General features: G+C 35.9%; 1 protein-coding gene across 2 annotated transcripts; it reads right to left on the bottom strand.

The window, feature by feature from the left end:
• Positions 1–21,646: 21,646 nt before the first annotated feature.
• On the bottom strand, positions 21,647–57,801 carry LOC145689275 (E3 ubiquitin-protein ligase RNF103-like). Of its 2 annotated transcripts, none has more exons than XM_081763414.1 (5): positions 57,699–57,801; positions 46,044–46,340; positions 35,647–35,917; positions 30,976–31,087; positions 21,647–23,613 (listed from the first exon to the last, which is right to left on the bottom strand). In XM_081763414.1, the coding sequence occupies exons 2-5, from the start codon at positions 46,276–46,278 to the stop codon at positions 21,949–21,951; spliced, it is 2,283 nt and encodes a 760-aa protein (XP_081619540.1). In that variant the 5' UTR covers positions 46,279–46,340; positions 57,699–57,801; the 3' UTR covers positions 21,647–21,948. The 2 variants fall into 2 exon arrangements, with proteins under 2 accessions (XP_081619540.1, XP_081619544.1); XM_081763418.1 differs by lacking the exon at positions 57,699–57,801 and adding an exon at positions 57,411–57,692.
• Positions 57,802–72,089: the final 14,288 nt, after the last annotated feature.

Here is a 72,089-nt window from a genome sequence, read left to right as displayed (position 1 = left end):
CAGAAACAAGGCAGTATATACACAACATTGCTTTCGTTAACAAGTGTTTCACCCTTGAGTCGCTTATAAAATTATGCAGAATAACTTTTGCCGATCATTGTTCTAGAGGGATTTGTCCAGGATGGTTTGGTGTCGAGCTAATAACGATAAGTATATTTATTTACATCACTGTTAAAGAAATAGCAAACTTTCTGAAAGGAACTTACTTAGGAAACAGATCTTCCTTCTACTTAGCCAGAGCCCACTCTGAAAAATTGCATCTGGCATTCTGAGTGAAAGTTCTATGAGACTATTAGAAAAATATATTCCCGTTTTCACGCTGATGGTAGAATTTCTTAAACAGTTATTGAATTACGTTCGAAGGGTAGGCGTAAATAGCGCCCCCGCAACAATGTGGCGTGGGGACCGCACAAGCTGCAAGGCCAAAAAATATACAGAAAGTACGCAGGGGCGGAGCAGGCCAAATTTTCACACGGGCAAAGTGACTTTTTGGCGCCCTTCCCCTAGTAGTAGCCTATATTTTACATTTTATCATAGTGTTTTTAATAGTTTAAACCAGGAGCGTCATTTCAGATTTTGCTTTGGGGGGGGGCAAGACCTCTTGATATAAGTAAAATTTCGCGTTTTTCACTGATTTACTACTATTCTAATGATAAAATCTATATACATCTCAAACTCACGTGGGGCAAATGCCCCTCCCTGCCCTCCCTAAATGACGCCCCTGTTTTAAACCCATTTTCAAAAAGAAATCCATTACCTAGGAAAAGTTCACAAAGAATATGGCCCGCTATAAACAATACCAACTCCACCCCCCCTGGTCTAGTGGCTAGCACGCCTGCCTTCTGTGGTACCGTAGTGAAATGGTATGATCTGGGTAGTGAAATGGAAAAAGATCATATAATTGCCACTACTTTACAAGAATATAAACCAAAAACGTCAGTAGAAAGCACATTATAAAATTTACTTTTTGAGGCTCGTTTTGGTGCCCCTCTTTCTCTGGCGCCCCGGGCAGTCGCCCGGCCCTTAGTCCGCCCTTGAAAGTACGGACGCATAACTAAGGACTGCGGAGGAGAGGTTAACCTTCATGTTATGCCACTGGTTTGACGTGTTTGAAATGTTCAGTAAGTGATCAGTTGGTGAAATAATTTCGACGGTTACTGATGTTTAAAGTTTAGCTAAGACAAAGCTACCTAATCAAATACATTTGATATCGCGATGTAACAATTTGATTTTTCCTCACATAAAAGATAAAAACAATAGTAATAAAAACCCTTACTCGTACTGGGCTTTTAACTAACTAACAACCTAATTCTTACAGACTAGTTGCTCTGACCAACTGAGTTTCGATTTCTTACGCGAAAGAAGTCTGTTATATTAAGAGGCATGCTTTTCATTATCAAAACTGTTCGAAGTAATACGAACATGGCTTAAGAACAGAGACGGAACTGAATTACCACTCGATTGACCTTGAGGGCAAATCACCAAAGCGTAGCTATAAACGTAAGTTCAGCATGCATTTCTCTGGAGTTGTGTTCAGTATTCCTATCTGCCAGTCATGCTTGTTCATAGGAGTAATATGTTACAAACCTAACCTTTCGATAGAGCACAATGACAGAGAATCAAAATTAATGAATTTTTACCCTTGTGAACTTGGGATACCACCATGTGCAATAAAACTGTCGCGTCTTCTGAAGTGATATTTTATCGAAAATAACTCGTTTTCCTTTATATATCCGAAGTTTTTGAGGGTTTCAAAATGAGGAAACGTTACTGACAAACAAGGACGCATTTAGGGGTGGGTCCAGGTGGTCCGGACTCCCCTCTGAAATCCCAACTTCTCTGTAAATTTAGCCTAAATTTAAGGATTATCTTTTAAATTTTATTATAATTTATCCTAATATTGAAGTCGGACTTCTCCCGAAATAAATTACTGCATACGTGCCTGCTGACAATTTTCAATATATTCCTTAAATAAGTAAAATAACTAAATTAGGAGCAAAAAGCTTCAACACGGGCTAACTTTTGTCCACTGCCAATATTGTTAGAAGGGATATTAATAGCAAAAACTGCTAGGCAATGCTGAACCTTGGAACTTCACTCCGAACAGAAGCTTATTATTGAGAACTACATATGAAACATTTTATCAAAACTTATCTAGTTTTTACCTGGCATGAAATTATTATATACACCAAAATTCACTCTCCTAAAATGTGTATCTAAACATTGCTCTACGTATCTTCGAAGCAATGAAAATTATTTATCGAAATATGTGAGCAGGGAATTCTAACAGCCAGCCATTTTATTTAAATCGTAGTAAACCCTGTAACCGGGCGTTAACGTGAAGACAAAGCTTGGTCCATTGGTAAAGTGTTGGAAGAATATAAACTCAATGTTCGTAGGTTCGAATCTATCCACTCACCATAACATTTTGTTCTTATGTGTAACGATGAAATAAGAAAGAAAAAATGTATAACCGTTAAGACAAAACTTCAACCAAGTCTGAAGAGAACAATACTAAAATAGTAATACAATGACGTCAACCAAAAATTATTTCATGTAGCGTTTGGACGAAATTACAGCTGTTAACAATTGCAGAAATAAAAACAGGCTGTAATGCAGTCTAGACTTCTGAATGCATTTACTTCCTGAAAACTTCCGTCTCGTCTTTGGTATGCCGTTAGTCATTGTAAAACCTTTCAATTGGAAGTGAAATGACACAAACTAAAACAGTTTTAAATCAATAAATGTCTATGTGTAAAAGTAGGTGTCTTTTATCTGTAGTTCTGAGTTCCTTTTACTTTGAAGTGACAAATGAGAGAAGAAAGTATGGTGTTCGAAAAAAAATCAAATTTGAGATTTCAACGAATTTACACGTATTATAGCCCCTAACACCGAAAAAGTTATTTTTAGATACATGTCCATCAGTTCGTCCGTCCGTTCGCTACACTTTTCTGTGCACTCGCCTAGAACCCATACCTCGCCTAGAAGCCATACTTGAACATACCGTAAATTAGTTGAAAAATTTAAGATATGTTCAACTTATCTGCACCAAATTTTAGTTTAAGATTTTCATAGTATTTCCTATAGTTTTTTTTTTATTTCCCTCCTACTCCCAAAACAAGGGTAGTTTCCTGTACGATGAAAATAAAAAAAAGATATTTTCTCATAACTGGCTCTAACGATCTTGTTTTCTTTCTTTTTTTATAAATCAATATTTAATTAGCAACCCTATTTTGTGGTATAAGGCATTTATCTTAGAAAAATCTACAAGGGGTAGTTTATACTAAGGGGGTGAGTTTTTTCTCAGTGATTTTCTCAAAATGGACTCAAATGTTTTCGTTCATATTTCATAAATAAAGATTTCATTAATAACTTATCAATATGGCATAACTCGTTTGTCCTAAAAAAATGCGAGGGGGAATTTATTCTTGGTGGAGTGTTGTCTGGGCGATTTTCTCAAAAACGACTCAAAAGAGTTTATTCATATTTCAAAAATAAATATTTCGTTAATAACCGAACAATATGGCAAAACTCGTTTGTCCTGAAAAAAATATGCGAGGGGTAGTTTACTCTTGGGGGTGTTTTTCCTCCACGGTTTTCTCAAAAATGAGTCAAGCAATTTTGTTCGTACTCAGAAATAAATATTTCATTAAAAACCTAGTAGTATGGAATAACTCGCTTACCCTGAAAGAATCCTCAAGAGATAGTTTATTCGGGGAGTTATCTTTCCCTCACGATTTTCTCAAAAATTACTCGGACAATTTTATTGATAATTCATAAATAAGTATTTCATTAATAACCCTATATTTTAGTATAAGTCATTTCTATGAAAAACAATTACAACGGATAGTTTATTTTTGGGGTCAAGGTTTTTTCTCCGACAATTTTCTCGAACGACAGGCGATTTTGTTCAAATTTCGCAAATAAATATTTCATTAATAACCAAAAGTATATCTTAACTCATTGTTCGAAACAATTCACAAGAGGTAGGTTACTCCTGACGTGTTCTTTTTGAACGACTTTCCCAAAGTGACTCATTTGATTTTTTTCATATTTCATAAACAATGATTGCATTAATTGGTGTATTATATGTCTAATGAAAATGTGCTCAAAGTGTGAGTTAGTTTTGTAGTGTGGATTTTCTTCAATCGAAGTTTTTTATTCGATAATTTGACATTCGATGTATTTGAATAATACGATAATTTTATTCGTATTATCCAAATACACACTTCAGTAACAACTGCGGCCTAATACAGTTAAGAAATTGAATTGAAAAAGTTTAGTGCGGTGGCCCTGTAATTGAATATTTTTTTAAGAAACTCCCTAGCTTTTTGTGGTAAACTCAGGCTTTTCTTTTTCGAGCGACAAAAGAGAGAAGAAAATATAGTGATTGTGAAAATAATATCAAATTTAGATTTCAACGGATTTACATGTTTCATGGCGTCTACATACCGAAAATGTGACTTTTCGACACCCGTCCTTCCGGTCCGTCCGTTCGGCACACTTTTATATGCACTCGCCTAGAGGCCATACCGTTCAACTTATCTACACCAAATTTTAAACTTAGGGTTTACTTAGTATTCTTACAGGAGCTTTTCCATTTTTTCCTACCACCTAAAATAAGTATGGTTTACAAACAGCCGAAAATCGAAAAACGATATTTTCTCAAAAATGGTTTTAACAATTTTGTTTATTTTTCATTAATCAATATTTAATTAACAACCCTATATTGCAGTATCAGATATTTCTCTTAGAAAAATTTACGAGGGGTAGTTTATTCTTGGAGGTGACTTTTTCTCGACGATTTTCTCAGAAAAGACCCTGGCGAATTTTGTACACACTTCATAAATAAATATTTGACCTTACAACATGGTATAAGTCAATTGACCTGAAAAATATATGAGTAGTAGTTTATTCTTGGACTTGAATTTATTCCCAGTGAGTTTCTCAAACACGACTAGTTGGCAACCCTGTATCTCGACAACGAAGCTGAATTCGAAAACTGCAAGAGGACCATTTGTCTCCTTTTGATGTCACGAATCACCTCCCGAAGTTTGTGGACATCTTTCAGGTTCACCCTTAATGAAGCTTCTTTTCGAAAAGTTAACTATTAACTTTAGGCATTGTTTATCTTTTTTTAAATCACAAATGTCGTTATTAATTTTAAGGCAGAGAACTACTTCTCAGAGAATAGATCTTGAAAAATAATTTTAAAACTTAGACTTTTGTTTTCGAGACATTCCAGATAAGACGAGACATTTTACAAGCTATCTCGTGTCCAAAACATTTGTCTCGTATTATCTTGGATGTCACAAAGCGCGTCTTGTCTCTTTCTCGAGACATGTCTTATCTCGTGCGCATTCGTTAACACTTGGGAAGGATTATCTTTCTACTCAAAGCATTGTTTTTATAATGGTTGCATATTTATGATAATTGCTGTCCACATAAATTACAGTCCTTTCAGTTGAATTAATTTTTATTATTATTATTATTGAAATTGCAATATCTAGTTTAACGTTGGACGATTATGCACCTACGCTAAGGGAGAATGATGATGAATGAAATGATGAAATGAAGAAAGTGGGAGGAAAATGGAAAATCTCAAGAAAACACATACCCATGCACACGGTATTTGTCCACCTCAAATTTCACTTGGCACGAAGTGGAATCGAGCCACGGACCCCCTGCACCAAAGGTCCCTGCAATGCTTTATTATTATTATTATTATTATTATTAATAATAATAATAATAATAATAATAATAATAATAATAATAATAATAATAATAATAATTGAAGCGAGCTTAACGAGTTTCAACCGTACGACTCAACCAACGTTTGGGTGCCTGTTCGTTCGTCTGCTCCTCTCATAAAAGACATTTCATTTTAATGAAACTAGTAAGTGCCTTCTTTTAGCTCTGCGAAGTAACTATTGCTTGGAATATGAATCTGCAAAACATAAGAGGTAAAATTAACCAAATGGTGCAAGTTTCCACTTATATATACAAAACAATTTTGCAATATCAACTACGTGAATCTTGTCCCATAAAGAAGCCGAAACCCCTACACCGAAGAGCCCTCCGAGATTTGATCATTGTCCACACGGACTGAAATTGTCATTTGAAGCCAAAACTTTAATATGAAGCCAATAATTTCTTTAAAATAGACGGAAAATTCGGAAGTTATAAGCATTTTCATATTTTTGCCTTTTCCCATAAGGGAGCCGTAGCCCCCTATACTGAAGACCCCCCCGGAGATTTGATCATTGTCCACTCGGACTGAGTTTGTCATTTGGAACCAACACTTTAATACGAAGCAAAATATTTCTTTAAAATAGACGAAAAATTCGAAAGTTATAAACATGTTAATAATTTTGCCTTTTCTCATAAGGGGGCCGTATTAGCCTACACTGAAGAGCCCCACGAGATTTGATCATTGACCACTTGGACTGAAATTCTCATTTGAAACAAAAACTTTAATATGAATCCAAAAATTAAACTTTTACATCAATTTAAACTGACTGGGTTCCAGTTCCCCCCACTATTGTTTAGTTTAGTTAAGTGGTAATTTGTGACAGCTTCACATCATCAAAAGAATGTTTCACTTCCCCTCCCCTCCCCCAGGAGTTCGTGCTGGATCCACCACTGGAATCAATAGACACTCTTCCTATTCTTTTTGTCACCCTTGATTGTGTAGGGGCTCCCTCGTACAAATAAAGAAGCGGTAATATTACAATCAAGGGGCGCTATATATTAGGTATTTTTTTTAGTTACCTACCCCTAACCGCACAGGGCCATCTTTCGTAGAATAAAAAATATTACGTGATATTCCAATCATGAAAGGGGAAAGGATGCTGTAAATATATTTCTTATTCATTTTGTCTGTCCTGCTTATCAAAAATTACTTTCTGTTGGAAGGCTACTGAAATGAGAGGGGCAAAATAAAAAGTCGTACCCCCTCCTACATGGTTGCTCAAATAAGTACTAAAGAAAGCATTTTAAACTAAGATATTTAAGATTTAAACTAGGAATCTAAGATATCCTACATTATGTAAGGATGGCATATTCAGGATTATTATTATTATTATTATTATTATTATTATTATTATTATTATTATTATTATTATTATTATTATTATTTGTATGTTTTTGGAGCACCGAAATTTTGTGAGACGAACAATGATATGTAGAGGTTTAAGATGGGTGGTCATAGAGGAGGAAAAACCAAGATTTTTCTCTGTCTGACTCTCTAACGTAAAGATTATGTGCTGAAGGTAAGAAGCATCATCATTCTACAATAGGTTGCTTTTACGTAGAATATCAATTACTTGAGTTCTCCTCCTTCGGTCTACTTACCTTATGTAGTAAATTCAAAACAATTTCAATTCAATACAAATACATTGTAAAACTTTTCCCTAATTAAACATCTAGGGAAAATTAAACATTTAATAGGGAAATCTGTTATCAAAATATCCAAACACTTAGATAGAAGACTATCTAGTGAGAAATATTGTGAAACTTTATAAAATTCTCCAAATTAGAATTAACATTTACTGGGAAACATTCGTTATGCGCCAGTGAGCATATGGTGAGCAGTGAGCACAGGGGAAATAATTACGAAACTGTTTGCAAACAAAATTAGGGACGCTAATGCAAGTGCGACAACAGCATTTTTTCTTTTTTTGGTATCGTCATGAGTTTTACACATACGTTACAATTTGATTCTTTCCCAAATAAAAAAATTAAAAAAATAACCGTAGTGTAGTGATAAAAATGATAACGGCACTTGCACGGGATCGAACCCGCTACCTTCAGCATACAGACTCGTTGTTTTAACTAACTGAGCTATTTGTTTTTTTTACGTGAACTGAGCCTGTTCTGGTAAAGACGATATTTCATTACGATCGTCCTACCAATTCGTCCTTTTCCATAGATAATTTCCACTATTTGCTCTATCTTTATGTTAATACTTAGCATATATTCATATATTTGGAGTTTGCAGATAATGCATATAATAAGACATACTAGAAATATTCTTTAAAAGTTTAGTTTGTAGATTTAATCCACATTTCTCTCAATGACATAGATGTCGCTGCTTCGTGTTGAAATGCAGAATTCCCTCGTGTTCTTGAAAATTTCCCACTTTAGCAGAGTTGGTAGTTCTCGAGATTTCTGTCGATTTAATGTTTTTTGCTTTTAATTTCTTTATTTTAAGCTAATATCTAACACAAATATTAAAAACGGGTTTGTTATTAACCTGTCCTGCTGGGGAAACCTTCCGAAATTTCGAACATATAAAGAAAACGGAGATATTTTCAAAAAACTTCAAAATAAAGAGACGCGTCATTTATTTTGCTCATGGTAGTACATACCTTTTGCTTATTGATGTCTAGATGAACAATATGATCCATACTAGTAACAATGTGTTCCTCCTGATAGGTCTTCGATGCTGCTACTGCACTGACTTTGGAAAAGCCCAGTAGTTTTGTTACTCGACTCGAGGCGAGGTTATGGAACTTCCTGTACTCGTGGTGAAATACGTAAAGACGTGAACCTCTGAAATTCACTTGTCATGATATTTGTCAATGCATGATCTTACACGTTGAATTGTGAAAGCTAACTGACCAGTGCTTGGCAACGATTTCAAAGACGGGAATTACATAGCAATTTTACAGATGAAGAATTCATTAATTAATCAAATATAGTTTTGAAATATCCATCATTTCCTTTCGCTGTTCGTCAAATGTCCTTTGAAGAATATTGAACTAAAAGTACAATCACGGACAAAGTTTAATGATGATATCGATGAGCGTCCGTGGCAATACAGTACAAATATTGGCGTCTACTAAAACAGGACTGGAAAGGTAAGGACGATAGAAATATAAAATGTTTGACAGTAAAAACATTGTCCATCTTTCCTGAAATCTTAAATCTCATAATGGCGATACTTTTGTTTTGTCAGATATTTATATCAAAAAACAATTATACACTTACAAGAAAAGTACTAGGACTCGAACGGATGAATACGCACTAAAAGGAAAGCATGTGTAGTGTTAGCACCCCGAAAGCAAATAGTCATATCCGTTTTTCTGCAAGATGCTATAAACGTCCGCAAGAGCAGGACAAAGTAGAGCTCGTGCCATAATTTCAGGGCGTCTACACTGTCTGACCCCGGGCAATTTCTGCAGAAAAGGTTTGGGTGAATGGAAAAATAGGGGAACACTTATCCCATTATTTTTAGAGGCACACATTTTGAATGCAAAACTTGTGTCCCAGAGCCACCCGAAGGGTCCCAGACAGAGTCCAACCAAAATTTTCAAATGGTAAGGTGGGACAAGTAATATAGCATTGGAAAGATTGTGAAAAGAAACAAGATGAAACAATTCCCGAGTCTCTACGCTCGCCCTGTACAAAATGGTAGACAGTCAGAATGTCAACACAGTTGTCATGAAAGAGTCTATGACCACCATTTTGCATAGGGTGCGCATACAGACTTGGGACTTGTTGCAGATTGTTTCTTTTCACAATACCTTTCAAGCGATATACTACTTCATCCACCTTACCATTTGAAAATTGTGAGGTGGACCCTTCGTGGGACCCTACGGGAGTCCCTGGGGCAATATGTTTTCATTCAACATGTGTGCTCCCCAAAAATAATAGAATACGTCTGCGTTGATGTTTCCATCCACTCAAACGTTTATGCAAAAATGGCCCAGGATCAGAATTTATAGACGCCCTGTCAGCATGGCACGTGCTCTTGCGGACGTTTACACCAGCTTGCAGAAAAACGGACATTACTGTTTACTTCAGGAGTGCTAACATTACACATGCTTTCATATTTATGCGTATTTGGCCGTCAAGGAAAGTACATGAGCTCGACCGAAAAAATACGCATAGAAATAAGAGTATGAATAGTGTTAGTACCCATAAAGCGATAGGTGATGTCAATTTGTCTGCAAGGTGGTGCAAATTTGCACCAATAGATGATGCTACACAGTGGCAGAGCCCATCTCATGTCTACCGCTACACTACTTCCAACAGTGAAGCTCCAAACGCTAGTTCTTTGCATGACGAAAGGTTGAGTATGTAGTGAGACGTCAAATGGCGCGGAGAGTAGTGATCAATTCAATGAATGTAGTGCGATTGGTTGGAGTGAAAGTGCGACGCAAGATACGTCATTAGGAAGGAATTGGTCTGGAAGATAAGACATTTGCATGTTTTCTAGAAGAATTAATTATGCAAGAATATGAAAATCAGTTAGAAACCGAAAGTCTCCGAACATTAGAGCGCAGTGGTAAAGATTGTGAAGAGAATAAAGAGAAAGAAGTGAACGTGTAATGACACTGCAAGTTCTGCAAGAGACAATGAAAGTGGTCAAATTTAATACGAACCGTCGCCGAAAAGGTGTAATGTCGGTAGTGTGATCACACAATTTACTGATATCACACATATTCGGATCCAACTCACAAAAGAACTGCAACAATACCCGAAAATGAAGACAAAGACCAATATTAAATTCGTGTTACAATATGCAGCAAAGAAACGGCAAAACACGGCTGCGTTCAAAGGAAATCGTACACTACAGTTAAGGACAATCAAGCAGGGCACCATAGCAAAGTTTGATGAAGCACGAGCTATGGGAGCTAACCCTGTAATTATGGCAGTGCTCTACTTTGCTCTGCTCTTGCGGACGTTTACAGCATCTTGCAGAAAAACGGATATTACTGTTTGCTTCCGGATTGCTAACATTACACATACTTTCCTTTTTGTGTGTATTCACCCGTTCGAGCCCAAGTACTTTCCTTGTTAGAAAGAACAGAAAATTCTAGTAGTTACTTGATTTGTTGAATTTGTGCACATTCATTGATGATAAATTTAGGTATACATGGAAAACTCAAAGCAATTGATTCAGTATTTGTTTGTTTTGCTTTGTTTAAATTATGGAAAATGACATATTTTTTGTGTGTAACTATGAGCATGTCATCAGACTGTGAATGGACATGCTATATCGGGTGCCAATATATATATATATATCAGCCGACAAACTTCGGGAGGTAAATCTTCCCATCAGAAGAAGCAGAAAAAATCTTCGTAAGTACTGCCCTCAAAATGTATAGATTTTTTTATATACCTGTTCAGACCTTATAGTAATGTGGAACTTACGAAATAACTTTCTCTGTGTGTATTGTTGAATCTGTGCATATTCGTTTGATGTACTATATATAAATGATATAAATGAAGTATTGTGTATATACCTACCCGTTCAGACCCTAGAGTAATGTGGAATTTACGAAATAACTTCCTAACAAAAGCCCTTGAAAAATGTTATGATGATGGTGGAAATATGCGTGAATTTTATCTTGCCGTTTGAGTGGCCGCCCTGGACAAGCTGTTTTCTACAACCGATTTCCTCTCAAGAGTACATGCTATTAAAACTCGCAACTCTAACAAAACCGGAGGTAGTTGAAATTTACTACTACTTTCCATTTCAAAGTTTATTTTCTTACAACAAAATTAGTAAGAGATATCGAGTTTCAGCTTTCCAAGAGAAGGTTCTCTCCTCCCTTAACCGAAATGCCACAAATTAACGTTTTCCGGTTTCAACCTCTAACGCCATAGAACAAAAACAATAAGGCATAGGAGTAATGGTTTTAACTCTTGCTGAGAGCATATCTGAAAATTATACCCTGTAGGAAATCCCTTGCACATCCATTCCACATTCATGAAATATGCATTTTTGGATTGTGTATGTGTAACTTCTTTTACGCTGATAAGGACCGCCACATACAGTTCCTCGAATTCGAAATAGGGATGTTAAAATTTAGCTTTTTTGCGATTTTGGACAACCCTAGCTCCCAAACTATGCACTTTCTTCCACAGCTCCATATGAACTTTTTCTTATTTTGATGTGAGGAACCATCTCACAGTTTGTCGGTATAGTTCATTAACTCGCTGTATATTTTATAGACGAGGTAGTATCAAAAAGTTTGTGGAATCACGTAGAAAGTGACGAACTTCGAACCCCCTCGGACATGTATTTTATAGTTAGATCCTTGTACGTTAACTGTGCAAATTCTGGATTCGTTACTACTATTTCTTTCTTTGTTTTTTGCAGGTAAATACCTGAAGGTGCGATGATTGACAAGCTTGAGGCACAGACCGTCATTAAGTTCCTCTATCTTCATGGGGAATTAGTAAAGAAGATTCGCGAAAAGATGAAAGAAGTGTATGGCGATGAAAACCCATCCTATGAGATGGTATCCAAGTGGAAAAGGAATTCCAAACTGAACACATGATCACCGCGGACGCCTGTAGATCTGGAAGACCATCTTTCACTGATCATGCCGCCTTGACGGAGAAAGTTGGGAAAATCATAATAGAAGATAGGATAACCATTGAAATTATATGTGCAATAGGTGTGCCTGTAATATCATTCACAACCAACTGCATCTTCAGAAACTGACAGCACGGTGGGTGCCACGACTGCTCACACCTTTCCAGAAAAGAAATCGCGGGGCGCTGCAAAAGAATTGTTGCATCGCTGTGAGTTGGATAAAGAGGACTTTTTCGGTAGAGTAATGTCAATGAAAGAAAATCGGTTTATCTTTATGATCCAGAAACAAAGGAAATGAGCAAACAATTGAAACACTCTTCCCTCACCTCTAAAAAGGCACGAGTGCAGAAGGTGATGCTTTCCGTTTTCTGGGGCTGTGAAGGTGCCATGATGACAGATTACCTACCACAACGCAAACTATTATTAGTACCTATTAATTCCCATCTCATAAGTTACGAGAGCAGCTGAAGAAGAAACGTCGTGGATTGGTCACAAAAAAAGGGTGATGCAGTTGGCAGACAATACACCAGCTCATTCCGCCCATGCATCCATGATGAAGGCAGTAGAATTAGGATATGAAATATTGTCCCACCCCCATTCTCGCCGGACCTAGTATCAAGTGACTTCTTTCTTTTCTCAGATGTGAAGCGTCCACTCAGAGGACGCCATTTTGACAGTAAGGATTATGTCATTCCTGAGGTTGAATTGTGGCTTCAAAGTTAAATTGCAGACTTCTACAAAACGAGCTTACGGAAAATGAAGAACCGCTGGCAAAATGTGTCGCTAGGCACGGTGACTACGTAGAGAGAGACTAATGCCATCATGGTGTCAAGTGAATTTCTTCTAGGCGATTGCAGAACTTTTTGATACCCCTCATATTGGTCTCATAAGTTCTGGTACTTACCACATTACTGCCAGATGCGGCCATCATCTTGGAAGTAGTCCTCTTTGGCATTTGCACACCTTCTGTATTCGCTGCTTCCACTGTTGATTAAAATACATGGAAGTCATGCTATGAGAGTTCACGTAGGTCTATCATTTTCGATTTAACTGCTTTAACAGGAGCAAAATGTGTTCCTTTGAGGCCAGACCTTAGTCTTAGGAAAAGATAAACACCACATGGTGCCAGATTCAGTAGGTTGGGGATGCTCCATGACAGTAATGTTTTTACACGCCAAATATTACGTGACAGAGAGAGCTTTATGAGACGGTGCGTTGTCCTGATTCATTTCTTTTTTTTTTCTTTCTTTCTTTCTTCTTTTTCAGTTGAGATCTCTTTTCCCTCATTCCTGAAATCTGGTCAAAAGTTTAATGTAGTAATGTAGGTAAATAATCTTGTATAACTAAGCATTTCAGCTAGAATTTTCAACTTTATGAGATTTGTAAACTACTTCCTTGTGCCATGGCCAACGGATGTTTAAACGGAATATACACCGTGTCCGAGAATTATATATACAACTTTACGACGTTATATTTAAAGAAGTTAAGGTGATATTTACATGCGGTTTGTTGCATTCAATGCAGAAAGTCTTACAGGTTCTTCTTTTGTCTTTTACAGGTTAGCAAACAATAAATGAAGATGTGGACACCACAAGAAAAAGCACAGTGTGTTGCCTGGTACATAGAAACGAAGTCGGAGACTCAGGTGCAGCGGAATGTAAGGACCAAGTATGCACGTGATCCTCCAACCAGAGCTACTATTAAAGCTTGGTATAAACAATTCATGGAAACGGGAAGTGTTCTGCACCAGAAAGGAGCTGGAAGACCAAGTACCAGTCAGGAAGATGTGGAAAGAGTGAAACAGGCCTTTGTGCGTAGTCCAACAAAATCTGTTCGCAAAGCGGCGAGAGAATTGAATATGTCCAGTGCTACAGTTCATGATGTTCTTCATAAACAGTTGAAGCTGCACGCCTACAAGGTGCAACTCCTTCAGGCCTTATTGCCAACCGACAAACCCAGACGTACTGACTTTGCTTGTTACATGCTGAACTGCATTGAGCACGATAACCAGTTCCTGCAAAAGATTTGTTTCAGTGACGAGGCAACATTCCATGTGTCTGGGAAGTTGAACAGGCACAATGTTCGCATATGGGGATCCGAGAACCCTCATGTAACACGTGAGATGGAACGCGATAGCCCTAAGGTAAATGTCTGGTGTGGGTTAATGCATAATCGCATTATTGGACCCTTCTTTTTCGCTGAAAATCAATCACAGGTCAGGTCTATCTGGATTTGCTCCAGCTTTATGTGATTCCTCAGTTGGAGGATCTGCAACCAAACATTCTGTTTCAACACGATGGAGCTCCGCCACACTGGTCTTTAGAAGTTCGAGAATACCTGGATGAGGTGTTTCCCAATACGTGGATTGGTCGCGACGGTCCGATATCATGGCCTCCGCGGTCGCCGAATCTGACACTACTGGACTTCTTCCTGTGGGGGTACCTTAAGGACATCGTCTTCGCTACGAAAGTAGCAAATCTTGAACAGCTAAAGCAGCGTATCCTTGCTGCTTTTCAGACAGTAACTGATGATTTGCTGCAGCGCACATGGGCTGAAATTGATTTTCGTCTGGATGTGCTTCGTATCACACATGATGCCCACATAGAGGTGTACTGAACAGGTAAAAAACTTTAAGACTTTCTGTATTGAATGCAAAAAACCGCATGTAAATATCACATTAACTTCTTTCAATATAACGTCGTAAAGTTGTATAGATAATTCTCGGACACCCTGTACTTCATTAAAAAATAATATCACTTTATTTAAACTGAAAGTTGAAATGATTCAGATTTGTATTAATTTTTCTTTACCATAAAATAAGTTGAATTCGATCCAATAAAATATTCGTCTATCATCTGATAATGTGTAATATGGAATATTCTTATTAGGTGGAAGATTGTAGCTAGGTTGTTTGGTAACTAAATGGCATAGATCTATGAGCTGAAATCTGAAACATTATTGAAAAGGTGATAGTAATGTTTTATACTTACATATTTATCACATGTTTCGTCTATTATGAAGTTACGTAATTTTTAAATCACTTCACATACTACTGAAGTTAAACTTTATGTGTAAGCACATGTTTAATACATTGTTGCCAGATTGAACTACAAATAGCGGATTGGGTGAATTTTTAAGTGCTCTTATTACCAAAATTTTAAATTGCGCGACACGCTACTTTTAATTATCTACAAGCCGGAATGCGCCATTTTCATACATGAAATCACAAATTATTAGTTTTATATTATATAATAAAAAATATTTCTTCAGTATTCTATATACAATGAACAATAATTTTACTAAAACTAATGTTCGATACTAGTTCAATTCTTGTTTTAGTACTTACTAATCTCCAGATCTGACAACACTAGACTTTTGTTGAGTTTGCGCTCTTGCACTGACTGTGTTGTTGTCTCAGTTAATGCCTAGGCCTAAAATAGTTGTACAAAGCTGTGTAAACGTGAACATCGCAAATTTAATTGAGTTACTGTGTGTTTCAAATGTAAAGTATCACGGGCAGTAGCCAATATCTTGCCGCCACAATATTACTCCTCTCCATTAAAAACTTACGTCCATCGGTTGTTTTCTTATACCTGAAACCTAAAGCCCGGAGTATTCTGTAAGTGGATGACTTGGAACCTGTAAAGGAAACCTTACTTTTCAAAGCATTTGTGATGTTTTTGCAAAGTCGGAAATTCGCCTTGGTCATAAAAGTCAAAAACAGTCCTGCGTACTACGTCCTTGTCAAAGTCATTAAGGTTTGTGAGCCTTTTGGGAGGTCCTTTGTGTTCTCTAGGAGACAGAAAAATTGGAATATTACTGGGAGGCAGCTTTCTTGCCTCCACGCAGATTCGTGACAATGTGGCTCGATTTATTTCGCAAGCTTGTGCAGTTAGGCTTTGACACTTTTTGAAGTTAAGTTTCTTTCTTTCTTCTTGTGATGAATATTTCTTTAAAAAAAAATGTAAACACAAAAAATAATTCTCCGAGCTTGCCTTCCAAGTACTTCTTTTTTAGAAGATCCCGCACTTGCACTCGGTTTGCTTAAAGGCATTGTCAATTTTAATTTTCGGAGAACAAACGAACTACCACGAAAGAAAGCAACCCAGATACTGATGAATTCTGTTTATGCTAGAAAAGAAGTTGCGTTAATACACAACTAGCCCCTTTGTTCCTTATCAGTTTTCATAACAATTAACATTCTTGGGCTTGGTCTAGGTCTCACGAAAACAATCCGTCTGATTCTTAAGCAAGTCCATATGATAGAGTTTGTTTTGGGTTACGATAATTTACGACACGATTCAGACGCCTGGTGCTTTTGAATCCCTGCTTGAGGGGAAAAGAGGGAATAAGTGGTCGCATATATATGTAACGTAGTGAAACGTGAAGGAAAAAAATAAACAAAACATACTGCTTTTTTTTCTGTGGAATAAGAAAGAATCTATCTGGAAGTGAACTTTAAACCAATACTACGAACTTCCCATACGTTGTTCTTACGACGCTAGGCATTATATATATATCAGAGGCTTGATATTATTTAATTCGCTCGCTTACTATTCTCAGGGGTGTAGCCACGAGGGAAAAGGGGGCCCTGTCTTTTCAAACTATTTCCAACATCGAAATGAGGTTCGTCTGGTATATGTTTAATAAACTTATTTAATAGTTAATGTAAATGAGGGACGCTTATAATAAAACATGAAAATTAAAAAAAAAAAAAACATCATTCAGTACGGTTTCTGTACCTAATTAAAACTACTAAAATTAATCATGTGCTTTACATTCTCATTTCCCTTTCTGGGCGCACACCGTGTGAACACACTATATTATTGCATAATAATATCTGAGTTGATATTTTTTTCAAGTTTTTTTCCTTTACTATTTTAACCAACATAAACACAAAGTCAGATAAACATGAACAGCATTTGTTTTCTTATGAATAGCTTATTGATTCAACTTTTACGATCCGGTTTTTAACTTCAGTACTGTCACGATCTGTCTTTTGATAAGGTAGCATTGTGAAAATATATGTGTATAGTATGTATAATGTATGGTGAGTTAAAATGCTTTCATGTTGTGAAAGAGGTAATTTGTTCTGCTTTTAATATGTGAAAAGCTTGTCTCCCCCTGCTAGTAATGTTCCTCTAGAACAACATGCTGGATACACCCCTGATTATCCTGTAAATAAAAGTTGTGAGTTCTATTATCAAATCGAAACAAAAATCCACTGGAAATTAGACGCGCGTTTTACTAATTGTTTTATATGGAAACCTGTAAAAGTGCGTATCATGACAACCAGTTGACATAGAAAGATGTAGTTTCACGTGTGTGTTCGTAATTCTTTTCTGTACTTCCTAAAGTGAGCAGTTGTGCTAATACAATATTTCTAAGTAGCGCCTGTGATATTGTCAAGATTCGCAGTAGCGCGAGACGTCAGCGTGCAGAACTGCTTGTCGCGAACTGTCAACACCGCTCAATGCCAATTGGACGCCGTGTGAAGCCAACTCAAGGCCATGTCGTTTCTCATTTGAAACCTGCAATAGTATATTATTAACATAATAAATAAAGTGGAGTTACAACAAAAATTTCCAAAATTCATGGCTCTCATCAGATAAAGAATTTAGCAAACGAATTAAAGTAGTGAGGGATAACAATGGAAAAGCATACTGTAAACGTTGTAAAGTGTATTTCAGAGCCCACAAAACTGACTTAAGCAATCATGTCCCCTTGGAAATCATAGCATTTAACTTATTAAGAAATTAGAGCTCCCAGTTGACGCATCTTCTAATTATTGGTTGATTTGAAGTTATGAGTCTGTTTTAGAACCGAGGCTCCATGAGACGAGGGCCTTACAGCTACACGTGGGATCGGAACCATATCAGCTCCCACCGGGATAGAATCCGTATCTCCCGCACCCGGACCGAAGGCACGTACTCTTAACTATATAGCCACGAGGAAGCTCTGCATACTGTAATTACTATGAAAATGTTCTGCATAGTTGAATCGTTTTACTTTTGAGTAATATTTTGATGACTATTTCAACGGTAAGTGCAGTCTTTATCAAATCTGTCCTTTTTCATGCTCATAGATGATATACCCTTCCTCTACCTATTTTCTATTCATTGTGAACTTCTACATTCTGTTCTGTTTGAAAATTCTGTAAATATGAAATATTGGTAGCACTGTAAACACTATGCGCTATGACAAACTGGAATTTGAAAATACTATTTACATGTTTCACTTGTTATTAAAACACTGTTGTCGGAGTTACCAGATCATATGCTCCTGTGATAATTTGGTAATGAATTGAGTTGAGTTAAGTTTAGTTTAGCGTTCCTTTCAGCAGCGAGGCTATATGAGACGTGGACCTACTGATTAACGTGGAATCCGAACCACATGAGCTCCCGCCGGAAATCGAACCCGGGTCCCACACCAAAAGCGCGTACGCGAACCGAATTTGGTAATAAAATTCCAATTGCAATTTCGATACGAAATATGTAGATACTATTGACTACTGTAAAGATGTTAATTTCTATTTGTGGATTCAATTTACAATTTAGATATTACACTCTTGTAGGCTTTCTTTATTCTTATTTATTTATTTTGTGGGAGTTTTTGTTTTTTAAACAGCTAACGCCTAAATTCAACCCAGGATTCTTAGTTCTGGTAAAGTAAAATTTATACACGTTTCTATCCACAAATAACGTAGTTTTATGTACGTTTACGTTATGACATGTTCAAGTGTTCCAATAATCCTGTTACCGCTGCATCTACTGATAACAGATGCATTTCCCTTTTCTGAATTCCTTAATATGTCCTTAACTCTAATATTTGCATTGCGTTTAGACACACCAATATACGTGCTATCACATTTACAGTTGATTTCATACACTTTAGGATGAAAAATTTATTCTACAAAATAATGTTCATCATCAGTCAAGCCTCTTCCCTATTCATGAATAGCCTAAAGCTTATTTATTTATTTATTGTATATTACTACAAATTTCTTAAATGTATGTAACAACTGTCCTCAGAACTGGAATAACGATTGGGATACCATTTACTAGCAAGAATTAAACTCTTCAATTGTCAATTACAGTAGAGCTCTTTCGTGGCTAAGCGTTTAGCGTACGCGCCTTTGGCGTGGGAGACCCGGGTTCGATTCCCAGCAGGAGTTCATGTGGTTTGAATTCCACGTTAAGCAGTATGTTTACGTCTCTTATAGCCTCGCTGCTGAACGGAACCTTAAACTCAAAATCAACTCAACTCTCAATGAAGGTAAGACAAACAGTTTCCACATTCAGTTGCATTTATTTATTTATTTATTTATTTATTTATTTATTAAGTGCGTGATCTATTTGGTCTAGGAATTAATTCGTGCGGTTGGTACGCACACATTGAAGCTGTAGTCCGAAGGAGCAACGTCTGGTGAATACGGCGGGTGGGGTAAAACTTCCCATCCGACATTTTCTAAATAGGTTTTGACCGGTTTTGCGACATGTGGGCGAGCGTTATCATGTTGAACAATAAGTTTATCATGTCTGTTCTCTCATTCTGGTCGTGTTCTGGCCAGAGCTTGCTTCAAACGCATTAATTGTCGTCGATAACGTTCTCCATTCATAGTTTCACCCGGTTGCAGCAGCTCATAGTACACCACACCTTTCATATCCCACCATATGCACAGCATAACCTTTGCACAGTGAATATCTCGTTTTGGTTGTGATGGACCTGGTTCACCTGGTTTCACCCAGGCCTTTTTTCGTTTAGGGTTCTCGTAACGGATCCACTTCTCATCACCCGTAATAATTCGATGCAGAAACCCCTTTCTGCTCTGTCGTTGAAACAGCAATTCGCAAATGGTTTTTCGTCTTTCAACGTCTCTGTCTTTCAATTCATGTGGAACCCAATGTGACATCTTTTGAATCATTCCCATGGCTTTCAAGCGTTTGGAGACTGTTGTTTGATCAACGCCTAATGCTGCTGCAAGTTGTTCCTGCGTTTGACACGAATCCTGCTCGAGCAATGCTGTCAATTCTTCGTCTTGAAATTTTTTTGGCTGTCCAGCTCGCTCTTGGTCTGCCAAGCCGAAATCACCACTTCTAAACCGTGCAAACCACTTCTGACACTTTCGCTCAGCTAGAGCATGGTCACCATACACTTCCACCAAAATACTATGACTTTCAGTCGCACTTTTCTGCATGTTAAAGTAATGCAGCAGGACACCCCGCAAAAACACTTTATCAGGCACAAATTGCGCCATGTACACTTAACTACAAACTGGTGTTGTTGACGCTTTAATCCACTGCCCTATACTACGAACGATACGCGATGACAGGGGTTTGCAACACATGTGTGGATACACGGAACTGTGGGACGCTCCGTTCGTTGCGCCATCTCTTGTCCACCCGCACGAATTAATTCCTAGACCAAATACCAACACTGAAAATATATCAGAGAAAAAAGACGTAAAGGGCATCACCGTATATTCTATTTACATTCGTAGATATGAATAGTATTACTGCTATTTTACTTCTAATTGTTCTGCAATTTAAAGAAGAAATCCAAGCATAGGCTTGAACACATACATGAATACTTAGAATAGGAGCTTGCCAAAGGTAATTAAGAAATTACCGTAGTTTAAAACCCTGTTTAATCAAATACTGATATTGGGTATAATAATTAACCAATAATCTTCACCACTCCTGAGGAAGACACAACCAAGTTTTCGAAATAATTGAGATATAATTAACTTTGTAATACCCATTATCAAGGTTAGTAATAAATATACCTAAGTTATTTGTGTAATTAAACACCTACTATATTTTAAATGAATACTTGTAAAGTATTCCTTTGAAAAATTCACGATAAATTTAACTATGATGAGTGGAATCTACCTGCAATGTTAGCTAAATACGTGAAAATATATTATATGGTCTTTGTCCCGTGCCTGTAATTTATAACTTATAATGCAGAGAGACTATATTGAGACGTGAACCTAAAGCCTGACGTGGAATCCGAACATGAGCTCCCACCTGGAATCGAACCCGCCATCTCTCGCGCCAAAGATGTGTACCCACATAGCCACAAGGAAGCTTCCATTAGGAGAAAGAAACATCAAATAGTATGAAATTTCAAAATTTAGCGCAACACTGCGTAGTTCAAATAGTCTGCTTGTGACAAAAGTTGCCCTTTTATGCCACATATACCAACGTCAAAAAAGGAGAGGGAACAAAGATACACAATCTCAATTATCTTACGATATTGTACTCGTATATCTAGAAATAAAAAATAATGTAATCATTTTAACTTCACAAATAATAAATTGTAATTTGTTTTATTACAGAAAATTATTAAATATATATACTACAAATTAGCACAACTGAAAATGTGTACCATTAACAAATGTACAAAAAAATGTACAGAAATAAAAATGGCACATGTATATATGTATATGTATATATATAAACTGGAAATGTTTGCTTTGTTTCATCGAATTGTACATACATTATCTATTACATTTGGAATGTACGCTGGTATGATATCAAGTGGTCTATTGTAAAGACAAGACAGAAGAAAAAATCTCTACTAATCGAAAGAAAGAAAATCGAATGTAATACAGTTCATTCCTTGTGTAGATGTTTTGCTTTAAAAGCTGGCCAACGACATACAGGGCAGTGATGATTGTCCCGTTGTAACCAAAGCATAATACACTGGTGATGATAGCTATGTCCACACGGAAGACCACACAGCAAAGCACCCCATCCGTAATGTTCCAGACATACAGCACATTCGGATGTTGGCAACATTCCCTGAGGATACGATTCATCACTACTGTCTTCAGATGTTGTGTAGTCCTTACCCGTGGGCGCAACTTCTTTACCGCGACACTTTGTACACGATTCTGAATCCGACCCGTCACTAGAAGTGTCTTTGCTAAATGCCCTACCCAATGTACTTTGGTCCTCTGTTGTGGAATTCAAGCATGAACACGCAGTTTCATTTTGATTAGCATTACAAGTAGTACATGGAAAATAATCATTTCTGTTAGTCAGGGCCGTCACACACTCAGAACATTTTTCCGATCCGACTTCCACGGCTTTATTCTGCAGAACAGTACAGTCACACTTCTTACAGCCTACACACGAACATGACTTATTCTTACAATAGTTTTTTTGACGTAATTTTAACTGATCACCACAAGCTCTGGAATTAAAAACACTTCCACAACACGTCTGACATGATTCATCCATTTTGACTACGTCTCGATCATATGATTTGTCGCCGATATCTGATATGGCCTTATTCCAGCCACGGAACCTCCACACTGGCAAATCTTTGATATATTCATTAGGAATGACTGGCTGCAACCAAAGATTGGGAACAGCAAGTCTCTCAATTAGCATTTCAATCCCTTCTTCTAATTCCATTTCACTAGGTGGAAGAGGACGGGTCAACGTTGCCATCGGCCGAAACAAACAGTTAACTAAATACGAATCCATGGGGAAAACTTCCCACCACGGCTGGTTTGAGCTTTGTTCAACCTCTTCACTTACCAGTCGACGCTTCAAAATCCAACCAATGCAAAAACTGTACGCGAGAAATGTAAAGAAAAATATGTGTGGATGCTGTTGGAAAACTACTAAATCTGATCGCACTAGCGATCCTACATCAGTTAGGCTAATAAAACGAAGAATCACAAGTGTTTTATCAACTATGAAACTGACAAGCGTAAACCTGCACGCTGCTAACAAAACAAGCCATAATGTGAATAACCAGAAATTATAACTAATTATCGTCCATGTACAACGAACTAAGTGTTTCCATAAAGCACACGATATCTGGAACAACTGCATAAAAGCAAGCATATTCACTCCAATGAGACTGCACAAAAACACGTCGTTCATTTCTGGTTGCACACTTTTCAAGAAGTTATTCATACACTTAAAATTGAAATGTTCAATCTTATGTCCGCCATAAGTCACTGTTTTTTCTGGAGTCACTACTAAATACGTAGGAATTTTATCCAACTTCAAACGTTTTTTCACAGCCTCACTATCTTCATTCTTCACGTGGAAAACACCAAATTTGACACGACCAGTAAATCGAATACTTAAAGCTGCAAGGAACAGTGGCGGATGTAACAGATGGGTAATAAGAAGAACACGTACCTCCTTCGACGTTGTTAGCGCTTGAGCATACTGTAGCCAATCACGTTCAACTTCGTCCACATCATTAACTGTTTTTACTCGAACCGAAAGTTGATCTCTGACCCACTCTAAAATAGCCTGAAAGACACACATAAATACGATAAGTGTAACAATAAAATCTTAAAATTAATTATAAGGCAGGGCACGAAATTTCAAATCCGATTTCAGTCGCTATATGAGCGAGTTTGATCATTTTTTATACGGCAAACAGAGCAAAAGTTAAATATCTATTATAAAACTAAAATATTTTTGAAATTTCGCACCCTGTTTAAGTTTATGCAAATACTAAGACCAAGTGTTTCTTTTTCCTGAACTGAAAGGTTTCAATGCCCCAATTTTACACCTGTACATAAAATTATTATTTCACGATTCAGATGAAAAGTTGATTCTCTTTTCGAAACCTATTTCTTTCTAGATCAAGACTAAAGATGGCGGTACATAGTTTCATTGAAAACTGCCAGTAAAAAGAAGCACTGCTAATATGAAATATCATTTAAAATAAATTTAACATCTCTTTTCAATGACTTGAAGACTAGACAGTTACGTAAACTAGTTTGCCTGACTGAAATATTAACAGTATAATATTACTGATCGAGTTTCACACAAAATTTACATTTGTCAACAATGATTCTCTCTTTGGCAGGAAATACCCTGACTTTCATGACAAGTGTTGGATGACGTTGATATATAAATAAGGAATAAATAACGGTGATATTTATATATAACATTTATTCTATAGAGACAAATAATAATCAATTGCTCATACGTACAACAATTTAAAAAAAATAGTAATAAAAACCAAACAGGTATTATAACGGTTGACTAAGCTGAAATTGGTGTACAATTAATGTTAGAAAAAATATATTTTATAAAATTTTCCAGACTTTCTCTGATTCTCAGTCTTTTTCCCTGAATTCCCCAGACCTGCACCATTTTTCCCTGAGTTTTCCCTCACCAGCAGGAACCTAGTAGTAGTAGTAGTAGTAGCAGTAATAATAATAATAATAATAATACACAAAGAAACTGGACAAAAACAGAAAAAAGTGTCAATTTTAAGTATTATTTAACACACATAATTATAGGTTCTTGTACCATCTTTGCCATGACATGTATATACAGCATCTCTCTTTCAGCCAACCTTGTAATAAAGAAATTAATTAACCAAATTAAAAATAAAGTAAAATAAAATTAAAATACTGCTAATTTTACAGTAAATATGTGAAATTTTCAAATAGATAAAAAATAATCGAAATGTGGAACATGAGCGCCCTAGACAATATTTTGCATGACGTACCGTTATTACGAGTCACCTAGTAGTTTTCAGTTTGGAGCCATTTAAAAACACGAAAATAAATGCCAATTTTCTAAATAGCTGGAAATCGAAAGAAGATAAGTGAGTCGTGATAACGGTATATCATATAAAATAATATTGTCTAGCAGGGTTGGCTGGTTTAAACCAAGGTGGTTTAAACCAGCTGGTTTTTTCAAAAAAAACAACTGGTTTAAACAAAAAAAAAATGTTCGTAAATTGTAAGTATTTGTAAAATCTTGATGAACACACATTTGTGGGTTATCACGTTTCACTCCCGTATATTATTCGTATTATATTAAGACCTAAATTCCCCATTCATTACTCAAAAAGATTATACTACAAAAGCAACTTTTTTTTTACAAGTTTATAAATGTTTATTTTGTGATTTTTTTGTAGTTATTATTGTTATGTAATTGCAGTCGAAGAAAAATTCTAAATATTGTTTCGTTTCAATGTTTACTATTGATAAAATACATCTAAAATGCCGTATTTTTTTTTTTTTTGTGTGTGTGTGTGGGGGGGAGGGGTCATACAGACCACACGAGAGGCATTTAGTGAAATAAGTATCTTTGGTATCTATTTATGTATAAATGAGTCTGAGCCAAAGTGGACTCAAATAATTCGTATGTTTATTCACTTTTCTTATTGATATGCAGATTAAGTCGGTGTATTTCTTTAATCTGAACCATAAAAGTCGTTGTTAACTAACTTGAACTAAATTAGTTCTTCTGTACTCCGTAGTGCTTTGAAATTGTTCATATGTAATTCTGTGTAATAGTTTCACTTGTGCAAATGTTTATCTTTTTGTCCTTCTGAAATGACTCTTGACAGTTATATTAAGAAGCATGTAAAGATCAGTACAACGTATTTTTTTATCAGGATTCCTTCGTGAGTGAGTCGGCAGAGGTATCGCATTTGTGGTCAATTAGTCCTGGTTCCGAGTTCAAATGGAGGACAATTTCTCTCGGATGTAACTCGAGAAGCGGTTTTTATTCCGCTTTAAGCTTATGTGACCCCTTCCAGCATAACCCGGTTGTTGCATAATAACATCAAGGCGAAACAAACTTATTTCTGTCCATATATGATATGAATATATAGAGCAAATCATTTAAACTAAAAACCTGGTTTAAACCAAAAAAACCTGGTTTCAACCAAAAAAAAAAAAAAAAAACTTTTTTTTTTGTTTTTTTTTTAATAAAAACCATGGTTTTTGCCAACCCTGTTGTCTAGGGAGCTCTTGTTCTACTTTTCGATTATCTTTTATCTATTTGAAGATATCACATAATTACTATAAAGTTAGCAGTATTTCAATTTCGCCGTGATGAGGTCTCTTAATGATGAAGTATTTCAATTCAACGGATCCTGAAAATGTCACTAAATCAAATTATATTAGCCAGAACTAATTTAAAACCACTAAACGCACGTGTAACTTACAGGTAAACCTACATTTACATACTATCAAGTAAACAAGTTTCAAATTGACATATATCCTACCTGATTAAACAGTTTTAGTGATTACGTGAATATTATTATTTGTGACGATTCTACTTTTTGGATCAAAAGATCTAATATATTTCAGGCAAAAATTTTCTTGTAGGCTTTATATCTCGAGAACTGCATATAGTGTAGCCAAACCAAAACTAACAATTTACTCAGTATGATGTGCTTATTCCGCAAAAAATACGAAAACTCGATTTAAGGACCATTCAAAAATTTTGTGGCCCCTGATCCAAAAAATTAAATATATTTATTCAATCAAACATTTTCTTGTAGGCCCCATATTTTGAGAACTACATATAGTCTAGCTAAAACAAAACTAACAATTTACTCAGTATGATGTGCTTATTCCGTAAAAAATCTGAAAACTTGATTTAGGGGTCTTTCAAAAATTTAGTGGCACCTGATCCAAAATATTCAATATATTTCATTCATTAGTTTGAATAATATGTAGCTGCAATGAAAGTTTTGTTAGGTGCTGATGTCAGAGTTAAATGGTATTTCTATCATGATATACTGATTACTTTACGATGTGGAACATATGTCTATGAGTTTCATCTCGGTGTGTGTTGTAATTGGTAAAGAGCATTCTGAATGTCGTTTCAGTTTTATTTTTTAATACAAAATTATCTTACGCGTCAAATAAAGTGAATGTTCTCATGAGTAAACTACGCTTCCCTTGTTATTTTGCTAACTCGTTACAATGAAAATAAAATCCTCACGATCGAAAATTATGAAGGAGGAGATTCAAGAACAAAAGAATCACAAACACCAATATTAGTAAAATTCATGAATATCGTGAAGTGTTTTCGAAAGTGCTCCAACTTGTTTTATTCAATGCAGGTAGCAAGTGAAATACATCTGCACAAGGACAAAATATACTTAACGCAAAAATCTTGGTAGCTAACTGATGTTCTCATCTTCAGGGATCAAACGGGAAAGAAGTAAATTTAAAACAGGTAAAATAAGATTATACCTATAGATTATACTAATCACCGTAGATATAGTGAAAATTATTGAAAACAAGTAGCAATGTCATGCGTACACTACGTAAAGAAATTTGGTTTTTGTGCCGTGGTATTTTCTCAATATTGAAACAGAAGAGGCACTAGATTTCTTCCACTTCCGGTTTTACTAAAGACTACAGTGGAGACTGAATGTATTCTTTGGACGCTTAGTTGATTATAGAAAACAGCTTTTACTTTATTGTGACTAACGCTGAAACCGGAAGAGGTTGATTTCTACTACATCCGGTTTGAATAAAGGGTTAAAGGAGATTGTATATATTCTTAGAATGCTAAATCGATTTCAAGACAACCAATTGTCGCTATGTCTATTGTTTTGGCTTTATGTAAATTAATACTCACCGAAAGTTATACTGGATTTCTATCACTTCCAGCTTTAGTAGAGACTTAAAGATAAGAGATGAAATCTATTCTTGGGACAGTTAATCCGAAAGCAGAAAACGTTTCTCGCTATGTATTATGTTTTGCACTATAGTGATTACCATGTGAACCGGAACTGGTCGATTTCTACCGCTTTCGTTGGATGGATCACCTCCACCAACGAACTTGATTCCCAATTTTTAACTCTCTACACCCTGTCCGAAATTCGTGGTGATCCATCACATATTTTTTGAGATTTCTTTGGCTCCCGAACGGATAGACAAGGTAAATGTATAAAGGAGTTTTGGTTGGTAAACCAAAATCCTTTACGATAAAGATATTACAAATATTGAAAGCAAAGTTAAACAATACATCACAATTGACAATTTGTAGAAGCTAAATGAAATTACCGCCACCAATTGAAATAATTCGGAGAGAAAAAAGTTAGTTTTTATTACAGTTACACACTGACTTAAATATCTTTAAAAAAAAAAAAAAGTTCAAATATAGCAGGTTGATACGTCTGTATGTGTCAGATTTTAAACCTTCACCTCTGCTCACAGAATAGACCGATCCGAATGATTTAAACAGCAAGAGAACGCCAAAAGTCTCTAGTATCACGCCATGTTACATGTATGTGGATCACGGCTCCCAAGAAGAACCGGTTTTGGAAAGGCTACGTTATAGCCTTTTTCCACGCCAAGTTCTCCATGACACAGATTTAAAAACAGTGCAGGGAAAATGGGTGTGTATTGGGGTCAATGACCATCAAGAACATAATTAATCATCATAAACACTACGATGTTCTAGCACTTCCTTTCCCAGTAAGGGAGTAAAAAGCGACCGTGTATTGCAGTGACTATCTCTAGCTTGGAAGTTTGCCGAATGAACCTGCAGGAAACACTTCCTACACTACGTGTGATGTCAAGATGATTGTACGTAGCACAGTCAACCACAATCTACGTGGCAAAATACAGCTCCAGATCGTGTTCTAAAAGCCGTGAACATGTCCTTACTGCGAACCATCGAAAGAAGAGAAAGACCCACTGTAGGCGACTCTACGAACGCCATCTATTCGAGGAAAAGTGGAAGTTTGTTGCCACAACCGACGAAGCATGGATTCATCAATTAGGTTGTGGCCAAATTTGAGCTCTACCGTACACCCCACGAGACTCGAAACTTTTTCTAACTTCAACATCCATGCAAAACAAGTTTTTCGAAGAGACTTTCGGTTGTCGCAGGATACTGCCACGAAAGCAAGTTAACGATTCGTCAGGTGCCTAAAAACTGCAAAATCAACTTCGCATTTTATCAGCAACATACTGTCACACCAATTTATACAGGAAATCCGGTCTGTTTGTACGGAAATGAAATAAATCAAGTCCGTGTGCATATAGGTAAGGCCTCATCACATACATCTCGTTCTACACAAAGATGTCTGCAACAAATGGCAGCAGATAGCGGTATCCAGGCTATTCCTTGCAGGACATACCAGTCAAATCACCTGAGGCTGTTCCTATGGACTTTTGCGCGTTTGGCCTATTGAAAAGAGCACTTGCACCTCATCGTATCATCACTGTCCTGGCCTCTGGAAACTCTGCCAGGAGAAGTGGCTCAAAATACCCGTTACTGTACTTCAACGGATCCTCATACAATGGGGTCCCGGGTTCGATCCCAGCCCCCGCCAAGTGAACTTTGTGGTGGACAAACACCGTGTGTGTGGGTTTTCTCGGGTTCTCCCGTTTCCTCCCACTTTCTTCATTCCACCATTTCATTCATTACTCACCATCACCGTCTCCTTTAGCCTAACCTGCATAAGCGTGGGACGTAAAGTCAAAGATTTCATTTCATTTTCCTCCTACAATGGAAATTACGGTGCAGGGCTATTCCCACGATACACGATGCTCACATCGAGAACAACCGATGGTGGTTTCGTGATTTCTCCTCAGTAGATGAGACGTCAAAATCAGGCATATATAGCCGGATCAATTTTCTGTACACAGATTGAGAACTGTCTTCCAGTAACTATACTGGCATGAGGAGACAATATAATTACTCATATTAAAGAATACATTTATGATTCTAACACTAATATCCCATTTTGTGGTCTGTGAGCATATTAAAGAAAAACCACAAAACTGAAAATGGTAAACCAATTCACCATCAAATTCAGTGAACATATTTTGAAGCTTCCCTTATTACAACAGTAAAATCTCATTAATACTGATCAAGGATGTCTCTAAAAGATATTGCCTAGTCCAATTTGACATTTCTATAGTGACTTTTCTTTAAATATTCTTTCGCTCCGAGTTCTATCAGCTGGCAACACTCATTTATACCCGCAATAACAAGGTTTTCAGTTACTACGTGCTCTGTGCTGTGTCTAATTTGTGTTCAGTGCTCTTACCAATTTCATCTTTTACCATTTCTACGTACAATAAGGGACACTTCTGGATGGTACACTTTTGCCGTAAATTTCCATATGCGTGTACCATCCAGAAGTGTCCCTTATTGTACATGTACAATTCTAACTCCCTCATTCCTTCTTCTTGTTTGTTTGCCTTCTAAATATGTCAGTACAGGTTAGTTGCTAAACTTCTTTTGCATGCAAAAAGTATTGTTTCTCTCTATACTGCATCATCATAGGTATTCTGCCCGTATTGGCAGGTCACTTGCCGCAGCTGAGAAGTTTCCATGCTCTACGGTCCTCCGCGAACCTCTTCGTCTTCACGTATGATCTTTCTGTTTCTCTTCCTCTTCTTAATATCTAAAAGTGCTCTTTTCTCCCTCACCATTTCTAATACTCTCATTCGTTTTCCGCTCGACCCAATAAATTCTTTCCGTTCTTCTCCACACCCACATTTCGAAGGCTTCCAGTCTACTTCATCACATTTACATAATGTCCACGTTTCCGCCCCATACAACACTCCACACGAAGCATTTTATAAGTCTTTTTCTCAACTCCTTATTCAAGATCCCACAAAACAGACTTTTCTTCCTCCTAAAGGCTTCTTTCGCCATTCCTATCCTTGCTTTTATTTCACGTTAGCACTTCATGTCATTACTAAGAATACTACCCAGATATCGAAAACTATTTACTTGTTCTATTTTCTCCCCTCCCACTTTTATTGGTGTGACAGGGATGGCTTCCAAGTATTTACAACTGCATTCTGATATATATATATATATATATATATATATATATATATATATATACCTTGAAAAAACCAATATTTATCTCGTTACCTGCGGTCTTGTAGACGTAAACGTCGTCATCACCACCCTGTCTTTCGCTCTTGTTCCTCTCGGAAGTGCAAGAAGTAACAGGGGTTTGTGCCAACCTTTGCTACTGCATAATCTAAAAGCAGAAAAATAATTATTCGGTTACTTTTATTTAATTATGGTTACGTTATTAATTCTGCATAATAATAATAATAATAATCGTCTAGAATTCGAATCTGAGCTCTCTCATGGCTAAATGGTTAGCATTAAGCACTTGAAGGGGAGGTTCGTATTCAATTCCCAACAACCAAGGAATAGTGAGGTATTAGCAGATGGTCCAATTCCATATTAAACTACACGTAGGTCAATGTCTTATACAACCTCGATACTAAATTAGAAACGGGTCTTCTCAACTGATGACAATGTATGCATAACAAACAAATTATCTGTACTATGAATAAAAATTATTCCAAGCAGCTAATATAATGTGAATGCATCATGCTGGATGAATAACCAAATCAATGAAATCTGTAAAATTGCTAGCATTATTCTTTTACTTCCTAAGTTTACCACCTGTGTATCTTCAAAAGTGATCAAACTATGCTATGCTAATGTTAAATTCGTCTGGACAATCTACAAATAACATTTTTCACAGGGCATTTTTCTGCTCCCTGAAATACTTTAGATTCTAACGGTTTATCGGGATTAGCAGTCAAGAGGTTTTCAATCGAAAGCCATTCATCAAATAATGATTTTCATTGTCTTATATTGTAAAAATGAAAAAGAACTAAAATTGATCTAAATTATTTTGTGTAATTCTCATCAAATGGAGGTGCGAACAACTAAAAGGACGTTTATGCCATTGAACTATGGAATCCTATCGTAATCACATCTGCTTTGAGAGACACACGCTGGAATCATTAACTGATTATAAAATAATTTAATCTCAGTAAAAGACAAAATATATTCATGGAAGTTATCTTAGCATTTGCTGGTAATTAGCATGTTGAATTTAGAAAATTATATCCATACTGAAGGTATGGCAGATCAAGATGGAGTTACTCAATGGTGAGAAAAGTGTCCGGTTTCACTCCAAGTCATGTAAGCATGTGGCGCACAATGTTCAGATTTCTCGGAATTCTCTTCTTCCTCCTTCCTTATGATTATATATTTGATTTATTATTTGTTTCCTTGAGCTTCCAAGGAACATTCCATATCATTCTTCAACCTATAAAATCAAGAATCATTTCCTAAGTTATTAAAACACCATTATCAGTGCTCCTGTTTTAGCTTTATTTTCTATAAACTGAATTCAAATGGTTTTCCCGCCAGTAGTACTATGGTTTTAAGTAAATCAACCTCACTGAAAATCCAGAAGAATAACATTCGGCCTCGCCTTAAAAGAAGATCACATCAATATTTTTAAGTAACGCTCCTCTTCCCAATTTTAGGTAGCTAAGTAACCACCTGTTTAATCTGACATTATCACAGTTTTCAAATTATACAATCTTATTGATCTTCACAGAACGATCAAAAATTGTACAAGTCACGTTTTCTTGTGGATTCTCGTCACAGATAATACCACAATAAGGAGAAAACAGAATAAAGAGGTAAACTCTGAAATGACTCTGGGGAAAAGTAATGCTAAGATAACATTTCTGTTGGCATTTTTTACTTTTTCTAAAATTAAGAGTGCCAACGGGCTCCAGGTTCGATAACTTTCAGAGTTGACTCACGATCGTCACGATTTCGGGAGCTACTGAATTGAGATATACTGAAAAAGCCATAAATTATGGTTATGGGAGTCGATGTGCTGACCATACATCACCCAACTGAGTCAACTAGCCGACCACAGTCTTGCTGAGTTGTAACGCCAGAGAATTACTTAACCCTTAGATTCACTTGGCATTTTTCCTACGTAATTACACTTGGTGGGTCAAAATGACCCGGTGCTCTTTTTGATGTTTAATCTTTAGGAAATTGGAGATTTTGCTTCGGAAATGATGTCTGCTATATCCCTAGTTTCTCACATGGTTCTAATGTGCTTGAATTTTGTACAAGGGCTTATGTGTACAAGACCTTATTTGTACAAGGGCATATGTGTACCTGTTCACAGGTTTACTATTGTAATCAAAGAATTTGGATTTTTTTTTTCAGAATTTATGTTTGCTTCATCGCTATTTTCTCACACGGTCGTAACGTGCTTGAAGGTTGTACAAGGGATTATGAGTACAAAGAAATGTCTACTTGTTCATAGGCATGCTATTGTAGTAAAAATACACTATTGATTGCCATTCAGAATAATATTTCATTATTCATATCGTAATATGTTGTACAAAGGTGAATTTTAATACTATTAGAAATTATTGGCAACAAGTAATAACGTACTTTCACTACAGAAGTACACTACATTCTCACCCTACGCACATTCTTCACACAAAGACACAGTATGAACTGTGCAGATGAATCTTTGACATTTATAGCAGACAGTAGACGTTTTCTTATCCACTGACGTAGAACAAACTGAGCATCGCTCTCTTTTTGCTTGAAATTCCGGCACGGTATTCTTGTGGTCCTCGTGTTATACCACATCTTCTCAAAGCATCCACTACACTCCTCCTCAAGTCAGGAATCAGCACACGCCTTTCCATCTGAGGTTCCAACATGTCATGCACAAGCTCTTTCAAGAACTTTCTGTAGTGTCAGTAGCATTTCCTTCGTAGTCAGGATTGCAAGCTATGTACGTTATATATGCGTTATTTCCTCCGACATCTAGCATGTTGAAAAACAAGGTCATAGGCCACCGCCTGGTTTGCCTCTTTGTTGTGTATGTGCGTACCAATTTGTCCATAGTATCGACACCACCCTTGGTTTTGTTATAAAATGTTATTATTTCTGGCTTTTTTTTTTTTGGCACTTTCAGAATCTATTGAAGCATCTCCATGCATAGAAGATAATAAAATAACAGCTTTATTTTTCTTCGTTACAAAACTGAGCATTGTCGCATGTGGAATGAAAACAAATTCAGACGAATAAATTTGTCAATTTTTAGCTGGTAGCATAATTGTAGGCACTTTCCTCCTGTGTTTCCTAATTGTTCCAACTAAATTAATCTTATTACGTTACAACTCTTTAGCAAGAGATAAACTTGTGAAATGATTGTCTGTGTTAATATTTCTCCCTGGAAAGTTCTTCAAAGATTCAGGTAGCTTTAGAACAACATATTGTGATAGGTTAGTTTGTACTTGCTGCCCAGTTTTGCGACCTGTGTACACCATTCCAATGTTTGCATAACCAGATTTAGCAGAACACATCCAGAATATTTTGATTCCGTATTTTCCTGGCTTTTGGGGCATATACTGAATAAAACTACATCAACCTCCGTATGGCAGCAACTGTTCGTCAATGGTTAGATAAGTGTCTGGAATCATAGCTTCGGAGCAATTCTTCACGAACATATCCCATACGAAACTTATTGCAGCAAGGCGCTCAGTTTTTAGCCTAGTATCCCGTGTACGCGTGTCATCAAATCTCATTACTCGCAGTATATTCAAGAATCTGTTTACCGACATGGTAGCTCGATAAAGTGGATTTGCATACATGTCAAGAAACAATTCTTTTACCGGTACATCCCAATTTCTTTCTAGGCCAGCAAGAAGAAGTAATCCAAGAAAAGCAGTAAGTTCCACCATATCAACTTCTTTCCACGTAGTTCTTTTTTCTCGAGCAACGCGTTTGCCTTCTAGATTTGTACACAGTCTAATTTCTTCCAACAAGTCTGGTGAAAAGAACATATCAAACGCAGCTTTAGGTGAAGTGAGATGAATGTTTTTGACAGGTCCAGGATTATGTCTTACAACATTATGTACAAGGGTTTGACTTGAAGTACGGGGATTCATATTCCAAATAGTACCGTCTTTAGAAATATATCGACCGTTTATATCATGACTACAAGAGGGAATGGGCACATCGTTAGTAGTTTCACTTTCACTGTCGTCCGTAGATTCACTTTCATTATAGGAATCCTCTTCATTACTCTCGGGAATAACAGTTACTCTTTCTGCCTGTAGCTATCCAGTATCTTCCGTGTCACTATCGTCATCCTCACTTGCTCTTATAGCGTCATCTGAAAGTCCGCTCATTTTCGCAGTCTAAATTTCACCTCACAAATAGACACACTAATACACAAGCTGACAACAATTTTCAATAAATCAAATTCACAGAAAAATATTTTCTTTTTTCTTCTTTTTCTTCTTCTTTTCTTCTTCTTCTTCTTCTTTTCTTCTTCTTCTTCGACTCTTCATTTCCGCATTTTTGACCTTATGTTGCCTTAGAGAATACAAGTGTTCGAAAGTGAAATATATTACTGAAAATAAAGCAAACTAAATTACGGGTCAATTTGACCCACCAAATGTAATTACGGAGCAAAGAGAGAAATCAGTTTTCCCCCACCCCATATTTGGTGATACTAAAAAACTAAATATCAGGTATAGTAGACAAAAGACGAATATGAGATGTCACAAAGACTGGTTTTATAAAAACATCACTGACTCGTTTAGAAAAACAAAAGAAACAGGTACCGGGTCAATTTGACCCACCAAGTGTATCTAAAGGTTAAAACTTTTCACACATTCACACATGGAAATAAATGAATACGACGTATTAATATATATATAGTGCATGAATACCAATTACCTTTTATCTAGTCTACAATCAAATATGCCTGTTCTTATGGCGAAGGGTGAAACATGGCTGCAAAGGAGTCTCCAGTTATAATCATCCAGTAGGTATTCCTCCTTCCCATTGGCAGGGACAACTTGAACAAGCCACACACTATCCTTTGTGTCCTCAACTTCTTCATAGAAATGAGCTCCACCAGTGAAGTGGGACGACGGTGGTGAAGAAGCCAACCTTTCCTTTGAAACTTCAGTACCCAGCTCATCTACTTCTCCTTGAACCACCTGAGCTGTTAGGATCAAGTACAAAATATTACAGCCTAAAAATATATCACACTGAATTCACATGTACAGGTAATTTACTAATCAATATATCAATAGTTGTTTATTAAAACGCAATAATTCCATTGATATAATCGTAAAGAATTAAACAATGCCATTACGAAGTTATTGTCACGAAATATGAATTTTTGAAGTCTACCACACGTCATGTTCTCCCATTTACTACCAAAAGAATGAATTAATTCCAGTCAGGCTTCTACAATGTAACAAGTTTGTGTTTATTATTGGTATTTAACATGTACTGCCTTCAAATTCATTTAGAAGTAATTACCAATAATTCATCCAAAAGTGGTTGCAATATATATATATATCGCAATGATTTTATAGGTAAAGTCTAAATGATGGTCCGGGCGACTTTTTTCCCTTCACCAAATTTTATTACAAAATATAATAAATACAAATGTTTCTAATTCAATGTCTCTTCCTCAATGACCAAGTGAAGGAATATTAGATGTTTTGCTGGGTGCCCCTTCCACTCATGGCAGTTTCCAGAACACTTAGCAGGTTGTAGGTTAGATTAGGATTATAAGTTTAAGATGGGATCCCTAGTCCAGTGCGACATAGGGTAAAGGAAGAGGTGCTCCTAGTCCACAGCGACATAGGAAGGTAATGGTTAAGCGATCAGTTGGTCGACCGATACCAGGTCCCTCGGTGGTTGAGCTTTTATCTGTCCTTTTCGGGTCCTTTCGTGAGGTCCGTCCTCTTTCGGCGTTCCCCGGTGTCTTCCATGTCGGATTCTCGTCTGCTAGGCTTCACAAAGAAAACCATCGTTAAATTGAACCAGCCCTTCCTTCCTTGATTTTGGCGCAGACTGAGATTTCAGCAGAATCCTGTCTTGACACCACGGCTGTTGTCCAGTTCACGCGTTCTTTTATGCCACCTCGTATCGTTATTCAACGATATAAAACTTATACGGTACAACATGAGACAGTACTGGGACCCTGTGATCCAGAACTGAGCCCAACATAATTAAGATATTGCTCTGGCCCTATATTACAACTGATCACGAATATACGATAAATTAATCAATGTGACTTCCTAATACATTAGAACTACAGTAGACCACCGAGTATCCGACCTAATGTGGCAGAAGGGCCGGCCAGAGCTCCTCCACAGTCACTACAACTATTTTTCGCTTATCACCCGTTTTTAAATCTTCACTGTAGTACATTTAAAGAAACATTAATCATACCCCAAGAACAATTTACGAACACAGTATTGTACGTACTGTACAGTTATAATCAGGAACAGCGGCAAACGTACTGTGTTGAGGTCCGTTCCACACTGACGAAACAATAAACAAGGAGCAGAACACTGCTCTTTTCCTGTCAAAACTTGTATTTTAGACACGACACGTACGAGGATCGTAGCAGAAGCCCGCTTCCAATGCCTTGGCATGTTGCCAATGCAACGCCTTCCCTTCCTCATTTAATTACAATAAAAGAAAACTAGGCCGGATAGTCGCGAGCTGGATACTCGGGAGTCTACTGTATTTTTCTTAGTTACCTCATCATAATTAGACCTATGGTAAGAATTTTACATTTATCTTTCCACTGCCATCGACTCTTATAATCTATCGTTCCCTGGACTGCAACCACTTAAAACGTATTGTTATTCGGTTGTAACATATATTCGCACCATATTTTTCGTAAACGTTTGTAGCTAACAACACTATTGCTGGCCACTTGGGTGAAAGTTATGATCGTAGAGGTAGGTGATATACCTTTCGTAACATTAATCTTGACTCATTTTATTTTTTATCGGAGTTCAAGATGGAATAGCAACTGAACAAAACTGAGCACTTCTTTGTTGCTATTTGCTTTCAATCAAGGTTTGAATGCTGATGCTCCCAAAGCCACTGCAACCATTCTAAACATCTACGGAGACAACTGCATTGCAATCCAAGACTCGAAAATGATTTGCATGCATTAAAGGGAGAATCGGAATGTAGTGCTGCTAACACTTTAGAACTCAATGATAAGTTCAGTATGCTATAATGAACATTACATAAAGAAAGTTACAGCCCACTTCGTAGTATTCAACTTTTAAGTGAGTTGTATAATGTTATTTTAAGGAATCAGTCATTTAAGATTTCTGTATTTGTTACAAGTCCATTGAGGCAATTCTGTTTCCATGTCTTTAAGAAAGCTACTGGCAGTATTCTCAAAATATGATTAGTATCACGGAATATGATTAATACAATAGTAAATTATTATTATTTATTTATTTCAACAATCACCAGATACAGCTCAGAGGACATTTTATACTGGATATCCAACAACAATGGAAAGGATTTAGGAAGTATCGGCCAGGGTCTGTTTAGTAGGTACCATCCCAGTATTTCCCTGGTAGGACTGAGAAAAACCCTAGAAAACTCGTCAGGATGATCGGCAGCGGGAATTGAACCCACGACCTCTCAAATGCGTCAGTTTGGTTCCTTACTTATCTTCCGTGATGGAGAAACTGTTGATGTCCCTGTTAAATATAACTGTTTGGTGAGAAGAGAAACATCCTTCTTCACTTCTCTGCATACCAAGTTTTAGGCATCTGTACACTCAGTTTCTGCACTTTTGTACACAAAACTGTCGGAGTGCTCATGTCTACTTCTTTGGCCGGTTCATGGGTTATTTTAAGGAATCATCGTTTAAACATTCCTCACCGAAGTTTTCCCAACCTGAGCTAGTTGGGAAAGTCAAAAATTTCCTCAGTACAAATGCTTGATGTAGCTTCGGCAGCACGGAAACTTTGAAAGCTAATAGCAACAAATATCGGAAGTGCTCAACAATATATACTTACACTCATGTTGGAATGCTAAAAATATTTTATTATTATATAAAGATCAATATAATGAAATGTAAAAGGAGAAGGAAGGATTGGTACGTTATACTGCATAGATCTTTGTGTACCCATCAATATCTAAAACCCAATAGTAAGTTTGCTATGAAAGAAAATACAATGTAGAAAACACGCAAACATAGTGATAAAGAGCACCAGAGTAAATTTAGTAACAGTAGGGATATTAATCTTCTTTTGCTGGGTTTATGCGGGAAGGATAAAGAAAGGTCAAATTTAATATGAAAGATAAAAGAAATACTTCTCAGGACTGTCAATTGAACTGGATACGAAAAAAAAAAAAATCACGAAATGTGTATCATCTAATTCATCCATTATAATCTTTATTGAAGAATGTGTTACATTAAAACAATGTATCAGAGATTTACTTACAAGCTGTAAGGCACATATTCGTAAGAACAGTGGCGGAGGCATAAGGTGAACCAATTTTCCTAACAGAGATATCTTTACTATATTTTATCAAAGAAGTTTGAAAAATACATTAGTGTACGTGATCCATTTTTCAAAGTGATAATTGTGACATTTCCTTTGTTGATGGCATCTGTAAGAGCTTTTTTTCAATAGTCTTGACTACTTATTTTTTTTTTTTTTTTATTTATTTTTTTAAGCAAGTTAGGTCACTCACATGAACAGAGCATCTCTTTATAAAAACATTCTGCACTTTACGTGTAAGAGTTCCAAAAATTATAATAAAATATCTTGATTTTTTAATAATGTGAGAGATTTCTTGATTTAAGTCCTTCTGTTGACGCGAACAATGTGAGAGCTCGTTTAGGCATTACATGTTCTTTTCTTGATGTAATTTGTACACACAACAATAAACATACGCAAAAATTAAATTTTAACACAGGTCTGCAAAAATTTTACGGCATAAAATTCGTAACAATAAATAAGAAATACTATGATTATAAAACTATTAATTCTTTCGTCCTACTACATACAAATTTTGGATAATATTGTATTAGAAGTTCTATTTTCGTCAACGTCTGTGAACGGCATTTTAAATCTTTATTTTTTTCAAAATGAACTTTTCGTGTGATGTATTTCTTTTTAAATGTAACTGCGTTCCTTAATTCCAAACTTGGATAATTAACTAACTCTATGGCCTAGGAAACCCGGAGGTTCAACGCCGCTTTCACAAAAGCTCTCCACTGACTTATATCCTTAGCTAACTGTATCCAGTTTCTATTTTGTATTCCTATCTCTGCAAGATCTATCTTAATATTGTCCTCCATCTGCGCCTAGGTCTTCCTAATGGTCGTTTTCCGATTGGTCTTCCAGCTAAGACTTTGAAAGCGTTTCTACTTTCTTCCATTCTAGCTACATGACCTGCCCACCTAAGCCTCCTAGACTTGACGACCCTAACAATGTTGGGTAAACCGTATGAATTATGTACTTCCTCGTTATGAAGTTTCCGCCATTCCCCATTCCCGTTTCTCTTGGGTCCGAATATTCGTCTCAGGATCTTGTTCTCAAATACTTTCAGTCTATGTTCTTCCCTCAGAGTAAGTGACCATGTTTCGCAACCATACAGAACAACAGGCATGATCATCGTTTTATATATTTTAAGCTTCAAATTCCTCGACAGAATTCGCGACGACAAGAGATTTTAAATCAATAGTAACACGAATTCCCTGCTTTTAGTCGACATTTAATTTCTCCGTGAATATGATTTTCCTCTGTTAATATTGATCCTAGATATTTGAAACTATCCACTTTATCAAAAGTATTATTTAATATTTTAACGCATCTTTAATTTGCTGTATTACGGTCCCGACGCACTTCCATGTATTTAGTTTTCTCTGCATTTACTTCTAAACCCATGTCCCTGCAAGCGTTTAATAAGATCTCTGTATTTCTTTCTATTGTCCTCCTATCATCCCCTATTAAATTTACATCATCAGCATATGCCATAATCTGGTGAATACCGTTCAACTCTAGGCCCTGGTTGCTATCTTTGATTTTCCTTATAGCGTATTCCAGAACAAAGTTAAATAATAATGGCGACAACGCATCTCCTTGTTTCAGGCCATTTTCAACGTGAAAGCTTGTGGACAAAAATTTTCCTACCCGGACTTTACCTTGGGATTCATTTAAACATATCTTAATTAACCTAATTAGCTATCTCGGTATTCCAAGTTCTGTAAGAACGTTGTATTATAATGTTTCTCTCCTAACCGAGTCGTACGCCTTTCTAAAATCAATAAGTAGTTGATGTACCGGGGTATTGTATTCCCACTTTTTTTCGAGTATTTGGCGAATGGTAAATATTTGGTCGATAGTTGATCGATTTCGTCTAAATCCGCACTGATAATCTCCAATAATTTCATCTGCGTATGGGGTCAATCTTGCTAATATTTGAAAGGATTTTATAGGATGTTGACAAAAGAGAAATGCCTCGATAATTATTACAGTCAGTTTTGTCGCCTTTCTTGTGAATTGGAACAATGATTGATTCTTTCCACTCTTGTGGCAATTCTTCCTTGTTCCACAATTTTTCGCCTCCAGCTAAAATTAACTCAGCCGGAATTTCATCTACACTCGGAGATTTGTGTTTCCTTAATTTCTTTATAGCGGTTTCTACTTCTATTCGGTTGGGTTCTGGAATATACGGTTCTGCGGTGTGTATCTACTTTTCTCCACGCACACTAGTTTTTGGTTGCGTGTTAAGCAAGCCATCAAAGAAATCTTTCCATCTAATTAAGATGCTATCCGTATCAGTGAGAACTCTACGGCCCGATTTCTTTTAATATATAAGCACGAGGTTGGTAGCCTTTCTTAAATTCGCTGATTCCTTTATACATGTCCCGGATGTTTTTATTTTTACTATGATCTTCAAGTTTCTTAATTTTAGCTTTCAAAAAATCGCGTTTCTTTGTTCTAAAAGTTTTGGAAGTTTCCCGCCTGGCATCTGCGAAATTTTGTGTAGTTATTCCATTCGGATTTTGTAGCCATCGTAATTTTGCCTGTTTTCTCTTCTCTGCTATTTTAATGCATTCCTGGTCAAACCAAGGTTTGTTCCTACGTATTTCCGCGTGTCCCAGTTTTTCTTTTGCTGAAATTTTAATGCTATCTCTAATTTCAATCCAGGTATCCTCAACACTAGTGCACTCCGAATCTTCTAAAGCCGAGAATCTATTCGAAACTTCAATCTGGTATTCCTCTCTTACCTGGCTCTCTTCTAATTTCTTTAAATTGAATCTCTCCGTTTTCGGACAATGAATAATACCTTTATTCAACGATAATCTCTCTCGTATTATCGCTGCTACCAGGTGGTGATCAGTGTCACAATCAGCCCCTCTAAACGACCGGACATCAATTATGCTAGATTGCCTTCTTCTATCTACTAAACGTGATCAATTTGATTATGTGTTTTTCCGTCTGGTGATGTCGAAGTGTATTTATGAACGTCGCGATGTGGGAATTTTGTACTCTTCACGATTAGGTTTTTGGATGTTGCAAAGTTCACGAGTCTAACACCGTTGTCATTACTTTCCTTATGCAGACTTTCATTCCCTATAATCGGTTTGAAAATATCCTCTCGTCCTATCTTCGCATTGAAATCCCCTGATGGAATTTTCATATGGTATCGCGGGAGTTGGTCAAATATCCGTTCCACTTCTTCGTAAAAACTGTCTTTTATATCGTCATCCTTATCTTCAGTTGGGGCATGGGGCATGTACATTTAAAACAATAATATCACACTACCGTCCCTTAAGAGTAATAAAAGAAAGTCTGTCAGTAACAAATTCAACCCGTTTAATTGCTGGCAATATTCGTTTGTGGACGAAAAATCGTTCCTAACTGGTGATTTTTATTTCCTCCCCCGTAAAAGAACGTAAAATTTCCGGAATTCACAGATCCATTTCCTTCCCACCTAACTTCCTGAACTCCTACTAGGTCCATCCTGTATTTCTCTAACTCACTCGTTACGGATTTTAACGCGCCTGCCCTATATTCTCTGTTTTATTTTTTTTCTGCGATAAGAGCGCTCCTAACTCTTTGAGTGTATATATCGAGACCTCGAAAACATTTATTTCTTATTTTAACGTCCAACGATTATGCACTGGGACTTATGCTCAAAGAGGAGAATAAATACCGGCTTTAGTGTCCCGGTCGGAACTAAAGGAGATTTGATAACGAGATGAGTGATAATGGTAGAATGAAGAAAGTGAGAGGAAACAGGAGAACTGATGCACATGTTGCTTGTCCATCTCAAAGCCCACGTGGGTGAGGGGGCTGAGATCGAACCAGAGACCCCAAGCACCAGAGGTGAGCTCTTTTTATCACTGACCCACCGCAGCTCCACCTTGAAAACTATTGCGTTATCAGCTTTATACTATGTCTTCTACAAGAGATGGTGCGTGTGCCTCCTTAAGTTGCATTCTGCTGTTATAAGTTCCTCAACAACATGTCAATTTCGACTGAAATCAGAAGACAGTACATGAACAATCCGAATAACTTTTGTTATATGTGAGGGAGGGGATCTGATGGGTCGCTTAGGAATAGTCTATGAATTAAAAGATGAACGACCATTTATAGACTCAAACAAAAGACGTTTAAAGGGAGTTCTCCACTACAACGTCTACAAACTAGCCTCTGTGACAAGATATCATCCGACATCCCTTGAAGAACTTAAGGCACTTTATCCATTGTATTAGGAAAAATCAAACACAGTGAATTAGTCAAATGTATGCTGTAATAGTGCAGGAGCCATACTACTGACGACTGTTGCACGGAAGTGTATAGAGAATTCCTCTTCAAAACATGTTTCCTATCTGTCTAAGAATAGTTTTTAGCTTGGGTACGCATTTCAGGTATGGGGAGGTTTCTTCCAATATGGCCGACCAGCCAAAGTGCAACGTTGGTGGAAAATAGCCTATATCTCCGAAACTATTGCTTTTAGCACAAACTTTCAAAGAACTAAAATTGATCAGCACATTATTTTAAATTAGATACGCCATTTTTTTTAGATTAATTACATAAAGTTTTATATTGACAATGAATATTATTTTATTTTTTTGAAACCATTAATTAAACTTGGTAAGAAAACTAAGTATGTGAGATTAATTATTTGAGTTTGTTTTATGTTTTAGGATTTCAGAAAGCTGCATCTGTAAAAAGACAAAGATTATAAAAAAGTACAACATACTCCACCACCAAAGCGACAGAAGAAAATCAATAGTTTTGAAATATCTGTTACATGTAAGACCATATTTCATGTCTGTAGTGCACAGACAATTTCTACTCGTTAGAAGAAGAAATTCTCACATTTCTACTTGTTAGAAGAATGTAATAGCGTGTTCCAGATTCTGTACTTGTGATCTTTCAAAGTGCTACAATGATTGGTATTAGCCTCTGTTATATATAGAAATTAGACCTCATTAATAACCATTTACTGCTTTTAGCTTTTAATAGGGCTAATTATAATCATTCCTACGTTTAAGATTGCGTAAGTTATCAAAATGTATATTTTATCTTAGTAATGTTGCAAAGAATGCAATGTTTTCATTAATAAAGCCTTTTATAATCTTTAAAACTATTTTTTGTTTAAAAACTGTTTGTACATTATCCAAAAATATGTCCAAACTGATTAATTTTGGTCCTTTGGAATTTTCAGCTAAAAGCAATAGTTTCGGAGATATAGGCTATTTTTCACCAGCGTTAAACATTAGCTGGCCGCCATATTGGCGGCCATTTTGGGAGAAACCTCTCCATACCAGAAGTATATAGGAAATGAGTTTTGAAGAGAAATTCTCTATACACCTCCGTGCAACAGTCGTCAGTAGTATGGCTCCTAGACTATAATCTGAAGTCTATGCCATTTTATTGGGTCAACAAAGAGGGAATACTAAATGCTCCTGTTTTCTGAGCAAATAGCATAGTAGAGTTTATGAAAGACAGTGGAAAGTTTCAAATTGACCCAAACGAAAAACTTTAATATTAGGAACGAAAAATATAGTGCATTCACTTTAGTTAATCCTGAGAATGTTCTGTTACCTCCCTTATACACTGAGTTAGGGATAATGAAGCAACTTGTCAAAATCTTGGACAAAGAACAAGGATAGCATTTTTGACGGCCCACAGATTCGTACTCACAAATGATTCTGTGTTGGGAAAAAGTATGAACGACGTGGACCCCCTTGTATGAGACTCATATGTCGATGTAGTCAAAAATTTTTGGACAATGTGACACATGACCGATACTAACAGACTGTGAAGGTCATGTTCCAAAAACGGAATGCACTCGGATGTTACATGAGTCGGAAGTTACATCATCTCCACTCTCGCCTTGACTATTTTCCATAAAACTTAGGTGAACTAGACGAACAGGTTCCATCAAGATTTCAGAGATGGAAAAGAGGAATCAAACTTGGTGTGACATGTTCATTATGGCGGATTACTGTTCGTACCTAGTGTGAGATAATCCCCATGAAGATAACAAACTTAAGTCGACAAAACGGTTATTTGCAACTAAACGACGGATAGATAATTTGTATTTGGTGGGTTTCGAATAACTTCAAGCTTTCTGTATCTTTTATAAATGTTTTCATTATATTTAGTTGTTGGTAGTCAGTGTTACACACATTTGATAATGGGAATAACATTCAATATTTATTACAAATCAGTAGGTCATTAAATATGCACACTGTAGAAATCCTTTCGTAACAGATAAATGGTCAGTAGATTTCCAATCAGCACACCAAAATTACCAAAATTAGGTAAAAACATGTATTTTACTTCATAACGCAAAACAAAAGCTTCACTTTGCAGACATATATAGTTAGTCATTTAAAAAAAAAAAATGATTTAGTGCGTGGCAATTATAGTACATCAATACTCAAAATAATTGAATTCGACTTTTCAGCAAACTGTGTAAGCACTTTGAACTTCTGAAAACCTGGTGTAAAACGTCACCACGGAACAAGTAGTTTGAAATTGCTCAGGAAAACTTTTAACGACGCAATAACAAAGCAAAAGTCACACTTATCTCCTTTAAAAATAATTAAAAATAAAAAAAAACGCGTCAATTACTATTTTAAATAAATGTGTACATTATTACTGTTTACAAAGGAAGTGCTACGAATTTTTGTCGAAGTATCCTTACTCTTCCGTGCAATATTGAAATAAAAGATCAAAGTGCTGATTTAATCCCCTATTGATAACAAATCTGACAACTCATTCCACATTAAACTTTAGATTCTGTAATACTCTACTAACCTGATGCAGCAACTAATTCTGCCAGCTCTCGTTTTTCCACGTATCCTGTATAGCTGACACCTCTTGTCTCCAGCAAGTGCTTCAGTTGACGAACACTAAGGACTAGGGGGTCAACGATATGAAGCGATGTTATACCATAATGGTACCACAGTACAATATCCAACAACCTGGAGACAATAAAAACCAGCAGAAAATACATGATCAGCAATACAAGCTGAAGCCAAATCGACCTCATCTTGAATCGGCACAGCTACCAGAGACTACACTTCTATTTTTCCATACTCTAGCTGGGCGTACCTACGAAACAAAGAATTGTCATTATGATACTTGCATCATATTTAACACACTCTTCATAACATAATATTTTTTTCTAATTTATCATAGAAGGCATAACTTTATCTTAAAAATTTTTCACAGATAACGTTGATACGTACACCACAGATAGCACTCCCCGCTGGCCTAGTGGCTAGTGCGTGTGATTGTGATGCACTTAGTCCCGGGTTCGGTTCTCTTGGGAGAACAAAAATTTCACAATCATTCACTTTCATTAATCATCCGTTTCCTTTAGCCATAATCGTGGCACGTTAAACTACAAAATTTCATTCCATTTGTTATACCTCAGATGGAAGGGGCTTACAATCCACAATATGTTCGGATATAATTGCAAGAGAAAATTCAGATTTCACATCAGTCTTCTTTTTTTTTTTTTTTTTTTTTAATTTTTCAGTTTTACATCACACGGTTATGCTCGCTAGGCTAAAGGACACTGTGATGATGAGAAATGAATGAAATCGTGGAATGAAGAAAGTGGGAGGAAACCGGAGAACCCCAAGAGAACCCACACACGGTGTTTGTGCACTACAAAGCTCACTTGGCGCGAGCTGGGGTCGAACCAGGGGCCTAGAGCACCAGAGGTGAACGCTCTACCACTGAGCTTCTACGGCTCCTAAACTTTTTATTTCTTTATTATTTTTTTTTATTGATAACAATGATTCAAAAATATGTCCTCAACAAATGTGAAACTTAAATCAATCTGCTTTTGATTTCTCTTTTACTGATGACATTCCAGTTGTATTGCTTCCATTGTCGTATATATCATAATGCAGATGATTACAACACTAACAAAAATATTAACTGTAGCCCGCGAATGAAGTTACTGGCGGCTCGGAAAGGAAGAAAAATTACAAGCAAGAGGGACCAGAGTGCACAGCACTTTTAATACTTGTCTAGGTAAAAAGGAAAATTTAACTACAATTCAGTGATTTGTAACACAGTAACTTACTTTATAGCAGTGATTTAAGAACACAAATTGCTTCTACAATGAAGGAAACTGATCAATATAGCCTATATATAGTTCTGCAAGGAGTGTAATTCCTTAAAATAATGAATAAAAATGAATATAATGGGTAATTAAAACGTAGTAGTCATTTGCCGTCACCATTTGGGTGCCTTACTGAGTAAAATTTCAATTTTTAATCAAGGAGGCAATCCAGACTTCGAATACTATGATTATTATGGTATAATAATCATAATATTCCATACATCATTAAACACTGCCCCATTCCCTCTGTTTATTTTAGAGATAATAATATTGTCTACTGCTTCCTTGATTGACCTTAAAAAAGACACTGCTATGGACTGTGTCTCCAATGATTACGCAACGCAAATAACGACAATGATGAGTAAAGTAATACAGGAACCTTGCTAATTTATATGGAAATCGCAGTTTAAAAGCCAAAAAGTATTGTATATGTTATGAATTTTTAAGTGGAGACGCTACTACAGGAAAGCAAGTCGCTGAAGAGCGAAATCAAAAAGAAAAAATAAGACGAAATTTCTAATACTCCGCCCCTAAAATAAGGCGGATTCTTTTACACCTCTACCTTTAATCATTTCTTTTCTGAACGTTGTTTGCACTCAGACACGTCAACTATTTGACGAAGGATCGTATTTCAAAATCTCACTTTCTCACACATAAGGAAAAATATAATTCCACAGAGGAGGAAAAAATTAATATATCTCATATATTCCACATAATTATTATCTTGAATAGATGAGGTATTACATATTCAACTGCTTTCCTGTCTATATAATTATTATTTCTTTCATTATGTCTGAAAAAGTGAGATTTTGAGATAGACCCCTCGTCAAATAGTTGACGAAAGAAACTACTTGTATCAAAACTGAAACTAAGAATCCTTTTGTAAACTAGATAATGATAGAACAACTCTGAGACTTATTTTAAAAGCATTTCTATAGATAATATTCAATATTCAATACAGCTAACACTTTCAAAAAATAAGTTTTACTTCATAGAGAGTTATTTAGACACATCGAAGAAGAGTGCATTAATCTGAATTTGCTATCAGATGTCGCACAATCACTTTTCTTTAAAGGAAATTACACTATGACAAGAACATTTCTTTCTGGGTAGTGACATATAAATTTATTATACAATTAAAGCCTGTGACAAACATCTTGGCATTTTAGGTAAACGAATAAAACGCAAGCTCTGACGCAACGTTGCCAAGTGGCAAAGAGGTGTGGGATATGGCTTAGCTAAGCAGACGAACTACAGCGCGATCAGGTGGCAGGAGATAAACTGAGTGAATTGTACAAATTAAACGTGGCAATACCGCAGGCCTCTCATTTGCTAGCAGCATTTAAAGGAAACTTGGAGCACCGCATTCAAATGCCAAGATGTTTGTCACGCCGTTTAGCATACACGTACAGTATCAATATGTAAACATATATGATACCCAACTAAATACAAAGAGTACTCTTAATTTTTTCCATTATTATATCTGTAAATAATAATATGATGCTAAGATTTTTAGCATATATGCCTGTTGAGATTAATTCTAAGCAATTATTAGCTGGCATAATACTATTATTCTACAACTGGCAGGTCCAGTGGAATAAATTGAGGAGTATATACTCAATATTATCTCGGGCTATCTATTTTGCACACTGAAATTAAACATTTCGATTTTTCTTATCGTCACTCTCATAGCTGAGTAGCTATTATATGTGATCCTAATTTGGTTGTCCTCATATTTCTATTCTTTCTACTTTATGCATTCATATTTTGAAAATCAGCAATAGTTTCTCAATTCCCGATAGATTGAAGAAGCGTAAAATATAAGAAATATCACGGTGGTAGCCCCAACACACGAGCTACGTGAATGGAATAGTTTCTGCGGGCCTCATCCGACATGCGAGCGCAACTCAATATTTAGGACTGCTGCGACAATTGAGTCGAAGTGGTTAACAGGTGTTGTGTCACGAAAGCTACAATAGTAGCATACCACAAATCACTCAGCTGAATTACGCCATCTGACAGACCAGAGTCCTTCTACGCTGAAAAACCTAACGTTTCAAGTGATAAGATTCTCCTTTAGCTTTCCTAAAAAGATTCAAAAAAAAAAAAAAAAATCGTTGGCCCTCGTTCCCATTTTAAAACTGAAAGAGGAGGAAGACAGTTATGATTATGGAATGTTATCAACGAATGAATTCTGTTCTACAGAAAGAAAACTATTTATTCTATAGTTTAATTTTACATAGCTATATGGTATATACTTGCGCAACACTTTCTGCAAAAGACAATGATGGGCAAATACTTTTGAATTCAGATTAGATAACGACCAATGATTAAGTCTAAAGACACCTTATCACAATATAAAACGCCTACATAATCATATCTCCGTCTTCACATGCAAGATCTTGAACGAGGTAAGATTTCTAATTGTTCAGTCACATGATCGTAGAATTTCTGCTATGATGACTCAAATCCAACAGTTCCTTACTTAAGGAAGTGAGTTTGTTGAGTTATTTGTGTTGACTCATGAATATACGTCTTTAGAGAAAGAAACTTTGAAGCACTTAACAGAAAATTTTAAAAAAGAAAGAGAAATGGGTATGATATTATTAATATAATAAACAAGAGACTATTGAAGAAAGCACAATTTTTTCAGAAAACTAAAATTCCACCATGAGAAACTGAGATTGCGTATCTATCTTCATTCGCTTAGGCCACATGCACGTAGAACACTTTAAAAAAATGTCAATTTTATTGACGAATCCCTAAAATAATAATAAAAGCAACTTTCGGTACTTAAAATCAAAGATTGGCTGAAAGCTCCAAACTGATTGACATAGTTTTCGGACAGTTGCAATTAACTGGACTCAAACTAGCACACACAGTCCTCACCAAGTTCTATAGATGAGTACCAACATTTGCTGACGATTGTACAATAAATGGAAATTACAATGGTTGTGCTCTCCATCAGCTATAAGCACCTGTACGAATACAATCTTCGGGACAGCGCAGTTTTCTACAAGGCACAGTAAAAAGGAAATGGAACAGGTGTGGTCAAATGGCTACTACGCGTGGCCTTGGACTAAATTCCCGATAGTGGTGGATAGTAATCAATCTCAGATACAAATCAGAGTAGTGCTCAGATGTGTCTCTTATGAAATGAAATCTGAGTATTACGTCCCACGGTTATGCCGGTTAGGCTAAAGGAGACGGTGATGATGAGTAATGAATGAAATGGTGGAATGAAGAAAGTGGGAGGAAACGGGAGAACCCCGAGAGAACCCACGCACACGATGTTTGTCCACCACAAGGTTCACTTGGCGGGGGCTGGGATCGAACCCGGGACCCCAAGCACCAGAAGTGAACGCTATACCACTGAGCCACCGCGGCCCCCTATAGAAGACAAGAGTATATGGTACTATCGCAGGAAATATTTGATACATAAGACTTAGATTGTCAGTATTTAGGAGCAACTTTTAAAATAATCAGTTACCTTAAGCTTAAATATGCTACTGCTTAGCCGAGAATACCCGACAGCCATAGTCGAGTGGTCTGCGGCATTAGGCTGTGGATCGTTTGCTGTGAGTCTTGGATTCGAATCCCGCTTCGGGCATAGGTGCTTTTAACTGTACTCGTTTACTTCTATGTCTGCGTGGTGTAGTGATGATTAGAGTGTAATCCGTCCAAAGCGTTCAGCAGGTTAAATAATTTGATAAAAAGCTGTTATCTTTTCATATATATATACAGTGATTAGCGCGTGCCTTCGGTGCCCGTGGTCATGGATTCAATTTTCGAAGAGGCACTCATCAATTTCGGTGTTGACCCAGCATCGTGGGGGCAATTGGGGAGTTCTCAAGTAAGAGGTAGCGGACTGCAGTCTAAAAAGCCGCCATTAGGGACTTCGGGTGTTGATGCATTGAATACACATTCCCACTTTCAACGTAAGCCCGCTAGTAGGAACCAAAGGACTGTCGTGCCAGAGTTTAGTTTGTTTTAATTATCATAAATGCCTTCTTTATTATTAAATTTTATCCAATATTTTCTTTTCAACTGGTTTATTCAGAGCTAGCTACTTGTCTTCATTTTAATTCATGTTCATAGTCAGCACAACTAATCACTAAGGAAAAACAATCTTTTCAATAAAATTAGTCTCGCGTCTTTCGTAGCTCTAAGTTAGTTTTTTTTTTTTTTTTTTTTTTTTTTTTTTTTTTTTTTTTTTTTTTTTTTTTGAGAGTGCCCTGTATCAGAGAAAAATTAATTGACGTATGTAAGAGAATATATCTGTAATGAAGTCATAATTACTCAGTTTTTGCATCGTACATAGTTTCCTCATCCTCATTAATCTCTTCACCCTCGCTTCCTGAATTCCAGTTCGAGTATTCTTTCTTGAGCAAGGCCCATTTAATGGGAGACTGATGTCTCATGTAGGCCTCTTAACTATAACATCAGCAATAAAGAAAGTAGAGTTTAATTTGCACTATTTTAGAACATTGTTAATTATTAACTAAATAATAATAATAATACGGAGCGAGCTTAGGCTAGTTGTTAGAATTCTTGCTTCGCAATTGGATAATACCGGGAATTCGGAGACCAGCCATCCTGACTGAGGATTTTCCAGGGTTGTTCCTCAGTTATACTGGGCAAATGCAAGGTTAGTACCTTAATCGAAGGCTCTTCCTTCCATTCCTTTACCAATGTTATTTTCATCTGTTGATTACTACAGTGTAAAGTGGCCTCTGAGAATGTATCTGGTAGCTTATAGTAAATAAACAATAACGATATAATATATCTTCACAAAACGTGTGGGTTAATTTAACTACAGCCTTACAGTCCCAACAGATAGCTTAAGTTTTAGTATCAATTACCTGACTTTTAAATACTATTTTCATATTGTTTTAGCTTTCAATTGTCTCATGTATGTGCCCACCGAGAATTGAACCTGAAGTCACATGAACAAATGCGAATATGTTAAATCTTTGTGAACACTTTAATATACAAAATACAAAACACTTCAATGATACGATGCATGAATATGTTTTGGTTACGTCCTACAATGTATGATTAAAGCAGGGATGCAAATACCCACTCACCCAGGGCGAGTGGTTCTTCGGTGCGGGCGAGTATTTAACATCATACTGAAGATAAGTAAATGATTTCTATTGTGGGATGTGGGCTAGTAGCTTTTTTCTTGGACTAGTAAAATTTTGTTGCTTATTTGCATCACTGGATTAAAGAAACCTGGAGGGTGAAGAAAAAATAACCGAGAATCTCTTTTTTTATTTACTCCTTCAACAAACCCCGACCTCAGAAGGGCAAGCCATAAGTTAGGTGATTAAGTCATAGAACGAACGCTTTTATTAATACTAATAATACTACACAACCATATCGCTCTCCTGAAATTCTCGTGTGTATGTTTAAAAATCTACTGTTGTGCCACACCAACCAGTCTATATTTTTTGTTGTATATACCTTAGAAGTGAAAGATATTCATTATTACATTTGTTGATGGTTGAGTCTAGTGAGTCAGAAACTACAATTAATAGTTTGTTTTGTCAAGTATTCCTGCGATTAGAAGGGCCTTATCTAAAATATATTTCATTTGTAAATAAGAAAATAGTAAAGTTTATTTCCTAAGAATAAAATAAATATTTTCAATGTGAGGTTAACATTAAGTCTTGAAGAGGAGCTAAACAGGAGAATTTGTTACCATTTACATCAGTTTTGAGACAGTTCACTATCTGAAATGGGAAGAAGTCAAACTTGGAAACATTTTACTAACGAGACTTCGACAGAAAGTGCAACATGTAAATATTGCAAGGTTAAAATAAAATAAAGACCAAAGGTAGCACAAACGTGTTACGGAAACATTTAAAAGCACAGCAACCTACTATATTAGTGAATCCGAAAAAAGTTTTGACGAATTTTAGATATTCAATTTATCATCTCAATTTCAGATGTAGGTTTGGATACGAATCAAGATCTGAGATTCGAATTTCGGATCCAAGTCCGAGATATCCGGATCCGAAAATTTTTGGCCATCAAGCACAAACGAGGATAGCAAAGAAACATTTCATATGGGATAAAAACACATGCCTCGCGTATGATACAGCTTTGCGGATCTTCCGTGATCACATTCTCGACTGCTTTCACATGCCACTTTGCTTCATCATGCCTTCCTTATGGAGTACTAGTGGCAAGAAGCAAGTCTTGCATTTGGTATTTTCATAAATGTACCTTATTATTGGCACATTTATGAAAGGTACGATCCCGATATATTTTGATTTCGTACTTACACAATCCTATTGTGAAACCATAGATGTTTCTTCCATAGATTTTAAAAATTGATTACCCCCTAAAATACCGAGACCAAAGGACCGATACGTTGCGGAGAATTGTAGAGACTTGCTAGGATCAATCTACATCTTTCTGCCCCTATTGCATCATCATACACTTCCTAAGTTAGTTACTAACACAGTGGGTTTGAAACACTGACACATTATGCTTTATTGACAGTTTATCTACTATGGCTCCACTACGCGCGTTCATGTAATCCAAAATTAAACATTTCCTTTGCAATTAGTCGCCGTGACCTTTTTCGTTTGTCTGAAGCTTAAGTTTCTTATAATTCATTCAAATCTACGTAAATGTTGAGAGCCCACTTGCGGAACCTGACGTATGCTGGAGGACCAGTCGTCGGATTTTATTTTATATTTATTTATTGCAAAGCATCCAAAGATTGAATTTGATTTTGAGTTTGAGATTGAATTTGAACGGAGTAGCGTCCGTTTTAGCAGCGAGGCTATATGAGATGTGGACTTCCAGCTTACCGTGGGATCCCAACCACAAGCTTGAAACGGGAATCAAACTCGGGTCTCCCACGCCAAAAGCGCGTACGCTAACCGCTTAGCCATGAACTCTCCAGGCATTGGAGAACCGATGGAAGAGAATATGTTGGAAAATAAAGAAAACCAACCTAGGACCATGCTATGTTTTCGGGCTGAAGCAACCTGACCGCCCCTCGTATTGCTATATCAATGAAATAAAAGGAAGCATGGGCGTCGAGGGGGCCTGGAATCCCCTTGGATCTATATAATTTTGGGTGCTGGTGTAGTTTTGGCGCACCACACTTTGAAAGACACAGGTGAAATTGAATACCTTTTATGAAATGATATATTCATAAGGAACATATTTCCGCAGGCGACAAAATTTTATACAAAGTAATACAGCTATATTTCAGGTATAACTCTATCAGATTTTATTTTCCGCCGACGGTGTATTTCTGCACAGTGTACAGAAGTTGTATTTAATGTTTACAAGTGGAATGTTACTAGTGTAAAGCCATGACAAGGGCTATTGAAACTCTCATATTTGCCAAAATCCACTTCTTTTTCACTGTTCTCGCTTACGCGTATATCGTACTACCATCGCTGACACACCCGGATGCCCCTTTTCCCTAAAAATCAGAAATCAGCACTACTCTAAGCAAGTCACTCCCACACGAGTGTGAACTTAGCAGGACCACTTTTGAAAATTATAAATATTTGCATACCATACGTTTGTACCGGATTGTACCGTAAAAATGTTCCTTTGTACCGGTCTCAAATTCGAGAAAATAGAAAAATAAAGTGATCCTGCTAAGTTCACGTGAACTTAACAGGACCAGAATACAAATTTCTACAAATCTGAAGATTTTTCTGTACGAATCGTTTGTACTGGATTGTACCGTAAAAATTTTCATTTGGTCCAGTCTCAAATTCGAATAAATCGAAAAATAATGTGGTCCTGCCAAGTTAGAGATAAGATATATCCTAAAATTTCGATAACCATGCTTATAATTGTTGCAATACTCAACAATTATTGCCATTAAAACATGCGATCTGAAAATTATCTTTGCCGTATAAATGAGAGAACTGCAAGTTATTGTTTCTGTCCAGGATGGAAAGTAATAAAAGATTCGTTTTAATATATTGAAAACAGTACTTTCACAATTGATACGGCAAATGCCGCCATGTAAAATTTCCACATTAGTTTTATAATAGAAACCGAATTTGTATCTGGAGTTACACTGTCAACTTGTTCCCTGAACTTCTCGCTGTCACAATAGAGAGCACTAAATGCATGCAACAGAGAATCAGTAACACATATATTTTTGGTGCGTATAGACGACATTCCATACAGTTCACTAAAGGACCTATCTAAGTGTTTATTATCTTGCTACTTATATCGAGTGTTAGATGTGAATTTATTTGTTTTATTTATTGTGTATAAATCCTTCAGTTTACTTTATGAATATTGTTTTGCACTTTAAGTAAGACACCCTATTAAGCATATTCGATGTAAAGCAGGTCTTACTTTTACAATATAAACAAAGTTTGTTTTGTGTTCTGTATCCATTGACTTTTTGTTTAATTATTATTGGAATATTTATATTTTTAAAATTTGAGGAAATTAGTCAATAGTCCTGCTATCCTCAAGAGAACTTAGCAGGACCACATTATTTTCCGATTTTCCCCAATTTGAAACCGGTACAAACGAAAATTTTTACGGTACAATCCGGTACAAACGATTCGTACAGAAAAATTTTCAGATTTGCAGAAATGTATCAATGGTCCTGCTATGTACACGTTAACTTAGCAGGACCACTTTATTTTTCGATTTTTTTTTTAAATTTGAACCGGTACAAACGATTCGTACAGAAAAATTTTCAGATTTGCAGAAATGTATCAGTGGTCCTATGTACACGTGAACTTAGCAGGACCACTTTATTTTTCGATTCTTTTTTTAAATTTGAACTGGTACAAACGAAAATTTTTACGGTACAATCCGGTACAAACGATTCGTACAGAAAAATCATCAAATTTGTAGAAAGTTATCAGTGGTCCTGCTATGTTCATGTGAACTTAGCAGGACCACTTTATTTTTCGAGTTTGAGACCGGTACAAACGCAATACAAACATATGGTATGCAAATATTTATAATTTTCAAAATCGGTCCTGCTAAGTTCACACTTCCACTCCATGTACAGAAACTACATCACCCGCATTTTCTAACACTAGCATTTAATTGCTTCCAGATGAATGTAACTCTTTACTTTGGGCAAGGCAGTGATATCCCGTCGCTGTTAGTATTAATCACAGGTCTCATTGGTTCCTTTCTGTTGCTATGGATTATTCATAGACTATGTACGACCTTAAAAAGGCAGTAATAAGGGTTCTTTAATTTACTACAATATTGCCCTTGTACTTAATGCAATCAGTTCCTGTCACTGCCTTGCCTAAACTAAATATTTGCCATTTGCAACGGTCATCTTGGAGATATAATAATAATAATGACTAGAAAATGTCTAAATATACTTCTCAGGGTTACTCTTGACGGAAATGTCAACTGCAAGTAAAGTCGTGACTAACTTAAGCCTAGACAAAATTCAAGTAAAATTTTATGCTTATAGGCCAACGTATTGATCTTCCACTGAAGTTCTCAGAATCTACTGAAACTTTTAAGATACTTCAGGACAATTAATATTGTGTTTAAATGACTTTAAATTGTTCGAAGTCCATATTAATTGCAGAAAATTTAACAAGGATAACTCATACATTAAAAAATGGTATTAAATCACTCGATAATATACGCAGAATAATTTTGTGAAGAAACAAATAACTAACTTCCAGGAGGGAATCAACACATATTACAGAGGAATGTCATATGTAATACTGAACGAACATTATTACATATGATAAAACCAAAAGTAGACTTCTAAACTCAGAAATGGATGTCGTATTTATTCGTAACAGTCATCAAATTAGGTCCAATATAAGATTATGGTCTTGACTTTCAGTTTTTCATTTACTCTATTTCTGCAACTCCATTATTTATTATTCAATATCGTTCAAGTTGAATAAAATTGTTAAATTATACGCGCGTAGCAATGTCTATAATATTAAAACCAAATCATATAAAAATATAGATGTGATTTCAAGTCTCACATTGGTAACACAATATTCACTGATAACCTATCTCTTTATTCGAACGGGAAAACAAACCTACTTTACCATATGCACATGTAAATTTAAGTGCGAACGTTTTCACTTTTTTTCAATCACTATAGCTTTTGCAACCAGGAAAGGAAGTACTTTCCCATAATTCAGCATTGTCAAACTCAATATTACAGCATGTTTAGGTTTTTCACTACACTCCTTAACTTAAACAAATCTATTTTCGCCAGCATTATACTGAAATTTTAGCACATTCCAAACAGCATTTGGACGTTGAGTTCAAATTAAACAAACATAAACACAGCTTTCACTTTGCATCAAAACACTGCTAACCTCCTTGCTTACCTCTGCTTCGCAGTTCGCACTCGTCGTTCCTCTGTTGTTAACTGGGTAAAGGTTGTCTGCTAGCGCCAGTGCTACCAACATACGACTTCTCAGTACATAGGCGGGAAAGATAACAAATGAATAACTAAAACGTATGTGCGAAAAATCTGTATGATAGGAAGAGCGAGAAACGAATGAACACTGAGTGATAAAACATTTTTTCCAGAAAAGGAAGCACAACTCAATCTAAATCTAAACTCACCAAACAAATAATAGACTAGAAATAATGAAATAGGAAACCGGAAAACAATTATTTTTTTTTTGTAAGAAGTTTGTAAAAAAAAGTTTACTATCAAAAATAAAAATCGTCAGTATGGATTTTCGCTAATTTTCGATTTTTAAAAGCTGCGAACGAAACATTGATCTCCTTTTTCCTCAGTTTAGTGTGTAATGTGTCTTGATTCTTATTTATAAGTACAGAATGCCACTTCTTTAATTAAGTACTTTCAAATTGTTTCACTACATTGGAATGGTACAAAAAATTTTCTCCCACTTGGAATCGAAGTCGGACATCAAAGGCAGAGGCATCAAAGGCATGCACAATATGGTAATAATTCGCCTAAAAATAAGCAAAATCATTTTGAAAAAAATATTATTCACTTAATTTATGTAAATTTTATTGGCATCGGTAAGACTAATGAAATGTGATCTGGCAGTAGTGACTTACGCAAACTATTGATGAAAGTGTATAGCATTATCGACTTAGAAAAGAAATGGAATGAAATTTTTCAGTATATATATATTCAGTTCTTATATCAAGGAATTTGAGAGGACTTCTAAGTAGAACTCCCTGGCCAAGTAGGTTTGTGATGGTCAACATTCTGTCCATGGATTTTCCGGCATACTCTCCTCCCACATTATTATTCCACCAATTATTCCATCACTGTTCACTTGCCTTAGTCACCCGTCTTCTTATCCTAAAGAGCATAATTGACCAAGGTTAACTGAATTATTTAATTTCGTTTAATATTTTTACTAATATTTTTATTTTATTAGTAACGTGCGAAAATGAAACAATTCAAAGTTCTTGTTCACTTCCAGAGCCAAGTTTCTTTATTGGAAATCGCCCTAAAAAATATCATTTTTCAACTTTTGTTTTATTATCATTTAAATATGCAAGAGAACTGAGAATAATTCAAAAAGTGTAATTTTAACCTCTACTTCAGTAAAATACGTATATTGCATGTAATATCTAATGTAGTTATACGTTCTACAATCTGTCGGATAGAATAATGGTGACTTGAATTCGTGATTACATGTAATCACTAGGCTACTCAGCAAATTATTATTATTATTATTATTATTATTATTATTATTATTATTATTATTATTATTATTATTATTATTATTATTATTAAGAAGAAGAAGAAGAAGAAGGAGGAGAAAAAGAAGAATAGAAAACTACCTTATCACTAAATATGGCATTAATCCTGGTAACCATTGTCACATTAAGCCTCCAAAAGCTGAATTTCTACTAATTCCACTATTTATTCATAAAATAATAGAGGAAATTAATGTATCCCTCAGTATGAATCTAGTCAAACAGTAACGAAGTTTTGTTCTTCTGAAATACTGTTAAATAATCACAGTTAGACGCAATGAATCACGAAAGAAACTAGTTAGAGCAAATACTACTTAGAATCTACCATTTTTCTGAACAACGGAGCACTGGTGTTATATTGGAAATTGACTGTTTTATGAACAAATAGATACGGGTGGAAGAACATGAAAATATTCTTGATGACAATTATCGCAACACTGAAGAGTAACTTTCCTCTACTGTGAAATGAAAACAATACGTCGAAAAAAAATCCACATGAAGTTTTAACAAATTTAAACGTTTCGAAAAGCCATTTTAAATTGAAGGAGGAACATGCTCACTATCTCACTCTTTCTAAATATTTTGTCAATGTCTACTTGATTTTGACATATTACTTATTCAATGTTTCGGTAAAGAAACAGCGTACCACCATATAAACATGACTGGCACTACAACGCATCTGCTGTTGCTGACACATTTAATATTTATTGTTAATATTACTACAAAAACTATATATAAAACACTTGTATTCTTTTATTTAAATTATTAATTAAATAATATACTTGCATAATAATGGTGTTGGTTTGAAATTCTTCGAGTAAATTTATTAAAACATTCGCTCATGTCTATCAACTACTGGGATAATATAGAGAATGAGTTACGATTATTACCCAAAGTTTATATTAATTTGATTATAGGCCGATTTAATTGAATTTGTGGTGGACAAACAACGTGTGTGTGGGGGGGCTTTCTCGGTGTACTTCATTCCACTATTTCGTTCATTATCACCATCATCATCTCCCTTAGCCTCGGAGCTAATAGTAGGACTTTTTTTTTCTTAAAAAAAAAAAAAAAAGAACACGATGATACATCAGAAAATCATACAGCTGGAAGCTTCCAAAAAAGCAGTCGCTTTATTCTGAGTAGAGCGAGTCATGCTGTGTTTAGTTACGAGCCATCACTGCATTGTACGCAGGTAGTTTTCAAGTTATTTCCAAAAGTATATGTTTCTTAAGCTAATGAGAATTATTAGCGCTACAAACTTTAGTACTAACACTGCTTAATACCATCGATATCATTAGTATCGAGATCATATTTAAATTTAATCTATCGTGACTACTATTAATGATATCGATGGTATTAAATTAAGGTGCAATCAATTTCGCCCTTGGTATGTTGCTTGTTCCAACTCTTCGGCAGCGAAATTTTATACAGTGAAACCTGTCAACTTGGCCACCTCTCTAAGTTGGCCACCTGCTTATCTTGGCCTAGTTCGTCTTGAACCTGCATTTTCCCATAAGACATTCATTACTTACTACTCTATAAGTTGGCCACCTGTCTATCTTGGAAGTTGGCCACACTGAAGCAATGTTTACCCTATGATGATAATGATAAATTTACCTGCGTATCTTGGCCACGAAAAATACAGTTTTGTTATTTTTCTTAACTCTTTCGAATTCCCATATGAGAGGCAGATGTTCTGTATTTGTGACTGGACATAAAGAAGCATAGATTCGCACGATTTGTTCTTGGAGGTCAATGGCCAGAACACTACCCTCATAAAAGGGTGGTGAAGGAAGATTTGAATAAGAAAAAGCACGTACAGGAATTCAGGAAATAGTTGTACGTATTTGTTTACCCTGTCTGTTTTGGTAAAACCATTAGCTATATCGGCTCCTTTCATCAGTGGGAAGCTTTAGTAATTCCGGAAAATTCTCAAGGTTAAAGCTCAATTGTCATTTATTGGCACCTGACTGCATGTCAAAAGGTAGCGGGGGTTTTGAGATATGAATTCCCTCAAGATTTTCTCAAAACATCTTTTGCTCCGAAGGAAACACTTCTATGTCATTAACAAGAGGTAGTTAACTACAATATTAGAATGTGCATATCTGCCAAAAAGAATAAACCAAATATGTCTAGAATGAACCACCATTCAGTAACAACTGAAAAGAAGTCATATAAATTGCATATGAATTTCTCGATTTATAACTTAGCTTTTCTTGTTTTCAATCTGAATAACTCAGAGTGATATAATATCAATTTCAATAAACTGCGTACATACGCTTCTATTTCATGGTTGTTTGTGTTGTTGTGTTTTCAATCCGAATAATCTAATGTACCAGACTAGTTTTCAGGAAGAGAAAGGTATGCATATATAATAAACATACTATCAAGAGCGCCGATCCTGGGGGGAACGAGGGGCCCGGGCCCCCAAAGCTCATGTGGCCCCTATTTTATTTATGAGTATACAATATTTGGTATAATTTGAGTGCAATTTGTCTTAAAATCTTCATATATATACTTTCTGCATCCGAATGGGCCCCCCCAAATTTACAGAGAAATCGGAGCTCTTGCATACTATAGTAATATTTTCTAGTACTGTATATTTTTATGATTACTCTATATACATTATTTATAAGTAGCTGTCGTGCCCCTGCTTATTAAAATTTTACAATTAAGTAATACTAGAAATCCTATTCTAAAAATACACAAATCACACTTATTTTCTGTAAGTTGGCCACCTGTCTAAGTTGGCCACTTTTCGATGGAACCGATGGTGGCCAACATAGACAGGTTTCACTGTATATGATTCTACAGAAATTTGTGCTGTTTGCCTGGGATCTATGGCCGCCAAAATTGTTCCCAATTAGGCTCCGCACAACCAAACCTAGGGTTGTTGTTTTCAGTTTTAGCACCGAAGAAATAAGTCTGCTTACATGTTGAGAGAATCTCACCACTCATTTTTTTAATTTTCCTTCTTTCTCTCTCTCTCTCTCTCTCTCTCTCTCTCTCTAAGAGAAGTTTCCGTTTCCATTTTGATATCATCACATTGGTTGGAAACAACCTTGAGGTTGAACTAATATAATGTACTTTTTCAGATTCTTTAGCAAGTTTCGAAAGTTGGATACAACGTTGTTTGCTTTTCCAAATGAACTACAGCAATTTATTTTCGTAAAATTACATCCTCTGCTTATGGTATTGTCATTAGTTATCTTCTAAGAGTTTAATATGTTTTCGAGATAAAATAACTAATAATCATTACGTTATCTTTCTAAGACGTCCTTTAGACTTGCAGTTTTTTCTTATTTTTTAAAAAATTTCAAGCAGCGATAGGAGAGAAGAATGTACGATCGTGAAACAAAAAATTTAATTTAAGATTTCTACGGATTTATAAGTTTCATAATTCCCTTTCCCCCCCCCCCAAAAAAAAATAACATTTTCTAGTGTCTACTTAAGTTCGCTCATCTCGATGTATGCACACGTGTCTAGATTCCACACCACCCAACCAAATTTTAAACTTAAGGTTTTTATAAGATTCTCTAGGGGGGATCAAATTTTCTCGAAAGTTGCGATTTTCTGGAAAACGGCACTATTGATTTTGTTCATATTTCATGTATCAATATTGTATAAACAACCCTATATTATTGCATAGGTCATTTCGCTGATAAAAATTGAAAAGGTGGCTTTAGGTTTTTATTTTCACTGTTGAAAATAAAATCCTAAGGCCAATATTCGGACCTAAGACGGACGAGAATGTCAGAAACTTCAAAACGAGGAACTGCATAATTTATAATTACCTTTTACCAAACATTATTAGGGTTATTATAAGTAGGAAGCTCAGGTGTATAGTTCATGTTGCCAGAATGAATGAAAGTAGAAATACTTCCAAAACTTTAACTGCAAACCCAATCGAAAAAAGATCATTAGGGAGACCTAACAGAGGTGGGAGAACAATATAATGGATCTCGCAGAAATAGGAATACAAAATAGAAAATGGATTCAGTTGACTAAGGGCAGAAGTTAATGGAGAGCTTTTCTGAATGAGTCATTGAGGTTCCACATTCCATAAGCCATAGAGTTAGTTAATCTGACTCCCAACAATATGGCCTAAGTCTTTTGAGGACTAGCTCGGGAGAGTAATGCTCCCGGAAGTAGAAACGAGAAACACAGTTCTGATTGGTTGGCGTTATAAAATCAAACGCTTGCTGCTGTCGGCCTTGGTGGCCGAGTGGGCTAGCGCTATATGCTAGTAATAGAAGTCTCTTTTGGCGTGAGTTCAAACCCGGCCCGAGGAAAGTTTTCTAAAAACATTTTTTTTACATTTTTATAACACTTATTAAATTAAAATAATATGAAAATAATACTTAAAAAAGTGATTTATTTACTTTCGTGCAGACAAGTAATTGTAGTACTTATGCCCTTGTACTCCATGATATAGGGCTCGTCTTGTTCCCCTTGTACTTCATGATATAAATTTTGTGACTATGAAAAAACTATGAAAAAAACAACTGGCTAGGATAGCGCGTAAAACAGCTGGCTAGAGTAGCGTGCGGAAAAAACGTACTTCCGGGAGTATTACTCTCCCGAGCGGGTCGTGTCTTTTGTCCTTTAAAAAGTGTCCAAACCAAATAGTTTATTATTATTATTATTATTATTATTATTATTATTATTATTATTATTATTAATAATAATAATAATAATAATAATAATAATAATAATAATAATAATGATGATAATAATAATAATAATAATATAAGAATAATTTAGTCAGTTAGTTTGATGATAGAATAATGAAGAATTTCTTAAAAATTGAACTTTTTTTAAAAAAATGTTAAAATGGTATTTTTAAATTTTCCTTTAAAAAATAAGATTTGCTTCAAATGAAAATAAATGTTGAAATCGATAGTCCATCACGATTTGATAATTTGTATGACACTCAATTAAAGCTTAAAATATTTTCATAACAGAAGGTACTATCTGTATCAACTTCCGCATTTTCTGAAGCTCGTTACAAATATAATCACTCTTACTTTTTTTCTTTGCAGTGTCCGAAGGTCACTATTATTCAATCAATATATTTCGTAATATGACTAAAACTCGATACAAACCCCAGGGTCGTTCTCGGGATAAATGGGGAGAAATGTTTAGAAACAAGAAAATATGAATCCTCGTTAGGCTTGAAATATCGCTTTACTTTGTGTTAAGTTAAGGTTTAGGTTTAATCACCAATATCTTCAATGGATAATAGTCTTGCGTACTTCATTGTCTACCTTGTAATATATAATTATAAAATTCTAGTGATAACCACCCACGCGAATCACATATTGAAGACTTGCACGATGTCGTAAGACCCTCAACACATGTAGGCTATATATCTACACAATGTGTTCTGAAACAACACCAAACAAGTTTGAGTAATAAATTCTAACACGAAATCAATAATAATAATAATAATAATAATAATAATAATAATAATAATAATAATAATAATAATAATAATAATAATAATAATAATAATAATAATAATAATAATAGAGTAACATAGGTGAACAAAAACGTTACTTCGGAGTTACATCCCGCCAAAAATTAGTCGAAATAAAATAAAAAATGATCATAAATCTAGAATGAAATGTCAGATAAGTCTCGAGTAAAAGAACATACTGGTAATGATTATTTTAAACTTAGAATTCACTAATGTACTAGTTTATGTGAAATATATGTTAGTTTTAAGTTCATAATTTATCATTCCTGGGAAGACCTAATAAATTTATTTCTATGCTTCAAGGCTAATCCTACGCCATCCCTGTTCCACATCCACTAGTACATTGAATCCAGGCTTAAAAGTAATCGTTAGGTTCTTCTATTCCAACTCGATCTGACAATCGCCATGTTCTCTATTATTTGTTATTTTATTTATTGATGTTCAGTGTCCCCTTTCAGCACCGAGGCTTTAGTATTATATAGTAGTCTTGCTCACGGGACAACAAATCAAGGGTGGATCTAGCCCGAGGCCGGGGGGCCTAGCCCCCTCCAGTTTTTTTTTTTTTTTTTTTTTTACTGAGAAAAATAATTAAAGCTATTATTTATATATTTTTTGAAAGTTTATAGTAAACTCGAGATAGACTATACTTATCATAGTCTAGGTTCTGGCTGCCCCCCCCTTGTTTTTACCTTCTAGATCCGCCCCTGCAAGAAATACGTTTTTAAATCCGAGACGAGATAAGAAATTTCTCGAGTCTCGTGAGCCACATTAGTTCACTAAAGTATTAGGTCTCAAACATGTTGTTTTATATGATTTAATTTTAAAAAAATGTAGTTGATTGAAGGATTATACGAACATAATAAAGATCATTTATCAGCGTTTAAAGATACGCAAATCATGATACAATATACTTCAGTAATAAATATGGTTTAAATATTGTTATATCACAGCTATCGTGGTTCTCTCGTAACGGGGAAGCATTCTGATAACTTCTAATTGACATTTTTTTAAAAATTAGAGCATACATTTTGCACTTAAATTTACAAAACGAGACGAGAAAAGGTTTCCGAGAATCAAGTTCAGACTACAAAGTATTATTTGAGGATTGAGACGAGACAAGCGTCTCACCTCATGGATAACACTAAACATGAGATTTGAATCTACAGTTTAAGGTGTAATTTGAACCATAGTAACGTGTTCAAATCTTCCAAGTCTCTCTCACAGTGGTCGAAGTGAGACGGTGGTATACCATACCGCCTCTGATTTTTCCGTGATGAAGGCATATCGTCTCTGGCTTTCCAATGATTAAGACATACCGTCACTAGAAAGTAGATGCTAAATACCTTTAATAAATCCCATTTTTATACACAGTAATTGACGAATAGCTTTGCACGTAAACAATTTTATTTCTTATGTAGAAATAATTTCTAAGTTGACAACACTGACTATCTTTAATCTTTTCCCTATCTCTTGTTTTTAAAATGAGGTGTCCTCAAAGAAGTTCATCTAGTTTATATATTTTGATGTGCCGTATTAAATTGTTTGTCACGTGTGTGTATGTGCTTCTTCTTGCCTTAATGCACACAATGGGTTTCGAGTATGGGCGGATTTAGGGGTTGTCTGCTGTGGGTGCGGATCTTCCAGGGGTTTGGAATACCCCAGAGTCGAGTAAAGGGACCTGGAGTTTTCCCGCAAGAAATTGTTAATATCCTCATTCGGTTTTTGAGTATTTTCGTGTATAATTCTCTATAATACAATTTAAGGGGATTTTTTTTTCAGAAAGTTGTTGGCGGGGATAAAAATCTCTCCATATCTCTCTACCCCCCCCCCCCCGTTAGTACAGAGAAATTCTCCAATAGTTTTCAGTCATTATATAAATAGAAACGCAATCTTCTAGGCAATATACTCTCCTCACTGTCTTTGAACATTTAAATAGCCGGTTGAGTCAAAGTCGTAATAAAACACCGTCTCTGCTTTTTGTTCACTTCGAACACTGCTCTCTCACCACTACCATTAGAATCCAGGATGCCGTGCACCAAGAGTGCGCGCACGCTAACCACTAGACTAGAAGGAAGGGTAATTAATGACCGTTTATTTCATCGTTCCGACCAATTTTCGATGGGCTATGGCACCGAAATGACGCATTTTTGCAAATATGAGGATTCATTTCTCAAAGTCGCTTGGTGCTTTTCCAAACACATTGTATTTTCTGTTTGATATTTAATTAGACCCATAGCTAGAGCAAATTACCTGGGCATTTGCTCCTCTTATTACAAATGGAAATCCGAGAAACATTAGTTACTACTCATTCTTCACCCTTGTTCCTGAATCTTGAATATGTATCACAAGCTTGTTGTTACCACAAGACACATATTCGCTACATTTTACCATGCTTTTTAAAGCCGATAACCGATAATATGACCCATTCTATACTTAAAGTTTGACCGAAACATGTATTCCTTGCTGAATAGTTATAGTGTGCTTTGATTTAATGATGATCAGAGTTACCTTAGCCTTCTAGCATTCTCATTTGCATATTCAAGTTTAAGCTTGACATGGGTACATTTGAATCATACTTTTCAAACGAAATAAAACGAAAGCTTTAGTTTAACGTTCCACTGCAATGCCCTGAAGGATGAAGAAAATAGATCTGAAATTCAAGAAGATTACCACCATACTGACCCCAATACCCTGCTTGGAAGAGATACAGTTTCTAAGACAAACAAGATCCTCAAGCAGAAGATTCATATTCTCAACTTCACGAAGGGAAGTTTCTATATTACTATCGATCGAAAACAGCACAAAATTTTTACTATAACACAACATTATGATCTCCGGGGCTATGCAGTGTTCTCCATCAAACCAAGATTGAATTTTCGGCGAAACTAGCACAAGGCACTGATGACATCAAAGGACGTTATCAGAATCAACTTTCAATAACTTGAAGGGTAGAGAAGATTATCATTGCAAGACGAAAGATCATCGAACAGCAGATGGAAGAAAGTGTGAAAATTTCATCCCAAGATAAAAAGAAATATCGTTAACAACAAGAAGATCCCGCGCCTCCTGATGTCTTGTTATCTGTGATTTCATTTTGTTACGAATTGAAGCCACACCACAAGGGACAACTAAGGACAAAATAGCTCATGGATGTCTTTCTTTCAACTCGAAAAAGAATAAATATGAACTGGCTGATAAGTGAATGGTTATGGAAAAATTATGGAGGAAGAATGTGGGGGGAAACTATATAGGAAAAAATACATGTCAAAACATTAGATTTGCTTATTTACACACTACGATACAGCATTTAATATATTTACTGTAATTAATAAAGTTATGCAATGTGCATTAATAATAATAGTTTTAAACGTTAGACAAAGGATGCTTTTATTAGAATTCATAATCGCTATATGTATAAAAAGTAGGAAATTCTATAGAAGTTGAGATTCTAACCAAACATATTCTCTCTTAAATCCAACGTACACTTATAAATACTTATAACAGTAAAAATGATTAAAAAGTCGACAAAATCAAAGCCACAATGAAGGTCGATATAGTATTTTTTTTAATATTAATAATGAAGCTAGAAGCAATAATAAAGCAAAAAATAAATGCGGATAAGTGTTCACTATTCCTCTATAACAAATGAAGGTAAACGTGATTTAAACTATAAATAAATAATAATAATTTTAAACAAGTGAGTTTTGTTTTATAGTTCCAAAATATCTGATTTCAAAACTCAAACTTGAAGTAGTACATCTATAATTGCTTGAATAGAGGAATAAGATCAATAACAGAATCTGTTCTTCAGACGCTAAATCCATATTAAAATGCCATTACTAGCTATGTCCTACTACTGAAGCCTATTCTTGAGATACTGAATTGCAAAAACCACTTCTTGATATCTTTTACCGTTCTTGATATATGGAAATCAGTATTGAAACCGGAAGAGCTAGTAAATTTGAACCACTTCCATTTTTAGTAGAGTGTTGCAGATAATCATGATACATTGTCTTGAGAAACTGAATCGTTTGCAAAAAAAAAAAAAAAAAAAAAAGTCTCTCGTTATCTGTTACTGTTTTCATTGTAAGACGATAAACGTTGAAACAGGAAATAGTTGAGTTCAACCACTTTGGTTTGAATAGAGAATTAACAGAGGCGATGGAACTTATTCAGCCTCTCGTTACCTGTTACTGTTTTTACTGTAAGGCGATAAACGTTGAAACAAGAAATAGTTGATTTCAACCACTTTGATTTGAATAGAGGATTAACAGAGGAGATGGAACTTATTCAGCCTCTCGTTACCCGTTACTGTTTTCATTGTAAGACGATAAACGTTGAAACAGGAAATAGTTGATTTCAACCACATTGGTTTGAATAGAGGATTAACAGAGGCGATGGAACTTATTCAGCCTTACGTTACCTGTTACTGTTTTTCACTGTAAGGCGATAAACATTGAAACAACAAATAGTTGATTTCAACCACTTTGATTTGAATAGAGGATTAACAGAGGAGATGGAACTTATTCAGCATCTCGTTACCTGTTACTGTTTTCATTGTAAGACGATAAACGTTGAAACAGGAAATAGTTGAGTTCAACCACTTTGGTTTGAATAGAGGATTAACAGAGGAGATGGAACTTATTCAGCCTTACGTTACCTGTTACTGTTTTTCACTGTATGGCGATAAACATTGAAACAAGAAATAGTTGATTTCAACCACTTTGATTTGAATAGAGGATTAACAGAGGAGATGGAACTTATTCAGCATCTCGTTACCTGTTACTGTTTTCATTGTAAGACGATAAACGTTGAAACAGGAAATAGTTGAGTTCAACCACTTTGGTTTGAATAGAGGATTAACAGAGGAGATGGAACTTATTCAGCCTTACGTTACCTGTTACTGTTTTCATTGTAAGACGATAAATGTTGAAACAGGAAATAGTTGATTTCAACCACATTGGTTTGAATAGAGGATTAACAGAGGAGATGGAACTTATTCAGCCTCTCGTTACCTATTACTGTTTTCATTGAAAGACGAAAAATGTTGAAACCGGAAATAGTTGATTTCAACCACTTTGGTTTGAATAGAGGATTAACAGAGGAGATTGAACTTATTCAGCATCTCGTTACCTGTTACTGTTTTCATTGTAAGACGATAAACGTTGAAACAGGAAATAGTTGAGTTCAACCACCTTTGGTTTGAATAGAGAATTAACAGAGGAGGAACTTATTCATGAGACACTGAATCGATTGCGGAAAACTATTTCCTGGCTTTTATCGTTTGTGCTCTGTGAAAATCAGTATTGAAACCTGAAGAAAATTTCAACCACTTCCAGTTTCCGTAAAGTATTGCGGATGATAATGGTATGTTTTCTTGTGACGGTGAATTGATTGCAATAGACCGATTGTCACTACCTGCTACAGTTTTTGTTCTACGATAATAAACGTCGAAACATGAAATGGCTAATTTAAAACACTTCCGATTTGAATAGAGGGTAAACGGATGAAGTGAAATCTATTCTTGGGACCTTGAATTGATTGTTAAAAACTACCTCTTGATATCTTTTACCGTTATTGCTCTATGAAATCAGTATTGAAACTGGAAATAATAATAAATTTGAACCAGTTCAGTTTTTGGTAAAATGTTGTGGATATTTATGACATGCTATCACAAGATACTGAATCATTTACCAAAAAAAAAAGTTTCTCCCTATATTTTACCGTTTTCGTTCTATGGCGATAAACGTTCCAACTGGAAATGGCTCATTTGAACCACTTCCGATTTCAATAGAGGGTTAACGGAAAAGACGGAGCCTATTCTTGGGACGATGAATCGAAACCGCTTCTCAATATCTCTTACCGTTTTCGCTCTGATACCTGTCGACAAACGGGCGGACATAACCGTTCTATAAGACTTCCGACACTTAGGCATAGTGTACTTTGGAAGTATAAAAACCATATTTATAGTACAAAAACATGTGTCTGTGAATATAGATAGTGTTCACTTCGAAACATTTAAGAGTTAAGGGGTTGCATAAGCATCTAGGCGAAATATTTATACATTCTTAGTCATTATTATAAAAGGAAGATGTCTCAATCTATCAGTAAGGCTAATTTCTAATAGTTCAGAGTCAGGCTAATAGCCGTCGTTAGTGGCATTCTCTCCTACCTGACGCCAATATGCTTCGCTAGCTTGCAGGCGATTTGTAAGCGAGCCCAAGGTTATGAGAGAATAACTATTTATATTAAACGGGATTATCAATCTAGGTAAACGCGCATTTCGTGTGTTATTCACAAGCTTGTTTGAGTGGACAAACTGGGAGGTTATCGGAGTCCTTCGACTTCCTTCCACTTTCTTCATTCCACCATTTCGTTCATACCGTCTACTTTAGTCGACATGAATGTGGGACGTAAAACTGAAATATTTCATTTCATTTCAAAACTTGTTTGAGCCCCTGCTGCGAGTGATCCCGCGTTCGACACCCGGTTGAGAGATTCCCTCGAATAAGTGTTAACGTTTGTTCATAGAGTCATTCTGAGTGAGTTTTTCCTGGGTTTTCCTAATTCACACCAGACAATCCTGGGATAGTACTTAACATATTTGTCCCAGGCCGCTTCCTTCCTTCCCCTTCCCCGAATAGTGTGCTCGCCGAAGAACGTCATCCCTCATACGTGACGGGCTGACATAGCAATAGATGCCAAGAGCCCAGAAATCTAATTCCCAATCTCAATCCTTGTTTGAGCCCTCCCTGCAGATATAGTGGCTATCGCGTGTGCCGTTTGTGTACGTGGTCCCTGGTTCGATTCCCCCTTTCAAGAACACAAAAATTCAGTTTTACAATCATTCACTTTCATTAATCATCATCATCTTTAGTTTAAAGGGCATAATCGTAGGACGTTAAACTAAAAAAAAATGTTTGAGTATGAAGTTTTCCGTGAAAGTTTCATCAAAATCTAGTCATCCCAATAGTTTCTGAGTTAAAGCTAATGTAATGACATATTTACGTAATATTGTTTGCTTCGTTAATTTTTAAAACCAAAGCTACATTAGTCACTATGATCAATAATGTCTATATTTTCTAAGTACATAATTCCATGGATTGACCATTTAAGTAAACCAGGAAAAGGACGATTAAAAAAGGAAAGCTTCTTCGAGTTTCAAGGTCTTATTCTTTGTCATGCATATAGGATACAATAATTGTTATTCCCGGATTGTTATCATGAATTCTCTCCTACCAATCTGATAGCAGAGATAGTAGAGATATATATAAGAGCACGTATTGTGCACGAAGGCAGGTAGCCTATTTCAGTGGCTCCAAAAGATGGCTCTATACGGGTCGAACATGTGATCCTTAATAAGGAATAAATATCTCTTATTCGTTTGTCGGTTTGAAAGTATAGTAGATTTTAATCCAGTTACTTAACGTGGCTTAATAGAAAGACTAAAACAATAAAAATGAAATGAAATCTTTAAGTTTTACGTCTGACGGTTATGCCGGCTAGGCTAAAAGATGCAGTGATGATGAGAAATGAGTGCAATGGTGCC

This window comes from Thermobia domestica, chromosome 1, assembly GCF_964235325.1.
Source record: "Thermobia domestica chromosome 1, izTheDome1.hap1.1, whole genome shotgun sequence".
NCBI lineage: Eukaryota > Metazoa > Arthropoda > Insecta > Zygentoma > Lepismatidae > Thermobia > Thermobia domestica.
Note: the sequence above shows the minus strand (reverse complement) of the source record. Positions and strands in the feature narration are given on the sequence as shown.

Coding starts and splice junctions, on each gene's coding strand:
- LOC145689275 (XM_081763414.1), bottom strand. CDS start 46,278: ATGAGGTCGATTTGGCTTCAGCTTGTATTGCTGATCATGTATTTTCTG. Junction 35,918..46,043: donor AGAATTAGTTGCTGCATCAG/GTTAGTAGAGTA, acceptor TGATCCTAACAG/CTCAGGTGGTTCAAGGAGAA. Junction 31,088..35,646: donor GATTGTAGACTAGATAAAAG/GTAATTGGTATT, acceptor TTCTGCTTTTAG/ATTATGCAGTAGCAAAGGTT.